The sequence below is a fragment of the Callorhinus ursinus genome, unplaced genomic scaffold (assembly GCF_003265705.2).
Source record: "Callorhinus ursinus isolate GAN/ISIS: 27379988/994484 unplaced genomic scaffold, GSC_fseal_2.0 scaffold10, whole genome shotgun sequence".
Classification (NCBI taxonomy): Eukaryota; Metazoa; Chordata; class Mammalia; order Carnivora; family Otariidae; genus Callorhinus; species Callorhinus ursinus.
In genome coordinates this window covers 26,090,210-26,162,298 of record NW_027397072.1, presented here as the reverse complement: position 1 = coordinate 26,162,298, position 72,089 = coordinate 26,090,210, and the positions used below count along the sequence as shown (strand labels likewise).

Genomic DNA, 72,089 nt, shown 5'->3' with positions numbered 1-72,089 from the left:
GGTATGAGTCTTTCACTTCCTTGGTTAAATTTATTTCTAGGTATTTTATTCTTTTTGATGCATTTGTAAATGGGATTGTTTTCTTAATTTCTCTTTCTGGTAGTTTGTTATTAGTGCATAGAAATACAACAGATTTTTATATATTGGTTTTATGTACTGCAACTCTACTGAATTTGTTACTAATAGTTTTTTGGTGGAGTCTTTAGGGTTTTCTATATATAATGTCATCTGTAAAAAGTGACAGTTTTACTTCTTCCTTTCTGATATGGATGCTTTTTATTTATTTTTCTTGCCTAATCACTCTGGCTAGTATTTCCAATACTATGTTTAGTAAAAGTGGAAAGAATGGCATTCTTGTCTTGTTCCTGATCTTAGAAGAAAAGCTTTCAGCTTTTCACCATTGAGTATGTTGTTATCTGTGGGCTTGTCATATATGGCCTTTATTATGTTGAGGTATTTTCCCTCTATACCCAATTTGTTTAGAGTTTTAATCATGAAAGGATGTTGAATTTTGTCAAGTGCTTTTTCTGCATCTATTGAGATGCTCATATGATTGTTGTCCTTCATTTTGATAATATGGTGTATCATATGGATTGATTTGCAAATGTTGAACCATCCTTGTATCCCTAGAAAAAAAATCCCACTTCATCATGGTTTTAATGTAATATTGAATTTAGTTTCTTAATAGTTTATTGAGGAATTTTGCATCTATGCTCGTCAGAGATATTGGTCTGTAATTTTCTTTTCTTGTAGCATTCTTGTCTTGTTTTGGTATCAGGGTAATACTGGCCTTGTAAAATGAATTTGGAAATATTCCCTCCTTTTCTATTTTTTGTAAGTGTTTGAGAAGAACTAGTATTAATTCTTCTTTCTCTACATATTTGGTAGACTTCACCAGTAAATCCTTCTGGCCTTAGACTTTTGTTTGTTGGGAGGATTACTGATTCATTCTTACTAGTAATCAGTCTATTCAGATTTTCTGTTCATGATTCAGTCTTTGTACGTTTTATGTTTCTTGGAATTTATCCATTTCCTATAGATTGTTCAATTCATCAGTGTATAATTTTTCATAGTAGCTCTTATTATCCTTTGTATTTCTGTGGTATCAGTTGTAATGTGTCCTCTTTCATTTCTGATTTTATTTATTTGAATGCTCTCTTTTTTTCTTGGAAAGTCTAGCTAAAGTTTGGCACATTTTTATCTTTTCAAAAAATCATCTCTTAGTTTCATTGATATTTTCTATCATCTTTTTAGTTCCTGTTTCATCTATTTCTGTTTTGATTTTTGTTATTTCCTTCCTTCTTCCAAATTTGGGTTTGTTCCTCTTTTTCTCTTTCCCTCAGGTGTAAAATTAGGTTGTTTAGCTAAGATTTTCTTTTGTTTCTTGATGTAGGCATTTGTCACTATTAATTTTCCTCTTAAAATTGTTCTTGCTGCATCCCAGAAGTTTTGGTATGTCATATGTTTATTTTCATTTGTCTCAATGTATTTTTGACTTTTCTTTTAATTTCTTCTTTGATCCATTGGTTGTTCAGTAACATGTTGTTTTATCTCCACATATTTGTGAATTTATCTCCACATATTTGTTAGTTTTCTTCTTATAACTGATTTCTAGTTTGATACCATTGTGGTTGGAAAAGATGCTTGATATGATTTCAATCTTAAATTATTAAGATTTGTTTTGTGACCTTACATATGATCTGTCCTCAGGAATGTTCACTTGAGAAGAATGTGTGTTCTGTTGCTTTTGGGTGGAACATTCCAAGTCCATCTGGCCTAATATGTCATTTAAAGCCACTGTTTCCTTATTGATATTCTGTCGAGATGATTTATCTATTGATGACAATGGGGTACTAAAGTCCCCTACTGTTATTGTTATCAATCTATGTCTCTTTCTTCCTTTCAGTCTGTTAATATTTGCTTTATATGTTTAAGTGCTCCTATGTTGGATGCATAACTATTTACAAATTGATATTCTCTTGCTGGATTGACTGCTTTCCTTCTTTGTCTCTTATTACAGATTTTGTCTTAAAGTCTATTTTGTCTGATATAAATATAGCTACCCCAGCTTTGTTTTGGTTTCCATTTGCATTGGATATAATCTTCTATCCCTTCACTTTCACTCTGTGTGTGTCCTTACATGTGAAGTGAGTCTCCTGTAGGCAGCAAATAGATGGGTCTTGCTTTTTTTTTTTTTTTAATTTTTCAGCCATTCTATGACTTTTGATTGGAGAATTTAGTCCATTTACATTTAAAGTAATTATTGATAGGTATGTTCTTATTGTCATTTTGTTAAATGTTTTATTGGCTATTTTATAATACCTGTCTCTGCACTATGCACTGAGATAGCTGGTTAAGAACCTTTTCTCTGTTACAGTCTGATGGAACCCATTATTGTAAGCCCCACTGGCCACCAGAACCAGTCAATCAAGGTGTGTTCCTTAGGTAATAGCCACAAAAACCAGTGCATCAGTGGTACGTGTAAACTTCTTTTTGGGAGATAAGTGACCTGGAGCAACACAGAGGGGAAGTGTGAAGATAGCACCCACTTTCCAAGGTCTTTGGAGAGGATTATGGTTGGCTCTTAGATGTGTGTTTAATTAGGACCTTGCTCTTCAGGCTGCAGCTATGAAAATAGTCCTCTTTCACAGAAAGATTGGGCATTTTAGTCTATTGTCTCTGTGCTGTGCCCTGGAGTATATAGCCAGATAAGAACACTTTATCTATATTTTACAGTCTTGTGGTAACCATTAGCATAAATTCCACTGTGCTCCAGAGCCCGATGATTAGGAAGTTTTCTTTGGGTGGCAGCTGCAAATATTGGGGTGCCAAATGAGTGCACCAACTCCTTTCTGGGAGATCCTGGTGACCTGGAGCAAGGCAGAGGGAGAGACAAAGATGGCATCTGGTGGCCTCCATTTTTGGAGAGTATTTCAGTAGGCTTCTAGATGTGTGTTAAATTGGATGCTTGCCCCTAATGCCAAAGATTTAAGATAAGCAAATAGGACTCTTTCACAGAAAGACTGGGTGCTCTTCAGTAGGCTGTCTCTGTGCTGGGTCTTGATCTGGGTGAGTGAGTACACATGAATCCTCCAAGAACTGTTTCTCAGACTGCTATAGCCTTGTGGATCTTGTGGACACAAACTCTGCTGGCTTTCAAAGCTAGATGTTTTGGGAACCTGTCTTGCAAATGCAGATCTTAAACATTGAGGTACCAGATACGGGGTTCAACCCCTTTACTCCTCAGGTAGAAGCTTGGGATTGTGAGTTTTCTCCTTACTGTGCATTGCTGCACCAGGGGTGGGATTTAAGGTGAGATTATGACTCAGCCTCTCTGACCCATTTCAGTAGGGATTTTTTCTTGGTAGCCTGATGCATAGGATTCACTCAGCTAGTTTTGGGGATTGTTTCAGAGGAAATTGTTCCAAATGTAGCTGTAGATTTGGTGTATCCACAAAAGAAGATAAGTTCAGGATCTCCTATGTCACCATCTTGAACTCTTGCTCTAGTCTTTACTGTTCTTTCTTCACTTTAGTGATACATCCCATAATTCTCCTAAGTTTCTCCTACCCTTTCCCAATTTTGTACCCCCTCAATGCTTTTTTGTTTGTTTGAGCAGCTATATATGCCCTACTATAAAGCAAGGATTTTCTCCCTATAATTACACCTCAGAAAAGAGTTTGTCATATTTAGGGCATCCTCTTATTTGCTTCATTTTGGATAATGATCTACTGTTCAGGGCTCACATGAGCTGAAATAACCTCAATCCAGTACTAGTTTTGAATTCTGATATAGTGTGTTTGATTAGAAATGATTTTAAAAGGACAGATATTTAACACAGTTTTGGTCATTATAACAATATAGTGAAATGTTATTTTGGGCTTTAGAAACATGCACTTCTACGGTGAATGGGGAAAAACTCTCCTGTTCTACATTATGTGATAATGCTTATGGATTGGGATAAAACTTCCAGAGATTGTATCATATACAGATCCAAAAAAATTCTAAATTTGAAAAAACCTAGAAATGATGATATACACTGGGAAAGTGGTGTTGAGTGACCTAGTAAGAAGAAGCATCAGAGGAATTTAGATAAAGTGATTTAAAGAAATACATAGAATGTCTTTAAAAATACTTAACATGGTAATTTCTATTATTTTATATATAATTTAAAATATATAATAAAAATAAGTCAAGTATTATACATAGATATTTGACTATTTTATCTTAATCTCTAAAAGCAAATATATTCATGTGGGCTAAAATTTATTTTTTAATTTTTAAATGTTCTCATTGGGAAAACAGAAGCCTACAGGTGAATATACAAGGGAGTGAGGATTGGGTGTCAATTGCTTACAACAGGAATCATCCTGTCTAATATGTCAGGAGTCAGTGGGTGATATATCTCTGTAATATAGGTAATCAATAAGGTGTTGAGTCAACTGATTGTCATTCTTTCTCTTCCAAGAAGTGTGGGCTGAATAAAAAAGTCTTAAAGTATTAAGATTAAGGCCAAAGGAAATAGAATAGCCAAGAGCTGCTTAAACTATGGGAGAGATAGAAGCATTGACCAATAATCCACTCCAAATTAGAAATGTGTACTAGAAAATATGCTGGAGACATGGTTGGGTTCTAGAAATAAGTACACAGTCCATCTGTGGAATTGAGGCACCTCTAAATTTATTTAGAGGGCTGTGAATTCCAGTCACTGATCAAAGTGGGAAACCCAAGAAATAAAAGCATATCTAAGAGGACCTCCAAGGGTATTTTGCTTTCTGCTAGTCTTTCCTAAGAATGTAGGTGTCATGGCAACTGACACATGTAAAATTATATAAAAAAATAGCAAATAAATGTTCAATAATGCTACCCAGAGGGTGAAGCATATTTTCATATTGTGAATTGGGAGTCTCAAATAGAATTAAAGCTCAGAAAAGTTTATATGCCTGAAGGAAAGGAGTGCAGTATTTGCTAATGATATTTAGGTTCAAGTTCATAGATGTTCAAACCAGAAAAGGCCATGAAGCATCCGTGAAGTTAAACTGCCCTCTTTTGAGGAAAGTGAACTGGAGCAGTCTTTTTCTTTTTAAGAAGAAGTGACTCTGGCCTAACTGTTGGTCCAATGACTAATATATGTTAAAGAGAGCTCACATATAGGTTGGAAGCATAATGGAGTCTGACTGCCTTTTATGTGGCTGGCATGAAATTGGGTCCATAACAAGTAACAGAAATCAACTCTGGCTAGCTCAAGCTTCAAACTGTGGATGTTATTGCTATGTTGAAATGTGGTTTCTGGGTGACTTACTAGGGTCACTTGTTTACTAAGGGAATCACCCACATACACATGGTTGGACTAGACCTTTACTGGTTTAACCGTTGAAACATATTATGTCTCCTCATACATGTAATTCAAATAGAAAACAGTACTAAACCACAAAAGAAGTAAAGTTTTTATTTTTTCCATGATGACTATTTAAATTGTTCTTTTGAAAATTCAAATAACAGATTTCTAAAACATTTTTTCTCATTTTTAAATGCCTTTACTATGCTGGTGCATTTGGCACATGCTGAATTTACATATTGGGCAATTTAATGCTCCTGACATTAGCAGTTTCACAGTGAATAATCCTCATATGTTGCTGAGGATGGGATGTAAATTGTTAAAAACCTGTAAAGAGGGCAATTTGGTACTGTTAGCGAAATAAAACAGGCATGCACCCTTTGGCCCAATTCTACTTCTAGGAATTCATCCTACGAACACACTCATACTTGTGCAAGGTAATATGTACACATGAATACACAAGGTTATTTGTAATAGCGAAATGGTAGAAATGGTCTACACGTACATAAAAAATTAGGCACATCCATAGAATAAACCCTTATGCATTTGTTAGAAAGAATGAAATAATTCTGGAGTGACATTGTCAGGATGGCCAAGTAAGACGTTCCTTACTCATATTCTCTCTCAACAACAAGAATTTAGTATCCATCCATGGGCAAGAGTGCTTTTTGGGAGCTTTGGGTTCCAGGTAGGAGATTGCAAAACCCCAGGGCAGTCTAAGGCTAAGGAGAGCCATTTTGGGAAGCCAGACCCACACCCAGGTGGCTGACTTGGCAACCATGGTCCTGGCTACAGATTCAGAATAGGTCCATACCCTTGAAAACTCAGCTACAAGGCTGAGTTTTGGTTTAGGCTTTGGTTCCATCACCAGCACCATGTACCTAGGGACCTAGGTGGAGTCATGCCCACCTGTGCATCAGGTAATACATACAGGCCTTGGTCCCAGCTGTGAACCCTGAAATGGCCTTTGAACCAGCTTTAGTCTCACTTAGCCATAGTCTGAGAAACCTTGGAGGTAAGCCTGCCAAACTTGGTCAGACTGTAGATTCTAGAAGGGCCCTATACTTGGCTCTAGCCCCTCCCAGCCACAGTCCATGAGAAGTCCTGCTGGCAGGGACTTGGTGGGAGACACTTATGGCTGTACCTCATGAGATCCTGAAACATCTCTATACATGGCTCCAACCACTTCAACCACTTCAGCCATGATCAGGGAGCAGTCCAGTCTTCCCAGGGACCTGGTGGGAGACACACCAATCCATGCCACCTAAGCCAGGTGGACCTCAGTCTTGGCTATGGAATCTGCAGACCTCAGTCTTGGCTATGGAATCTGAAACATCCCTGAAGCTTGATTCCAACCCTTCTCAGCCATGGTTCAGGGCCAGTCTTTCCCACCCAGGGGAATCCTTTGACCAGGCAGTAGCTCTTCTAGGGACCTGGTTGTAACAACATTTGTCTGCTGATAATAGACCCACTTCTGAGGATCCATCTGTGGACCTGTCCCAGTACTACCGTACTGAACAAAGTACTGGAGGCAGTCTCATCCACCCAGGGATAGACAGGATCCATGCCTCCCCAAACTCCTGGTAACGATCCCATCACCCATCGACCTCATTGCAGACCCAGTGACAGCCTCAAAATTGGCTCCACCCTAGCATAACTCTGATTCTGGAGGTAATCCCATTGCCCTAGGGAATAGAAAGGAGACAGCTAATACCCGTCAAAATCAGGCTGTAAAGACTGGTGTTAGCTCCTTCAAATGCAGACATCAGTGCAAATCTACATGAATCATGAAGAATCAGACAAATATGACACCACCAAAAGAAATTAATAAAACTCCAGTAACTGAATCCAAAGAAATGGAGATCTATGATTTGCCTGACAAATAGTTAAAAATCTTAAACTCAGTGAAATGTAAGAGAACAGATAAACAACTAAATGAAATCAGGAAAACAATGCATGAACAAAATTAGAGATTTAATGTGCATCAGGTAATACACATATGAGTATGTGTGTATGGTTCTAAAAAAGAACCATATAAAAAAGAACCAAATGGAAATCCTGGAGCTGAAGAATACAATGATAGAACTGAAGCATTTAATAGATTGCTTCAGTGACAGACTTGATTATGCAGAAGAAAGTCTCAGCAAGCTCAAAGACAGATCATTTGAAAGTAGCCACTTAGAGGAATAAAAAGAAAAAGGAATGAAAAAGAGTGAAGAAAGCCTACATTGATTATGGGACATCATCAAGCAAATGAACATTTGCATCATGAGAATCCCAGTAGGAGAAGAGAAATCATAAATCTTAGAAGAGCTATCCAGGTACAGGAAGCTCAAAGGACCCTGAGCAAGATCAACCCAAAGATGATTACTCAGACACATTATAATAAAAAATGTTAAAAGTCAAAGACAGAAGGGTGCCTGTCCAACTAACTCAGTTGGTTGAATGCCTGACTCTTGATTTCAGCTCAGGTCCTGATCTCATGGTTGTGGAATTGAGCCCTGCATTGGGCTCTGAGCTTAGTGTGGAGTCTGCTTGAGATTCTCTCTCTCCCTCTGCCCCTTCCCCCACTCACACACATTCTCTTTCTCTAAAATAAAATCTTTAAAAAAAAGTCAAAGACAGGGAATTTTGAAAAAGCAGGAGAAAAATGACTCACCACATACAAGGGAACCCCTAGAAGGCTATCTGTGGATTTCTCTGCAGAAACCTTGCAGGCCATGAGGGAATGGGATGATATATCCAAAGTCCTGAAAGTAAAAAACGTGCCAGCCAAAAATACTGTACCTGGTAAAACTGTCCTTCACAAATGATGGAGAATAAAGCCATTCCCAAACAAACAAAAGCTAAGGGAGTTCATTGCCACTAGACCTGCCTCACAAGGAATGCTAAAAGGAGTTCTTCAAGTTGGAGCAAAAGAACACTAAGTGACAACATGAAAACATAAAAGTGTAAAACTCACTGGTAAAGGTAAATATATAGTCAAATTCAGAATGTAATGGTGGTATATAAATCACTTTTATCTCTAGATATTTATTTTTCTAGTATTATTTATCTCGTCTATATATTTTATAGTATAAAAAGTATAACTACAATAACGTGTGAATGGATGCACAATATAAAAAGACAAAGTGTGACATCAGTAGCATAAAGTATGGAAGGAGGAGAAGTAACAGTTTAGAGTTTTTGTATGTGATGGAAGAAAAATTATCAGCTTAAAATAGATTGTTAAAACTATATTTATGTAAGCCTATCTCCAAGCTCAATAATTTTTTTCTTGGAATCCAATCTACTAATAAGCCTATCAAAACAATTCTTCATTTCTATTTTCATATGTTTTATTGGTAGCTTTCCATTTAACTTCTTGTAGTTTCCATCACTCTTGTGAAAATTTTCCTGTTCATTCTTTTTTTTTTTTTTAACTTTTTATTTATTTATTCATGAGAGACAGAGAGAGAGAGGCAGAGGGAGAAGCAGGCTCCCAAGGAGCAGGGAGCCTGTTGCGGGACTTGATCCCAGGACTCTGGGATCACGACCTGAGCCGAAGGCAGACGCTCAACCATCTGAGCCACCCAGGTGCCCCTTTCCTGTTCATTCTTACTGTTCACCTTTTCCATGATAGACTAGCATATTAATTGTAGTTATGTTAACTTGTCTGCCTGATACATTCAACATCTGAGTTATCTCTGTGTCTGTCTCTGTTGATTGCACTATCTCTTCTCCTGGGTTATTTTTTGCTTTTTGTGTGTGTCTGATTTCTTGGTTGAATGATTGACATTGTATGTAGAACGTTAGAATCTGAGGTAAATAATATTTATGCCTGGAAATGAGAACATAGTTTATTCTGCTTGGCTGTTCATGTTTGTGAGTTGAGTCAGTCTGTTCGGAAAATGAGGTTTGGCTATTGTTGCTGTTATGCTTACCTTCAGTGCATCACTGTTTTCAAATCCCCATGTGTTATTCTGTGTGTTGGGTGAAGGCTAGGATTTGAGTAAGTTTATGCTGATGTTTCTGGTCCAGTCTCGGCTTCTAGGCTTTCCTATATGCCTACACCACAGAGCATATCTCTTTATACACTGTTGCCCTTCCCGCATTGGTAGACTGCTATTGCTTATAATTCAGTGCTTGCTATATTGGTGTTGGGGCAGTGTTTTCTGTTGTCCTGCCCCCAAACCAGTCTAGTGTAAATAAGTTTCACCAATAAGGCTTTTATTTTTTATTTTTATTTATTTTTATAAAGGTTTTGTTTATTTGAGAGAGAGATTGTGAGTGAGAGAGAGAGAGAGAGAGAACACAAGTGGGGGGAGGGGCAGAGGGAGAGGGACAAGCAGACTCCCCACTGATCAGGGCACCAACACAGGGATGGATCCCAGGACCCTGGGATCATGACTTGAACTGAAGGCAGATGCTTAGCCAACTGGGCCACCCAGGCAGCCCCAACCAGTAAGGTTTTTAATTTGATTTGCAATTGGGCGAGGAACATCACACAAAGAACTGTATGAGTTTAAAATGTGACTACAGTATAATTTGAGACTAATATTATCTAATACTAATAAATCCCTTGCTATATGTCAAACCCAGTTCCAAGTACTTTACATATATTAATTCATTTAATTCTTAAAGTGATTCTATAAGCCTAAGGTCATTTTTTAACTGCAAGTGAATTTACTGAAATTATGCGCTTTGGATTTTTCAAGGATAGACTTAGCTTACACAACTGTTCAACTAAGGACCTTGGGACATACTGCTGAAAACATAGACTGCTTTTGGATAATTTTTTGTATATGTTTTCACCATGAAGCACACTAAGTAAATGCTAAGAAGTAATATTTCAACATTATGATTTTAGGCAAAGATTCATCAGTGTACTTGACAAAAGTTTCTTTCTTTCTTATTTCTTTTTTTTTTTAAAGATTTTATTTATTTATTTGACAGAGAGAGAGAGAGACAGCGAGAGAGGGAACACAAGCAGGGGGAGTGGGAGAGGGAGAAGCAGGCTTCCTGCTGAGCAGGGAGCCCGATGTGGGGCTTGATCCCAGGACCCTGGGATCATGACCTGAGCCAAAGGCAGATGCTTAATGACTGAGCCACCCAGGTGCCCCTGACAAAAATTCTAATCAGGAAATAGCATTCAGAACAGACTTGAATTGTACATCATGTTTGGATGAGCCCCAGACATTTTGCTTTCTGTGTACATGCTAGGCAAGAAGCGTGAAGAAGTAGCATGGTTTTTCAAGTCTCATGTATGTGTACATGACTCCTTGCATTTCAAAATGTTCTTATGTTTATTTCATTCTATTTTTTCTTTACATTAAGTGCATTTTGAATCTAAGATAACCACAAGCCACTGAAAGACTGAAATATTATGAACAAAATGGTGCAGAGAGAAAAATGTGCCTTCCAAAGAATTACTCTGTTGTAGCCTTCCTCCTACATCAATTACCACCTCTTATCAGTATAATAGACCTTTAAATTTCATTTTATGTCCAAACTTCACTCATTCATTTAAAAATTGCTATGTATTATGTATAAGAAATTACTTCGGTGTTCAGTTGACTTTTTGGTCAGCATTTTTTGTCCAATCTTGGTTTGGAATTCATCTTGATTTTTCTTGTTAAAATTTTTTAAAAAAATTTATTATGTTAGTCACCATACAATACATCATTAGTTTTTGATGTGGTGATCCATGATCCATTGTTTTTGTATAACACCCAGTGCTCCATGCAGTACGTGCCCTCCTTAATACCCACCACCGGGCTAACCCATCCCCCCACCCCCTCCCCTCTAAAACCCTGTTTGTCTCTCAGAGTCCATAGTCTCTCATGGTTCATCTCTCCCTCCGATTTCCCCCCCTTCATTTTTCCCTTCCTTCTCCTAATGTCCTCCATACTATTCCTTATGTTCCACAAATAAGTGAAACCATATGAAAATTGACTTTCTCTGCTGGACTTATTTTTCTTGTTAAAATTAATGGAATTTTTGCCTATTTAACATCTGTTTACTTAGCACATTTTTCAGGAATGAATGAAACTTGTTAGGTGACAAATAGAAGTTCTGATATTTTCATTTATAATAATTTTTAGCTACTATATAACAGTAATCATGGGAACAAACTTCCCCCAAACTGAAAATACAGTAAGAATTTACAATTACACATGGAAAAAAATTAGCAGTTATAGTTCTTATGTTTCAGTTGCTCAAGTGTTAAACTGTGAAATGTGCATTAAAATAGATATTGAAAACCTGTTATCTGTTGCTTTTGGTTGCCAGTGTTAAGTGTTATTTATTGGTAGTCAGTTTCCATGTCCCTCCCTCCTGTGATCTCCTCGTATTACAAGAAGTAGTCTAACACTACCTTGCAATTAGGGTTCTAGATGTGATTTAGTTCCTGCTAGGAGATGTACTCCCTCGAGGCTTAGAATGTGAAAGGGAGGGGAAGGTCAGCTTATTTGTCCTGGTGGTGGCTTTTGGAGTGTTCTGCAGAAGTGAGTCTCTCCAGCTGCCAGAACCCACTTTCCAGTGTATGTTCACCCACTTCATGGGCCACACTAAGAGGCTGACCTCTGCATGTCAATTGTAATGGCATGACTTTGAAATCAATGGTGAGGTGAATTTGAAGCCCAGCAGCAGTGTCTTGACTTTAGCTGTTGGAGCCCCTTCCAACAACTTTGTAATTCCCTGAAAGACAGGCCTTTCTGTTCAAAGTGGTTTGAATACTTTAGTTTTTGCACGGAATTGTGACTAACTCCCACCCCTGTGTGTGCGTGCACACATGTGTGTGCACACGTGTACACACACGTATACACACAACCATGTGAATTCTAGGTTTCATGGAATTATCAATAAAGGCCTCCTGGCCATAAGATGGGCACAAAATGTACCCCATTAAGAATAGCCCATACCCAGGGGAATTCTACTGAACATTTAAGGAAGAATTAATACCTATTCTTCTGAAGCTGGTTCAAAAAATAGAAATGGAAGGAAAACTTCCAGACTCTTTCTATGAGGCCAGCATTACCTTGATCCTAAAACCAGACAAAGACCCCACCAAAAAGGAGAATTACAGACCAATATCCCTGATGAACATGGATGCAAAAATTCTCACCAAAATACTAGCCAATAGGATCCAACAGTACATTAAAAGGATTATGCACCATGACCATGTGGAATTTATTCTTGGGTTGCAAGGGTAGTTCAACATCTGCAAATCAATCAATATGATACACTACGTAAATAAAATAAAGGGCAAGAACCATATAATCCTCTCAATAGATGCAGAAAGAGCATTTGACAAAATATAGTATCCTTTCTTGATTAAAACTCTTCACAGTGTAGGGATAGAGGGAACATACCTCAATATCATAAAAGCCATCTATGAAAAGCCCACAGCAAGTATTATTCTCAATGGGGAAAAACTGAAAGCTTTTCCCCTAAGGTCAAAAGCACAGCAGGGTTGTCCAATATGACCACTGCTGTTCAACATAGTACTAGAAGTCCTAGCCTCAGCAATCAGACAACAAAAAGAAATAAAAGGCATCCAAATCAGCAAAGAAGAAGTCAAACTCTCACTCTTCACAGATGACATGATACTCTATGTGGAAATTCCAAAAGACTCCACCCCCAAATTTCTAGAACTCATATAGGAATTCAGCAATGTGGCAGGATACAAAATCAATGCACAGAAATCAGTTGCATTTCTATACACTAACAATGAGACAGAAAAAAGAGAAATTAAGGAGTTGATCCCATTTACAATTGAACCCCAAATGATAAGAATAAAGCTAACCAAAGAGGCAAAGGATCTGTACTCAGAAAACTATAGAGCACTCATGAAAGAAATTGAGGAAGACACAAAGAAATGGAAAAACATTCCATGCTCATGGATTGGAAAAACAAATATTGTTAAAATGTCTATGCTACCTAGAGCAATCTACACATTCAATGCAATCCCTATCAAAATACCATCAACTGTTTTCACAGAGGTGGAACAAATAATCCTAAAATTTGTATGGAGCCAGAAAAGACCCCCAATAGCCAGGGGAATGTTGGAAAAAGAAAACCAAAGCTGGGGGCATCACAATGCCTGACTTCAAGCTCTATTACAAAGCTGTCATCATCAAGACAGTACAGTACTGGTAGAAAAACAGACACATAGATCAATGGAACAGAATAGAGAGCCCAGAAATGGATCCTCACCTCTATGGTCAACTAATCTTTGATAAAGCAGGAAAGAATGTCTGATGGAAAAAAGTCTCTTTAACAAATGGTATTGGGAAAACTGGACAGCCACATGCAAAAGAATGAAATTGGACCATTCCCTTACACCATACACAAAAATAGACTCAAAATGGTTGAAAGATCTAAACGTGAGACAGGAATCCATCAAAATCCTTGAAGAGAACACAGGCAGCAATCTCTTTGGCCTCAGCTGCAGCAACTTCTTCCTAGAAACATCGCCAAAGGCAAGGGAAGCAAGGGCAAAAATGAACTATTGGGACTTCATTAAGATAAAAAGCTTTTGCACAGCAAAGGAAACAGTTCACAAAACCAAAAGACAGCCGACAGAATGGGAGAAGATATTTGCAAATTATGTATCAGTTAAAGGGCTAGTATCCAAAATCTATAAAGAACTTATCAAACTCAACACCCAAAGAACAAATAATCCAATCAAGGGATGGGCAGAAGACATGAACAGACATTTTTCCAAAGAAGACATCCAAATGGCCAACAGGCACATGAAAAAGTGCTCAACATCGCTCAGCATCAGGGAAATACAAATCAAAACCTCAATGAGATACCACCTCACACTGGTCAGAATGGCTAAAATTAACAAGTCAGGAAAGAACAGATGTTGGAGAGGATGCGGAGAAAGGGGAACCCTCTTATACTGCTGGTGGGAATGCACGCTCGTGCAGCCACTCTGGAAAACAGTATGGAGGTTCCTTAAAAAGTAAAAATAGAGCTACCCTACACCTAGCAATTGCACTACTGGGTATTTACCCCAAAGATACGAATGTAGTGATCCGAAAGGGCACCTGCACCCCAATGTTCATAGCAGCAATGTTCACAATAGTCAAACTATGGAAAGAACCCAGATGTCCATTGACAGGTGAATGGATAAAGAGGATGTGAGATACATATAATGGAATATTACTCAGCCACCAAAAAAATTGAAATCTTGCCATTTGCAATGACATGGATGGAACTAGAGGGTATTATGCTAAATGAAATAAGTCAATCAGAGAAAGACAATTATCATGTGATCTCACTGATATGTGGAATTTAAAAAACAAAACAGAGGATCATAGGGGAAGAGAGGAAAAAATAAAACAAGACGAAACCAGAGAGGGAGACAAACTATAAGAGACTTTAAAAAATTTTTTTTAAATTTATTTATTTGAGAGAGAGAGAGAGGAGAGAGCATGAGCAAGGGGGTGGGGCAGAGGGAGAAGCAGGCTTCCCGCTGAGCAGGCAGCCCAATGTGGGGCTCAATCCCAGGACTCTGGGATCATGACCTGAGCTGAAGGCAGATGCTTAACTGCTTAACCAACTGAGCCACCCAGGTGCCCCATGAGGCTCTTAATCACAGGAAACAAACTGAGGGTTGCTGAAGGGGAGGGGGGGTGGAGGGATGGGGTAACTGGGTGATGGACATTAAGGAGGGCGTGTGATATAATGAGCACTGGGTATTATATAAGAGTGATGAATCATAGACCTGTACCTCTGAAACCAATAATACATTGTAAATTAAAAAAAAAAAGTTTGTTAAAGTTAAAGAAAAAAAAAAGAGTAGCCTTTATCTTTTCCAGGAATATGAACTAAGCAGGGGTAGAATTCTCTGAGGGGAATGATTTCTTCATGGAGGAATCTACTTAGATTGTGAGAGCTGAGGCCTGGATGAATCTGGAGCTTCTAGAATACCCTTCCTGAAAATGAAGCAGAAGAAATTAGAGTTTATAGATGATGGATAGGAGAGTCTAGTGACAATGTTTTGAGTTAGGTTTCTGTCAATTTTTATCATAAAAACTACTGCTCATTGTAGTATTATTATACCCATTTTACTGATGTAAAAATCTCTGTCTGAGAGTTTAAGTCTGATGCTCAGGGTTATACAGCTCTTTATAGTAGAAAAAAGAATCAACATTTGACTTCAAGCCGATGATCTTAGCAGTTATGCAATACTGCCCTCAAGGGGCTCATATCCTTCAGGGGAACAGCCATGTAAACAGAAACTTGTGAAATCTCTTTTCCATATTGCTGTACAGTTTTCCCAACACCATTTGTTGAAGAGACTTTTAAAAAAAATTTTATTTATTTATTAGAGAGAGAGAAAGTGGGGGTGGGCAGAGGGAGAGAATCTCCAAGCAGTCTCTCTGAGCCGGGAGCCTGACACGGGGCTCCATCCCATGACCATAAGATCACGACCTGAGCCACAACCAAGAGTTGGACGCTCAACTGACTGAGCCACCCAGGCTCCCTGAGACTGTCTTTTCCATTCAATATTCTTTCCTGCTTTGTCAAAGACTAATTGACCCTATGGTTGTGGGTTCATTTCTGGGTTTTCTATTCTGTTCCATTCATCTTTGTGTCAATACCATACTGTCTTGGTCATGACAGCTTTGTAATATAACTTAAGTCCAGAATTGTGATGCCTCCAGCTTTGCTTTTCTTTTTCAGGATTGCTTTTGCTATTCAGGGTCTTTTGTAGTTCCATACAAATTTTAGGATTGTTTGTTTTAGCTCTTTTTAAAAAAATGGTGGTATTTTCACAGGGATTGCTTTAAATGTGTAGATTGCTTTGCAAAATAATGAAACTGGACCACTTTCTTACACTATACACAAAAATAAATTCAAAATGGATGAAAGACCTAAATGTGAGATAGGAAACCATCAAAATCCTAGAGAAGAACACAGGCAGCAACCTCCTTGACGTCAACTGTAGCAACTTCTTACTAGATATGTCTCCTGAGGCAAGGGAAACAAAAGGAAAAATAAATTATTGGGACTTCATCAAAATAAAAAGCTTCTGCACAGTGAAGGAAACAATCACCAAAACTAAAAGGCAACCTTTGGAATGAGAGAAGATATATGCAAATCACATATCTGATAAAGGGTTAGTATCCAAAATCTATAAAGAACTTATCAAATTCATCACACAAAAAAACAATCCAGTTAAAAGATGGGCAGAAGACATTACTAGACATTTTTCTAAAGAAACATCCAGTTAGCTAACAGACACATGAAAAGATGCTCAATATCATTCATTGTCGGGGAAATACAAATCAAAACTATCATGAGATATCACCTCACACCTGTTAGAATGGCTAAAATTAACAACACAGGAAACAACAGGTGTTGGTGAGGATGCAGAGAAAGGGGAACCCTCCTACACTGTTGGTGGGAATGCAAACTGGTGCAGCCACTCTGGAAAACAGTATGGACGTTCCTCAAAAAGTTAAAAATAGCTATCCTGCGACCCATCACCTGCATTACTAGGTATTTATCCAAAGGATACAAAAATACTGATTTAAAGGGTACATGCACCCTGATGTTTGTAGCAGCATTATCAACAATAGCCAAGTTATGGAAAGAGCCCAAATGTCCATCAACTGATGAATGTATAAAAAAGATGTGTATGTGTGTGTGTATATATATATATATATATATACACACACACATATTGTGTATATATACACAATAGAATGTGACTCAGCCATCAAAAAGAATGAAATCTTGCCATTTGCAATGACATGGATGGAGCTAGAGACTATTATGCTAAGAGATAAGTCAGAGAAAGACAAATCCCATATGATTTCACTCATAATATGGAATTTAAGAAACAAAACAGATGAACAAAGTCTGGTGGGGGAAAGAGAGGCAAACCAGGAAATAGACTCTTAACTATAGAGACACACACAGGGTTGCTGGAGGGGAGGTGGGAGGGGTATGGGCTAAATGGTTGATGGGTATTAAGGAGGGCACTTGTGAAGAACACTGAGTGTTACATGTAAGTGATGAATCACTAAAGTCTACGTCTGAAACTAATATTACACTGTGTTAACTAACTAGAATTTAAATAAAAATTTGGAGAAAGAAAAAAAACTTTTTTTCAAGTAAAAGAAACGTGAAAACTGTGGCAAGTGATACAGTAATACATGCTGAAAGTACCATGAAATCATAGAACAGGAGTAATTAATTCTTCCTGGAAAAACTTCACAGGAGAGGCAAGTTTGAGCTGGGTTTTGAAGAATGATTAGGAGTTTTCCAAGCAGATAAGATGAGTTTTGGTGTTATAGAAATAAGCATCTTTAAATCTAAGAATTTAGATATTTATAACATTCATCTATTAGTGGAATGTTTGTCTGTTTGTAGTCAACCTTTAAAAATTGCTCTCGCATACAAAACAAAAAACAACAATAACATCATCAAAATATCAGTTTTATTGGTAAAGTTGCTTTGGAGAACACAGCTTTGACCTGTAGCTCCAATTATACTTCCTAGTATTTTTCTCTTGAATTGAATTGAATTGGTTTACCCAAACTAAGGTGGAGGACCTAAGACAACTCAGGGCTTCTCTCCCAACCCCCGGGGCCAGAGCCCATTTCTATAAGCAACACTTGGAAGAAAGAAGACTGCTCGTGTCCCAAGGAGGGCTACTCAGAAAACAAGAGAGAGAGGAGCCTGGGCTGCATATGCAGTTATGTTTCTCCACATCTCCCCATCAGATATATCAGCCGTGCCCACCCCCTTTATGTACCTTCTCTTTAGGGAGAATAAGTGAAGGGAGAGGACTGGAGCTCTCTTCTCTATATTTCCTAAAAGTTTCTATTTTATGGGGTGAAATAGAAATTTAGGAAGAGAAAAAAACTGTCCCTCCTAGTCTAGAGTGTTCAAAAAATGGAGCTGAGTTAGTGAGCAGCATCGGTGATGTGTCTAAAGATGCATAAGAAAGGAAGTAGCAGGGAGGACCCAGAGAGAACAAATCCATGCTAGATACACTTCTTTGACTAGGAAACATCTATAGAGCATGTCTAATGGGCCAGAAATTATTATAAATTTTGGGGTTTGAAAGGTGAACAAGACATGGTTCTGAGGCAAACTCACGAACAATTATTTTCAAGATGATACACTGTTATTTAGGGGTTGTTGGATGCAAGCAACAGAAATTGACCTAAAACTCTATGTTTTTTATTTTTTTAAATTTGCCTTTATTATTAATATTGGCATGCGATTACCATGCATTTTTTTAAAATTTTATTTTATTATGTTAGTCACCATACATTACATCATTAGTTCTAAAACTTATCGATGAATCTACTAACAAATGAATAAATCCAGACGAATGCCTCTTTAGAAAATTCTGATTAAGGCTAAAGAAAGAAGGTGGTCATTATTGTAAGGATTTGGACACCAAAAAAACCCAAACCCCCAAATCCAAAAACAAAACCAAAAAAACCCAATACTGATTTCCTGATAAAATTCAGAAGAAAATTTTGAAAAACTCAGGTTTTATAATGATTCTCCTTTGAGAGACCTAATGTTGCTTAATAATCTCTTTTGTTTCTTTAATCAGTATACTTAATAGATACTGCTTCTCTATTTCTCTTTTATATGCTGCTATTTTATTCCAACTTGCTCTTGTGGTCTGCACAAGAGTTGATCAAATATTTTTTCCTTCCTTCCTCCCTCTTTTCTTTTCTTTTCTTTCTTTCTCTTTCTTTCTTTCTTCTTTTTTCTTTTTCTTTCTTTCTCTCTCTCTTTCTTTCTTCTATCTGAAAACAAATTGGTATAAATTGTCTCTCACCAAAGGATATTAAAAGATGTCTTGTAAATGAAATCTTCTTAATTAAATGGAGCAAGCTTATAGAACAGTATTAGGTATTTATATATATATGTTAAGTACAAGAAACTCAAATAGTCTAAACCAGTGATCTTCAGCTGGGAAACTTTTGCCTCTCCAGGGGACATTTGGCACTCTCTGGTCATATTTTTGGTTGTTACAACTGGGAGTGTGTATGCTATTGATATGTATTACCTAATATTTTGTATTGACTTTATAGCATGATGTTTTTGAGATTCATCCATGTTATTGCATGTGTATTTTGTTTCTTTATATTGCTGAGTAGTGGTCCATGATATTTATATTATATATATATATATTTTTACCCATTCACCTGGTGAGTGAACATTTGGGTTGCATCCAGGTTTTGGCTATTATGAATAATGTTGCTTTGAACACTCAGATACAGGTTTTATGTGGACATATGTTTCCTTTCTTTTTGAGTAAATACTTAAATGAGTGGAATTACTCAGTCACATGGTAAATATATGTTTATAAGTTACTGCCAGCTGTTTTTCAAAGTGATTGTACCATTTTGCATCCCTATCAGCAATATATGAGATTTTGTTGTTAATTGATTTTAATCACTCTTGTGAGTATGTAGTAATATCTCATTGTGCTTTTTTAAAAAAGATTTTACTTATTTATTTGACAGAGAGAGAGACAGTGAGAGAGGGAACATGAGCAGGGGGAGTGGGAGAGGGAGAAGCAGGCTTCCCACAGAGCAGGGAGCCCAATGCCAGGCTTGATCACAGGACCCTGGGACCATGACCTGAGCCGAAGGCAGACGTTTAATGACTGAGCCACCCAGGTGCCCCATCATTGTGCCTTAATTTGCATTTTTCTGATGACTAATTATGTTGAACATATTTTCATGTGCCTTTTGGCTATTGTAGATCTTCTTTGTGAAATGGCTTTAAAATATTTTCCCATTTTAATTGGGTTGCTTGTCATCTAATTATTGAATTATAAGAGTCATGTGTATATTCTGGATATAATTCCTTTGTTGAATATATGTGTGGCAAAAACTTTCTGCAAATGTATGGCTTGCCATTTAGTTTTCTTAACTGTGTCTTTAGAAAAAGCAAAAGTTTTTAATCTTAATGAAGTTGATATTTATCAATATTTTTATACTTTGTTCTTTGGAGTGTCTTGTTTAAGAAATCTTGACCTACCCCAATATCACAAAGATGTTATTCTGTGTTTCCTTTTAGAATTTTAATAGTTTTAATTCATACAATTAGATCTATAATGTATTTTCAGAGAGATCCAATTGTTCTAGCACCATTTTTTCTCCATTGATAACTTCTGTTGAAAATCAAACTGTACTGCAAATCTATAGCAATTAAAGCAGTATGGTACTGGCATTAAAATAGACAAGTTGATCAATGTAATAGAATAGAGAGAACAGAAATAACCCCTGCATACAGAGTCATCTAATATTTGACAAGGGAGCCAGAACACTCAATGGGGAAAGGACAGTCTCTTCAATCAATGGTGCTGGGAAAACTGAATAATCACATGTAGAGAAATAAAATTGGAACCATATCATATCACTCACAAAAATTAACTTGCAATTGATTAAAGACTTAAACATAAGACCTGATACCATCAAATCCCTAGAAGAAAACATACTGCATAGGGAAGAAGCTTCTTGACATCAGTCTTGGCAATGATTTTTTTTTTTTTATATGACAACAGAGCACAAGCAACAAAAGAAAAATAAACGAGTGGGACTACACCAAACTTAAAATTAGCTACTACACAGCAAAAGAAGCAATCAACAAAATGAAGGCAGCCTGTGGAATGGAAGGAAATATTTGCAAACCCTATGTCAGATAAGGGTTAATGTCCAAAATATATAAAGAACCCATACAACTTAATAACAAAAGTCTGGTTAAAAAATGGGCAAAGGAACTGAATAGACATTTTCCCAAAGAAGACATACAAATGGCTAATAGTACACGAAAAGATGCTCAATATTGCTAATCAGGGGAATTCATATCAAAACCACAATACGATATCATCTCATTAGAATGGCTATCATCAAGAAGACAAGCGATAACAAGTGTCGGTGAGTTTGTGGAGAAAAAAGGAAATCCCATGTACTATTGGTGGGAATATAAATTAATTCAACCACTAGTGGGAAACAGGATGGAGCTTCCTCAAAAAATTAAAAATAGAACTACCATATGATCCAGCAATCCTACTTCTGGGTATCTAGTCAAAGGAAATGGAAACAGGATATCAAGAAGATTATCTGCACTCCCATGTTTATTACAGCATCATTTACAATAGCCAAGATATGAAAACAACCTAAGTGTTCATCAATGGATGAATGGATAGCAAGGATGTGATAATGATGGAATATTATTCTGCTATGAGAAAGAAGGAAATCCTGACGTGTGTGACGACATGGTTGGACCTTAAAGATATTATGCTAAGTGAGATAAGCCAGACAGAGAAAGACAAATGTCATATGACATTAGTTATATGTGCAGTGTAAAAAGGCCAAACTCAGGAACAAAGAGTAGAATTGTGGTTACCAGGGGCTGGAAGTTGGTAGAATTGGGGAGATGGTGTTAAAATGTACGAAGTTGCAACTAGTAGTTTAGTAAGTTCTGGAGATCTAATGCACAGCATAAGTGACTTTTCACTTTCTTGATAGTATTACTTGCAGAAAAGTTTTTAGTCTTAAGCCAAATTGATCTTTTTTCCCTTTTGTTACTAGTGCTTTGTGTTATATCTAAGAAACCATGCCTAATTTAAGATCGTGTTCATACCTCTATTTTCTTCTAAGAGTTTTATAGTTTTAACCCACATTTATGTGCTTGATCTATTTTGAATTAGTTTTTGTATATGGTGTGAATTAGGGGTCCAATTTCATTCTTTTGCATGGGGCTTTTTATTTATATCAGCAATGTTTTTTGAAAAGGCTATTCTTTCCCCATTGAATGATCTTGTCACTCTTATAGAAAATCAGTTTACCATAGATGTGTGAATTTATATCTGGACTCTAAATTCTATTCCATCGATCTATATATCTATTTTTATGCTGGTACCACACTGTCTTGGTTATTGTTTCTTTGTAGTAAGTTTGGAAATCAGGATGTAGAAGTCCTTCAATTTTTTCTTCTTTTAAAAGATTGCTTTGTCTATTCTTGGCCCCTTGCATTTGCATATGAATGTGAGGATCAGCTTTTCCATTTCTGAAAAGTCAGCTGGGATTTTGATAGGAATTGAATTGAATACATAGACCAGTTTGGAGTGTCTTAGTCTGCTCAGCCTGCCATAATAAAATACCATAGACTGGGTGACAATAAACTTAAATTTATTGTGACAATTCTGGAGAATAGAAGTCCAAGATCAGAGTACTAGCAAGGTTGGTGTGTGGTGAGAGTTCTCTCCTTGGGCCACAGATAGCTGCCTTCTCACTGTTTCTTCACATAGGAGAGAGAGAGACTGAGAGAGAGAGAGAGAAAGAGAAAGAGAGAGAGATCTTTTTCGTATCATAAAGCCATAGTCTTTCATCTGATTAGAGCCCCATCCTTATGACCACATTTGACCTTAATTACCTCCTAAAAACCATATATTCAGGTACAGATACAGTCACATTCGGAGTTAGGGCTTCAATATACAAATTTTAGGGGAACACAATTCAGTCTATAGCAGGGAATATGACATCTTTTTTTTTTTAAGATTTCATTTATTTATTTGAGAGAGAGAAAGAGAGTGAGAGAGAGTGTGAGCAGAGGGAGAGGGAGAAGCAGGCTCTCCACTGAGCAGGGAGCCCGATGCGGGGCTCCATCCCAGGACCCTGGGATCATGACCTGAGCCGAAGGCAGATACTTAACTGACTGAGCCACCCAGGCGCCCCAGGGACATCTTAACAATATTAAGGCTTCCAATCCATGAACATAGGATATCTTTCCATTTATTTGTGTTCTTTAATTTCTTTCAACAATGTTTTATAGTTTTCAGTGTTTTGTTTTAACTTTTTAAAAAAGATTTTATTTATTTATTTGAGAGAGAGAGATACAGCGAGAGAGGGAGCACAAGCAGGGGGAGTGGGAGAGGGAGAAGCAGACTCCCCGCTGAGCAGGGAGCCCAACACGAGGCTCGATCCCGGGACTCTGGGATCATGACCTGAGCCGAAGACAGATGCTTAATGACTGAACCACCCAGGCACCCCAGTTTTTAGTGTTTAAGTCTCATTCCTTTGTTTTCCCTAAGTATTTTGGGTTTTTTGGTGCTATCGTAAATGGATTGTTTTTGTAATTTCATTTCAGATTCTTATTGCTAGTTTCAGTTGATATTTGTATATTGATCCTGTATCTTGTAACCTTGGTGCACTCGCTTATTTGTGCTAAAAGCTTTTTAGTAGATTCCTTAGAGTTTTACATATAAGATCATGTCATTTGTGAAGATATAGTTTCACTTCTTCCTTTCCAAGCTGTTACAACCATTTAGCTCTTCTGTGTTTTGTTTTTGTTATTCTCTTCCTGTTGCCTCCTTTTGATTATTTGATTATCCTTTTATATTCTTATTTTAATTTTACTGTTGAATTTGTAATTATTCTTTTTTTAAATTGAGGTATAATTTACATATAAAATTATATTAGTTTTGGGAGTACAACATAATGATCCAATGTTTGTATGTATTGTGAAATGATCACCACAATAAATCTAGTTAACATTCAACCTTATCCATAGTAGTTATTCTTTTTTAAAAAAATAGCTTAAAAAAAAAGCTTTTATTTATTTATTTGACAGAAAGAGACACAGCGAGAGAAGGAACACAAGCAGGGGGAGTGGGAGAGGGTGAAGCAGGCTTCCCGCTGAGCAGGGAGCCCAATGTGGGGCTCGATCCCAGAACCCTGGGATCATGATCTGAGCCAAAGGCAGCCTCTTAACCGACTGAGCCACCCAGGGGCCCTAGATGTGAAATTCTTGGTTGAAATTTTTTTTCTTTCAGCACTTCACATGTACCATCCCATTTTCTTCTGGCTTGCATAGTGTCTGAGAAATCTGTTGTACTTATTACCTTTGTCCCTCTCGGTCTTTTTTTTTTTTTTCCCTTTTTTCTTTTTTCTGGCTGCTTTAAAGATTTTCCTCCTTATCACTGGTTCTCAGCAAGTCGATTGCTGAGTGTGCTGGGCGTGTGTGTTCATCTTGCTTGGGTTTACCAAAGTTCTTAGATCTATAAGATGGGGTTCTCATCAAATTTGGAAAGCGTCCCAAGTATAAGGAAACAGCCTCAAACTAGGCAGATGGGACAGTGTGCCTTTCACTGGAACAGCCCATAGGACAGAGCAGGACTGGATGGAGGGATACTGAGTGGGGCTCCTGAGGCAGTGAGTTGGCACTAAGAGAGAGGATGAAGAAAGAGCCAAGGAAAGGTGCGGAGGAAGGCTGGGGTGGAGCCTGAAGTAGGGACCAGAGAAGAAAATTAATAGGGATAAAGTACTCCCTATTAGAGGCGGGACATGAAGATGGAAGACTGATGTAGGCAGCACTTGGGAAGAGAAGGTCAGCCTGGAGGAGGAAGCCAGGTCAAAGAAAGACGAAGAGATTAAAACGTGCACACAACTTCGGAGGAGGGCAGCTAAGGAGGTCTGGACACTCAACCAGAGAAGGGAAGAAGAAATAGATAATGAACGAGCGGGTGAAGGATGAGAGGAGGGTGGAAAATAGAAGGAAGAACCACGTCCGACTGTTCAGAGCTCAGTAGCATCCCCAGTACCACCACCATGTGGAAGCCGACTCATCCGCTCCAAGAGTAGGGAGAGGGCTCCCGCGGCAGAAACCGTAGACTTTAGCCCGGGTCCAGGCCGGCTCCGGGGGTCCGGTGGTGGAGGAGAGGCGAGGCCTCAGACTGGATCACCGCTCCTGGCCGCAACCCTTGCTTGTGCGTCCGCGCGTTGGGGATGCGCCTGTTTGACAGAGGCCGGAGGCCCAGGGGCGCAGCCAGCAAAGCAGAGAGAAACGGCGGAGGAATGAGGGTCCTGGGGACGTGGTGGGGTAGGGGGGGCACTGGCTGAGAGGGAGAAGGCGCACCGAGCCCCCAGGCAGAAGGGCTGGCGGGCGCGGGAAGTGCCTTGGATGCCCGGCCCAAGGTCGTAAGAAGGATGCAGGGCTGGATGGGAGCGGACGCGGAGTGAAGGAGCGTCGGGAAGCGGAGGGACTGGAGAGATCCAGGCCTGGGGTGGTCTGAGGGTGGAGGCTGCGTGGCGGCGGCCCAGGGGTGTGTTGGGGGCGAGAAAACTACCCCGGCTAAATCGTCCCTGTGGTTTTTCTCTCCTGATTTCCTAGTCCTAGAAGCTGCAGCATCAGAGGGCGATGCACGGTGAGGAACAGGTCTTTGAAGGGCAAAGGGAAGACCACCAGCAGGCGGTGGAGAGGGTGGGCGCGTCGGCGGAGGCGCAGATGTGGCCTAGTGCCAGGCGGAGCGGGGGGGTGGGGGCAGGACAATTTTGGCCCCTGGGTCCTCCCCTCCGCCCCGGCTGCCACCCCAAGCGCCAGCCGGGCGAAAGGGGCATTGATGCTGAGCCGAACCAGGGCTGGCCGCGCCGAGCCGAAAGCAGGATGGAAGGGCGGGAGCCAAGGCCGAAGGGGCGGACGCAGGGTGGGGTCTCGCGCCCCATAAAGGGGCCGTGGAGACCGCGCTCTCCTATGCGCGAGCGGCGGCCACCGGCGGGGAGCACGGCGCGATGCCCGTTCCCTGCCAGCAGAGCCCGGTGCTGGCAGGCAGCGCCACTTTGGCCGCTCTGGGGGCACTGGTCCTGTACCTCGCGAAGCCCTCCGGCTACGGGAAGTACTCGGAGAGCCTGATGCCCGCCGCCACCCGCCTGTCCGCGCGCGCCGCCTGGTTCCTGCAGGAGCTGCCCTCCTTCGCGGTGCCCGCGGGGATCCTCGTCCGGCAGCCGCGCTCGCTCTTCGGCCAGCCGGCGACGGTGCTCCTGGGCCTCTTCTGCGCACATTACTTCCACAGGTAGCGTTTGCCCGCTGCGGGCGCGGCGCCCGGCCAGGCTCCGGGCGTCCAGGAGCGCGGCGCACCCGGGAACGCCGAGCGGAGCGCGGAGCCGTGCTCGAGGGGAGCCCCCGGCGGGCCCGGGCTGCGGGCGGGACGCCGGCCAAGGCGAGAAGCCGTCGCGGGGCAGACGCCTCCGGCACTTTCCCGGCCCCGCACGCCTCTCCGGCTGGCTCCAAATCCTCTGGCTGCTGCGGGGAAGGAGGCGAACGGGAGGGAGGCGAGCCTGCAAGGTTCCCTCCGCAACTGCGCGCTGGCCGCCTCACCTGTGGCGGCTCGCCCCCCTTCTCCCTTTCCATCTCCCTTCTCCTTTCCCTTGCAGGATGGGGGCAGGCTGGTTCTGGGATCCGGAGTGAGTCTACGTGTGGGCATCTCCCGAAGGACCCCCGGCTCAGAGGGGCCGATAACTTAATCTTTGCGGGTCGGAGGGAGGTGGGCAGAGCCCGAGCGGGACTTCCCCCGTGGGAGAGAGAACAGGATGGGGACCCACTGGCCTGAGCGAGAACCCCACTTCTCAGCACTCTTCCCCTCAAAGGGGGCCGCACTCGCCACCAGCTCCTCTACCTGTCCCGTTGACGGAGTCGAAGTTAATGTAGAGCTCAAATGCTCTTCTAAATGAAGAGTCCCAAATTCAGGACAGCTTACCCTTCTGGTCTAAGGAAAGCCTGGAAAGAAATCAAAGGCTTTCGGACAATGACTACAGACCCTAAAAAAAGACTCCCAGGGGAGGGGAAGAGCACCTGAGTGAGTTGCTTGTCGTGCCCAGTCAGTCGTCTCTCGGAGCCCCACTGTGACCTTGTGAGATCTGTGTTTATGATGCCCGCTTTATAGACAAAGAAACCGAGGCTGAGTGAGGGTCAGTGACTAACGGAAGATGCTGCAGCTAGTGCCCAGCCAGATTCAAACCTAAACCCATGGAACACCACCGTTCAGGGCGTTTTCACCGCGTTCAGCGGGCAGAAACCCCATGCAAGGAGAGTCTGTGACAGAGAAAAGTTGCCAAACCAAGTCAAGAACGGACAGAAGCTCAGCCTTATTTTGAGTAGAGAATTCCTAGGGTCAAAAGACGACGGAAATCTAGATTGGAAATTAGGGAAAAGAATGCTGGAAGCTGAAAGGCACAATTCTTTTTCATAAGGATGCCTCATTTCATTTGTAGAGAAACAAATTTTAATCTGTCTAATCCTCTGGATCTTCTTTATTGGTCAATATTTCATATTTATGCAATCTGAACTGAATTCTCATTCTTTTAAAAAGATGAGTATTGGTAAGCAATAAGAACTAAAATTTCAGAAATGGGTGTCCCTTCTGCAAATATTTACTAAAAGTCTGTTGCGGACAAGGTGCAGGCTTAATTAATGACCACATTATCTTACCCAGATTTAAGTGGTTTAATTTGTACAGAAAAAAAATATTGGGTGCAGGAGTTAAGAGGCTAGCTTTTCATTTCACTGTTTTTGGAACCAACATTTGACAAAAAAATATGATTCTATCAGACAGTTACTTTTATCTTCAAATTAACAACTGTCAGCACCATAAACAGTATTTTTATGAGGTCATTTCATCTTAAAGTAATGTGTAGTATTTTCCGATGGTCCTATTAACATAATTTTCAGACTTGTTTTTAAAATTAAAGTCACTGTGCACAATAAATGATGACCAGTACATTAAAAAAAAACAAACCCAAGGAAATAATTACCCATAAAATGAGTATCAACATACTGTCCATCTTCAGGGGAAAATTTAAAAGTCAAGGATTTGGGGATTGATGCTGACTGAGGGCATAATTGCCCACTGAAAACACAGTTCTGAGTTAGTTGTTCCTGAGACGTGAAGATGTCCCACCTTCCCCTCTGTGTGAACTCTTTTTTTTTGAGGCCAGTGGAGTATTGGATCTGTTATTTTGAGGGCTTATGAGGTGCTCAACACTCTTCATGAATTATCTACCAATTCTCATAGGCACTATTTTTACCCCCATTTTGCAGGTGAGAAAGTAGGGGGGAGGGAACGTTAAATAATCTGCCCAAGGTCACACAGTAACTTGGGGAGCCATGGTTCAGACCCAGGGTTCTGAATTCAGATCTCAGGCTTTTAGCTACCATGATAAACTGTTCTGTACTTGTTCTTGCCACCTTGTCCTTGCCTTTTAAAAACTATATTTAGGCTTAAAATTATTATTTTTTAATTCTGAAAATAATAAATGTTGACTAAAGAAAAAAAAGGAAAATACAAAAGTAGAAAATTTTAACACCTAAGTATATCAGTGGTTAATGTTTTGGAACATTTCCATCAAGGCTTTTATTTTTCTTAGCAGATTTTTACACAGGCTTGTTATATTGAATATATATAGTTTTGTTCTGCTTGATTACCTAACATTTTATAATAAGTGTTTTCCTACATTATCATGGAATCTTTGTAAATATAATCTTAATGGCTGCATGGGATTTCATCTCATGTAAAAAGAATAATTTATCTATCCATTAATTTAGAGTTGGACATTTAATTTGCCCCCTTATTTTGCAGGGGGAAGCTAGGTTGAAGTGGTGATGCACATTTTTGCAACCTAAAATCTTTTCAGAAGTTAGGTGTGTTTTCTCAGTCAAGATTCCCAGAAGTGGTTCAAAGCCTATGAACATTTTTGTTTTGAGGCTTTAGGAGTCTTGTGGCTTGATAATGAGGGTACATTAAGAAAGAAGCATCAGGCTGCCTTGACCTCACCTTCTTCAGTAAATTGCTTGTGACACAGAGACTAAGATGAAAGGACAAGGGATCAGGAGGAAGGCTGGCTCAGGTGTGGCTTAGACTCTTGGAAAATGTCCCTTCAGGACTGTTCAGAACAGCAATGTGTCCTATTGGATAGTAGTTAAAACTCTGCGTGCGCTTTTCTCCGTACAAAGAATTTAAGTTCCACAAGGGCAAGGATTTTTGTCTCCTCTCTTCATGGCTGTGTCCATAGTGTATAGAAAAGTGCTGGTGCATAGTTGGTAACTCACTAAATTTGTTGAATGCATGAATGAATTCTGCCTCTGACATTGGTACAAGCGGTTGGATTGTGGGAGAGCCAGTGATTACTTAGAAATCACTGCTGAGATTGCATGGCTACGTCAACTGAGATAATTCTCCTCCCTTCAGAATCTATTGTTGTGAATGTTTGGATGGTCTAGCCAAATGGGAATGATTGCTGTGTAAGCACGTTGTCTAACCACACTGCCAAAGTTGTTTGAAGTCAGAGTTATCTTATCTCTTGTTGACCTTGCCTACAGCCCTGGAATGATCCTTTGCTCACACTCTCTGATTGATCCTCATTTTCCCAAGAAGGCTTTGTGTCCTATGCAATGATCGTCACACCACCCATGCCTGTGGCAGTTGATGTCTTTTTCAAGACTTGGATGTGACCTTGGTATTAGGCTGGAGAAGGAAAAGAAAGCTCTTTTCACAGAAAAGGAGATTATATTGTGAAAAGTTGCTTGCAGAGTGACTTTTCATGATGTGTATCCAGAAGCACAGTGCAATGCACACATTAGGGTCGGCTTGAATTTAGATCTTTCCTGGGGTTTAGATGTTTAAACAGATGACATTTCCTAACTAGTCAAATAAAATGATGGCTTCCATAAGATGCATTTTTGCTTTATTGGTCAGTTCATTCTTCAGCCGCATAAATTCTTCCCTATTCTTCAAAAGTCAGATCAGAATCACTTCCTCCAGGAAGCCTTCTCTGAGTCCCTTCTCCTCTGTGAATCCTGGTGTGATACCATTCCTTGGGCTTTCATAGCGGCCAGTGTGGCCTTCTAGGATGCACTTCACACTCTGGACCATAATTATCTGCTTTAAGGAAACTTCATCCTCATCTGTCCACCCTCCTCATTTTACAGAAGTAAAGCACCGAGTGGTTTAGCCAATTAGGGGCAAAGAGGAGGCTGGAATTTGAGTCCCCTGATGGGCCTTGCCAATGCTTCTCCAATCTCATAAGAGATAAGAGATTCAGAAGTAATCAAACCTCATGATGGAAACGAACTGATGGTTGCCCCAGGAGGGGGCGGGTAGAGAATGGGCAAAATGAGTGATGAGTGAAGGGGAATGGGAAATAAAGGCTTTCAGTAATGGACTGAATAAGTCGCTGGGCTGAGAGGTACAGCACAGGGAATATAGTCAATGGTATATTGTAATGTGTTGTATGGTAGCTCTACTTGTGGTGAACATAGCATAATATATAATTTGTCAAAGCACTATGTTGTACACCTGAAACTAATGTAACATTGTGTGTCAACTACACTTCAATTAAAAAAAGAGAAATGTGTCTTTAAATATAAAACAAAATCATAAAAACTCAAAAAAAAAACAAACCCAAAAACCTCATGAAGGAAATTACTCATTGGCTGAGAGTCAGAGTATTGACTGATGCTGGAAACCACCTAGACAAATTTCTTCTCTGGCAGATTGAGAAGAAAGGCCATGCAGGAGAAGCCACATTCTTGTGGTCACCTAATCATGTGTTAAGGACGTTCATGAGGCATAATTTGATCAAGTATGATTAACTGAAAGATTCCTCAGAATGAGGGTTAGCAAACTTTTTCTGTAGAAAAACCAGATAGTAACTCTTCTAGGGTTCGCAGGCATACAGTCTCTGTTACAACTATTATACTCTGCTATTGTAGCATGAAAGCAGCCACAGATAATATGGACACAAATGAGTGTGGTTGTGTTCCAGTAAAACTTCACTTGCACAAATAGGGAGTGGGCAGTATTTGGCCTGTGGGTCCCAGTTCTGGCCAGCCCCTCCTTAAGAAAACCATGAATGACATCGCTCTACAATCAGTAAATTGATTACATTCCTGGTAATACTATAATAAAATTTTGTTAAATCCTGTAGCAAAGCAGTGGGCCAATTCTAGAATATATCTGGTCCATTTAAACAGGAATTTGGTAGTAACATTTTCTGAGAATCCCTAGGTTCCAAGTCCTTTATCTGAACACTTGTGGGAAATAGTAGGAGTCTTGGAGTTTACATTCTAAATGGGTCGACATCAAAAGCACATCTGAAAAATGTAGAGCTCCCTTTGCCAAAAATATAAACAAGTGTTCGAGATCGTGACCATTTCATTTTTGCCACATTGAAGAAAAGCTGAAGTTCTTGCTCATTCTACCGTCACGTCACTTAAAAAGAACAAACAAGATGAGGAAACAATGATCCAAATTGGTGAAGTGGTGTGTATGAGGTCACATGGCTAGGAAGGGACAGAGTGGGGCTTGAACCCAGTGTCCTGATTCTTTATCAGAGTTCCACACGCTCAGAACCATGCAAAGTCCTGTGGGAGACACCGAAGTACAACACCTTGACCTCCAGGAGGAAGACAAGAAAGAATCATCATTATGTGTCTCTCATTCTTTCTCTTGTGAAAGTTGGTGGTGGCAATGTCAGTCTGAGAGGCTTAGAGCAGGTGGGAAAATGCAAATTGAGGGGGACCTCCAGGGGGCCACAGTCATGCCCCTGAATGTGCTGTCTCTGTTGCTCGTCTGTGCTTGGGTGTTCATGGACTAGAGGGCACTCCTCTCCCCCAGCCAAGTTCAGAACCAACTGAGAGATAAACCTAGGAGTTAAGCAATAGTGACCACCCTTATTAGAGTTCATTAAAGCTGAGTTGGGGCAATGTGGCTTACATGTGGGCCTCCTAACACTGTACCTCAAGAATGCCCAGCAAAGCTCAGAAAACCTGTTCTGAGAAGGCAGCAGAGTGGGAGGTGGCCTGAGCTACACACACCACTTGAGAGGTGCTGCTTTTAAGTTTACCAGTCAGGCAATTTGCTTCTCCTTCCCTGAGGAGGAATGAGTTGGGGACAGTGGAAAGGCCAGGAGGGATACTGAAAATGATGGGCCCTCAGCCAGCAGGAGGGGGGGAGCATAAATGCTTTCTGTTTTTTTTTTATTATGTTAATCACCGTACATCATATCATTAGATTTTGATGTAGTGTTCCATGATTCATTGTTTGTGCATAACACCCAGTGCTCCATGCAATACGTGCCCTCTTTAATACCCATCACCAGGCTAACCCATCCCCCCACCCCCCTTCCCTCTAGAACCCTCAGGTTATTTCTCAAAAGTCCATAGTCATGGTTCGTCTTCCCCTCCGAATGCTTTCTGTTTCTAGAACAGAAAAGTTGTCTATCTATTGATTTTTGCCAGAGCCTGGCAACTTGGTTCTGGAGCCTGGGGCCCCTCCCATTCTACTTTTTGACTCCCTGACACATATGGCAATGGGGCCATCAAAATCTGGAATCGAGTTGTTTAAAAAGTCGCCGTGCTCAACACAGGATCCTTTAGTAAGAGCTCAGCATAGGAGGTCTAAATTAAAAAATCCTCTGAACTGAGGCCAGCAGTGCAATTTGCCTTCCATTTGGTTAGGGAAGGGGGAAAAGGAAAGGGAAACCAATATTTATTGAGCTCGGGGTGTTCCAGGAGTTATGTTACATGATTTACATTGGTTATCTCATTTTGTCTTTGAGACAATCCACTATTATTAATGCTTTTTCACAAATGACTGCACTCCATCTGATTGCAGTGATTGGTGGGGGTGAGTGGGAGTGATGGGCAGGCACTGGAACTGGTCCTCAAAGACTGGTCCATTCCCAGACTTGTGGGGTGGGAATGTGATGGTCAGTCAGGAAAAGGGGCTTGATAACCTATGACCTAAAATTGCCCGGTTCTTCAGATACTCTGACTTGGAATGCCTCTCCTCCTTTTAATATCCAATATCTTTTGAATATATGCCATAATATCCAATCCTACTATCCAGACCTTAATCAGGCTCCACGCCCTTTTCAAAACTCTTCTTTTATACTTGGGCCATGCTGTCAAAAGCTGATCCTAGAACTTACCGTGAAGAAAATAGGCAATATGCTTTTGACAGATTTCCTACCTGACCGTGAAACACCCCGTGATCCTTTTCTGTGTATGGTGTCTGTTTCTCTCTCCTGGCCCTATCTGCTCTCTTTAACAACAGTACAAGGCCTCACTTCAGTCTTTCATTGAGTGTTCTTTACTTGCCCAAAGTTGTATATCTGTTGAACAAATCTAAATATTGGAGTATTGGATCCTTTGTTTTCATATTATTGAGTTGTGAAAGTTCTTTATGTATTCTGGATACAAATCCTTTACCAGATATATGCTTTGCAAGTATTTTCCCCCAGTCTGTGTGGCTTTTATTTTTCATTCTCTTGACCATGTCTTTTGAAAAGCAGAAGTTTAAAATTTTAATGCTATCCAACTTTTCTATTTGTTTTTGTGCTTTTGGGGTCATATCGAAGAAATCTTTAGGTTATGAGGGTTTTCTCTTAGTTTCCTTATAAAAGATTTATAATTTTGGGTTTTACATTTATGTATATGATCCATCTTGAGTTACTTTTTTTTTTTTTACATGGGGGAGGGGCAGAGGGAGATGGAGCGAAAGAATCTTCGGTAGGCTTCAAGCCCAGCCCGGAGCCTGACATGGGGCTTAGTCTCACAATCCTGAGATCATGACCTGAGCTGAAATCAAGAGTTGGACACTTAACCGACTGAGCCACCCAGGCATCCTCAGTTAATTTTTATATAGTGTTAGCAGTATGAATCAAAGTATGAATCTTCTTTTATTGTGTATGGATATCCAGTTGTTTCAGTATCATTCATTGAAAATACTGTTCTTTCTTTAATGAATTGCTCTTGCATCTAGTGATATGAACAGATACTTCGCTAAAGAAAACATAAAGGCAAATAAAAGCATGAAAAGATACTCAACATCATTAGTCATTAGGGAAATGTAAATGAAAGCAAAATGGGATACCAGTATGCAACCACTAGAATGGCTGGAATTAAAAAGACTGACCATACTAATTCACCTACATTGTTGATGGGAATGTACAATGGCAATCACTTTGGAGAATATTTTGACAGTCTCTTAAAAAGTTAAACATAAATCTACCATATGACCTAGCTATTCCATTGCTAGCTATTTTCCCAATAAAAATAAAAGCACATATTTATAGAAAGATTTGTATGCAAATGTTGGTAGTAGCTTTAGTTGTGGTAGCCAAAACCTGGAAACAACCCAAACGTCCATTAACAGGTGAATTAGCAAACAAACTGTGTTGTATCCATATAATAGAATACTATGTATCAATAAAAATGAAGGAACTATTGATGTGTGCTACAACATGGGATGAAATTCAAAATGATTATTCTGGGTAAAAGAAACCAAGCCAAAAGAGTGCATGCTTTATGATTCCATTTATATAGAATTCTATGAGCTTGAAACTAATCTAGAGTACATAAAGTATCAGTGGTTTCCTAGGGGAAAACAGGGATAGAAGGTGGGATTATGAAGGGTATGAGCAAACTTTTGGTGCTGATGGATGTGTTCATGATTTGATATCATGATAGTTTCAAAATTTATCAGAGTACATACTTTAAATTTGTGCAGTTGGTTGTTAATTATACCTCAATAAATATTAAAAACATTGTAGGTGGGCCAGTGGGAAAATTGTATGTATATGTGGCCCTGTGTCCCACTGAGAATTGCTCTAAGTTTTTGTGAGGCTAATCTGGCAATGTTTAACAGTAGCTGAAAAACTGTTCACTTTTTTGTTTGTTTGTTTCATTTTGGTTTTTTTTTTTGGCTCAGGAATTTCATTTAGGGGAAATTCTCAAGGGAAAGAATCTAAAAGAAAGAAAGCAATTTATATAAAATTATAGTGTTACTATTCACAACTGTGAAACACTGGAAGTTACTTAAATGCTCTATAATTAAGTGCTGATTATAATCAATATGACTGAATATCATGTATACTTACAAATATTAGCTTTTTAGACTATATGATGAAAATAGGTATGTAAAATCATTTAGTAAAAAATAGCACATAAAGAGTACACTGTGAAAAATCCACATTAACATGTATGAATTAATATTGGTAATGGTTGGAATACAAAATGATGGAATTAGCTGATACTTCAGGTTTGCATTTTTCTTTTCTAAGATTTATTTTAGAGTGGGGGAGGGGCAGAGGGAGAGGGAGAAAGAGTATCTCAAGCAGACTCCTTGCTTGATCTCATGACCCAGAGATCATGACCTGAGCTGAAATCAAGAGTCTGATGCTCAGCTGACTGAGTCACCCAGGCGCCCCGGGTTTGCATTTTTTCTTGTAATATTTTCAGTGTTCAGTGGTTTAACTCCTGCTAAACCTAATAGGAGAAATAACACTGATACTACAAGATTTTAAGAAGTACCTTGCAAACTGACCATGCAATTAAGTGTCCATAGAGATCAAGATACTCCTACAAGTAGGCGCTGCTTTGAAGGATTTGCTTTGAGGGAAAAGTCACCATTTATGTATAAGTTCTCTTTTACTAAGCCACTATGACATCACTAGCTCCTCTAATTGTCACCTTTCATATTGATACTTTGAGTTTGGATGTTGAAGGTCCCTTAAAATGTAATCATGTTACTTGGTAAGTTGTCAACACGCAGATATCCTTTTTATATCTGTAGAATCTGTGGGGCTATCCCCTCTCTCATTCTTAACAATGGTAATTTATGTCTTCTCACTACCTCCCCATCTGTCTAGTCAGAGCTTTATCAATTTTATTAATCTTCTCAAGGAACCACATTTTGGTTTCATTAAGTTTCTCTATTGATTTTTCTGTTTCCTATTTATTTGTTTTCTGTTTTGATATTTATATTTGTCTTCCTTCTACTTTGGGTTTGATTTGTTCTCCTTTTTCTAGTATCTTAAGGCAGAAATTCAAGTTATAGATTGAGACCTTCTCCTTTTTCTAATGTAGGCACTTATTGCTATGAGTTTCACACAAAAAACTGCTTATTGCACCTCACAAATTCTTATGTATTGTTTTCATCTTAATTCATTTCAAAATATCTTTTTTATTCCTTCTCTGATCCATGGGTTATTTGGAAGGGTGCTATTTAGTTTCCAAATGTTTAGGGATTTTCCAGATATTTTATGTTACTAATTTATAATTTAATTCCACTGTGGAATATTGCTATTTGTCCCTCTGTTGTTTGTTCCCATTTTCTCTTTATCCTCTATCATTTGGATTGTTATTTTTTCATTTTATATCTCTTTGGCTTATTACCTATAACTCTTTTGTTAGTTTGCTTATAGGTTTATTGCATGCATCTTAAATTTATCACAGTCTACCTTCAAGTATTATTATGCCATTTCATGTACAGTATAAGAATATGAAATAAATACTTCCATTTCTTCTCTTGAAATTTATGTGACCATCATTATTTGTTTTACTTATATACATGCTATAAAAAGCTTCACCATACTATTATTTTTTTAAACAATTATCTTTTTTAAAATAAAAAAATTATTTATTTATTTGAGAGAGAGACAGAGTGAGAGAGGGAGAGAGAGAGAGCCTGAGTAGTGGGGAGAGGCAGAGGGAGAAGCTTACTCCCTGCTGAGTGGGGAGCCTGATGCAGAGCTCAATCCCAGGACCCTGAGATCATGGCCTGAGCTGAAAGCAGATGCTTAACTGACTGAGCCACCCAGGCATCCCGGTCAATTATCTTTTAAAGAGATTTAAATAATGAAAAACTTATATATTTACCTGTGTAGTTGCCACTTCTGATGTTCTTCACTTTTGGGGATTGATCCATATTTATATCTGGTATTATTTTTTATTTTGCCTGAAGAACTTTATTTCTTTTAGAACAGTTCTTTTAGATTTTGAATATCTGAAAATGTCTTTATGTTTCCTTTGTTTTTGAGGATATGTATTTCTAGGATGTAGAATTCTAGAATGACAGCTATCCTCGTGCAGTACTTTAAAGATGTAACTCCACTGTCATCTTGCTTGCATTGTTTATAAAAAGAAATCTGCTGTCTTTCATATCTTTGTTCCTCTGTACATGTGTCTTTTTATCTCTACTTTTAGTATTTTCTCCTTATCATTGGTTTTGAGCAATTTATTATGTTCTTTGGCATAGTTTTCTTCATGACTTTAATGCTGGGGTTCTTTAAACTCGTTAGATCCATGGATTTAAGGTTTTCATCCAAATTTGGACTGTTTTTATACATTATTCTTCATCTCCCTGCTTCTCTCTCCTATTGTTCAGAAACTGCAATTACAAATCTATGAGGCCCACACATGTATAAAACCATCCCAGAGCTTGCTGATGCTCCTTTCATTTTTTGTGATTCTTTTTTTTTTCAGTGTATTTCATTTTGAGTAGTTTCTATTGCTGTGTTTTCAATTCATAGTCTTTTCTACTGCATTGTCTTAGCCTCTTAATTCCATCTGGGATATTTTCAACTCGGACATTGTAGTTTTAATCACTAGAAGTGTGATTTTGGTCTTTCTGCTGTCTTCCATGTCTCTACTTAATTTTGTGAACATTTGGAATGCAGTTATAATAGCTGTTTTTTAAAAATTGAAGTACTTTCAGGTGTATGACAGAGTGATTCAACCAGTTTATACATTTTGCTGTGCTCACCACAGTGTAGCTACCATTGGTCACATACAACACTTTTACAATACCAATGACTATCTTCCCCATGCCATACCTTTTATCCCCATGATTTATTCATTCCATAACTGGAATAGTTATAATAGCTGTTTTAATGTCATTGTCTGCTAATTCTAACATCTGTATCATTTCTATGTCAGTTTTGATTGATTTTTCTTCCAATTATGGGGAAGAAATGCCTGGTAATCTTTGATTGGTTGGTCAATCTTTGGTTGGTTGGGTGTTAAATATTTTTGTATTCCTATAAATATTCTTGAGCTTTACTCTGGGATGCAGTTAAATTACTTGGAAATAATTTGATCCTTTCAGGTCTTGATCTGATTTTTCTAAGTGGTTTTAGAAGAGTGCTAGTGACAGGGCTAATTAATCCTTTCCTCTGAGGTAAGACCTTTATGAATATTCTATCCAATGTCCCATGTATTATGACTTTCTATGTCTGGCTGTTAGGAAGGGGGGCTCTATTCCCGACCATGTGTGAATACTGGGCACTGTTCCCTTTAATCCTTTTGAGTCATCCTTTCCTTACATAAATGCGTTAATTAAGGCTCTGCTGAATACTTGAGAAGGATTCTTTGCAGGTCTCTTTGTATCTCTCTCATCTTCAGTACTCTGTCCTGAGGCTTCTAGATTTCTTGATCTAGAATCTCAGTTGTGTTTCCTCAGTGCAGCAAGTCTTTAAACTTCTGTCTGAGATCCCTTTCCCTGAAAGGAAAAATTCTCTCAAAGAAGTCACCTGGATCAGTTGTTATAGGGCTCATGTCATTTTTATGTGTCTCTCAGGGATCCTTGTCTTTCATTGCCTGATGTTCAATGTTTTGTAAATCATTATTTCATATAATTTGTCTTGTTGTTTTGTATTTTTGTTGTTCAGCCTGGAGGGTAAATCTAGTCCCTGTTACTCCATCTTGACTGGAAACAAAAGTCCCTCCAATGGGTTTCAGCATTCATCTTTGCTAATTTGATCATTTGTAGTACTTGTTGACTTGTAGGTTTTAGTAGCCTCTGCTTGTACTCAGTGGTATTATACTGAAGCTCATTGGTTTGTGTTTCTAAACTTCCCACCAATTTGTTATGAGTGTTTCTGTCTTAGCTCAGGTTGCTATAACAAAACATCATAATTGAGACACCTAGGTGGCTCAGTCAGTTAAGCATCTGCCTTCAGCTCATGTCACAATCCCAGGGTCCTGGGATTGAGTCCTGCATTGGGCTCCTTGCTCAGCAGGGAGCCTGCTTCTCCCTCTGACTGATGTTCCTTCTGCTTGTGCTCTCTCTCTCTCTGACAAATAAATAAATAAATAAATAATCAATCTTAAAAAAAAAAAAAAACCCACCAGAATCTGGGTGGTTTATCAACAACAGAACTTTATTTCTCACAGTTCTGGAGGCTGGAAGTCTAAGATCATGGTGCCAGCAAGGTCCAGTTTGGGTGATGGCCCTTTTCTGGGTTTCAGATGGCTGACTTCCTGTTGTATCCTCACATGGTGGAAATAGGGTGAGTTAGCTCTCTGGCCTCATTTTATAAGGGCACTAATCCTGTTCATGAAGGTTCAACCTCCATGACCTAATTTCCTCCAAAGGCCCCATCTCCAAATACCATCACATTGTGGATTCAATTTTAACATATGAATTTTGGGGGGACACAAACATTTCATCCATAACAGTTTCCTTTTTTTTCTCCATTTAACCCTATTGCTTTTTCCATCCTCAGGCTTAATGTGCAATTACCTTTAGGTCCCATGTTACAAGTTTCTAAACTTGTGGAGAGCTAAGCATGATAGGAGAATGGTGGCTTCCTTTACAGGAGTTATGTGGCTCCATGTAGCTGTTGCTGGCAAGGTGGCCCTAAGACTATAAGGTGGGGGATAGAGTGTGGGAGATATCAGCAGGTGCTTATGAATGACAGGTTGAAACTTACACATGGTAAGTTCTGCCACAGAGACCCCAGAAAAGGCTTTTTCTTTTTTCATCAGTGTGAACAACGGAAGATGTAGGAGGGAGATGCACTGAGGCAGATCCATCTTTGAAAGTTGTGCCCTTTGATCAGGGCTACTTAGTCCCAGGACAATATTTGTGGAATGTAGATATGAAGGTCGAAACTTCTCAGAGGTTCTCAGAATGATGGCACTATATAGGCCTCATTGCTACATGGCTGTACAGAACAGTTTCCAGACAATATTAGAAGCCCTATAAAGCTGGGCTGCAGTATGAAGCCAAACAGCTGGAATTAGAAAACCAGAAATTTCTTTTTGCAAACAATGAGAAATAAAGGAGACAAAATTGCAGCTTAGAGAAATGGTGATTTGTGTCCAACAGTGAACATGCCTTGCCGTGAGCCTACAATAATAGGCTTACTGAACTTTGTGCTTCAAGCTGAAAACTACCCCATGCCACCATTTACAATTTATTTATTTGGTCATGAGCAGTTAGCATGAATGGTTGAGCAGGTATGCCTACACAATGCCAAAATCTACCTCAAATTGATCAACTTAAACAAAAAAAATTAAACTAGTTATTCAAATTAATCTATTAATTACTCAGTCCAAGAGGTTGTCTGATTCTCTTTGTATACTCAGATTTTTCACCTTTGAGGGTCTAAGTAGTGGTCAGTAGTAATATGTCTCTTGTAAGAGATTGTACCTCAATGATGATTATCTTTCTATCACTCAGAGGAACCCTCAAAGTTCCTTAAAACTTTGGTAATTCATCATATGTTTAGATTGAACTTCTATGTAGGGGCAGAAAGGAAGAGAAGTGAGTTCCAGGGTCTCCCAATACTACCAGGACATAAATATAAAGATATAAAAACACATAAATAGAAAATTAAAAATAGTTTGCTGTATTTTAGGTATTCATGAGCTAATCATCTCAGTGTTTTACATAATTTAAATAGATCTGCTGGATCATGACCACTAGATAATTCAAACCAGATCACATCTGCTGGACATTGACAATGGGACCTGACTATCCTCACTTGTAGGGTGTTGGAGCAAGATGAGAAGAAGTCACAGGATCCTTGGGGGAAACCTCAGATTTTTTTCCCATGGTACAGCCCTTGGTACGAAATGGTCAGCTACTCTGCTGCAGGAAAAAAACAATGTGGTATTATTGACTTGGGCCTTTCACTAGGTTTTGCATTCTAATTTCTCTGTGTAGACATAGCTTTTGGAGAAGCCAAACATCTAACCAATGCTAACTTGAAAGAATTAGTTAAATCTGCAATTGGAGGTTATTATGTCAGTGTTTTTTAACCCTGGCTGCACATAAGAATCATCTGGGGGAACTCTTAAGAACTGCTGATGTTCAGGATTCTGTGCTGAAGATTATGAATAATTTGTCTTCAGTGTGCTTCTTCCTCTTTAGTGTTCCTAAAGCCCTTCGAGTGATTTGAAAGTACTACCAGAAGTGAGAACCTCTGATGTACACAAATTTCCACATAGTAACTGCTATAGAGCAGTGGTCAAGAGCATAAACTCTGGAATTAGCGCCACCTGGACTTAAATCCTACCTCTGATATTTCATAGCTGTGTGACTCTGAGCTAGCTTAAGCTCACTGTGCCTCAGTTTCCTGATCTGTAAAATGGGATACTTATAATAATATCTATTTCCTAGGGTAACTATAAAGATTAAATGAGTTAATGTGTGCAAAGAACATAGTAAGCACTATATAAACATTAGTTGTCTGTTGTCCTTTGTTGGTATTTCCCTACCAAATGTCTGAACTGAAATTAATTTCAATGGCCTAATATTATTCTAACAAGGTGTATTAGTTCCCTGTAACAAATTACCACAAAGTGGGTAGCTTAAAATAACAAATTTTTTTTTCTCTCACCATTCTGGAGGCCAGAAGTCTGAAATCATGGTGTCAACAGGGCTTTGCTCCCTCAGGAAGCTCGCATTCCTTGTCTCTTCCGTCTTCTGGTGGCTGTCAGCATTCCTTGGCTTATGGTCACATCTCTGTTCTCTGTCTTCACATTGTCTTTTGTCTGTGTGTCTTTCTTCTCTTTTTCTGTCCCTTTCTTGTATGAGGATACATGTGATTGCATTTAGAGTACACCAGGACTATCCAGGATAATCACCTCAAGATCCTTAATTTAATCACATCTTTTGCCATATAACACAATCTTCACTCTTTTGTTATAAAGTAATATTCAAAGTTCTGGAGATTAGGGCATGGACACATCTTTTCTAGGGGGCCACCATTCAACCCATGACACAAGGTCCATAAAAAAATGTAAGCTTGGATGGGATGCATCACTGACTCATTCCATGTTTAGTCACCTTTGCATTTGGCCTGCACATCCCACTCTCTCATATATCCAAAACCATTATTTACAATAATAGGTATCATCTTTGTATATACAGACAAGTGACTATTCATTGTCAGTGTTTGTTATTTCTTGGAAAGGACTCAGGGAAGTGAGCCAGGGCTCAGAGGACTAGTTGGCTCAATGCCTTTGGCAGGTAGAGAGGCTCCAACAAGGAAAGAACCTCTTGGTAGGTTCTGCTCCAAAGGGAATAATTGGGGGAAACTCTATTTTATGATTAAATGCAACCCAAAACCCTCACCAATTCTGGCTTTATATTTGGAAAAGTTTGATGCTTATTTCAGAGAGAACAGTGTGATTGTGCTTTAATCAGGACTCTTTCAGTTCCAAGTGACAGAAGGTCTATTCAAATAGGCTGAAGTAAAACCTGAATTTATTAATGCTCATGATTGAAAAATTCCAGCTTCAGGTCCAGATTGATGCAGTGGTTCCAAAGATACAATCAGGACTCAGTTTCTCTCTCTAGTTCTTGGCTCTGCCTTTACTGGTTCTGTTCTCAGAAAGGCTGTCCTTTAGTGGTGGCAAGATAACTGTAGCATCTAAGCGATTATATCCTCTCTGATCTAGGACACATGAAGAAGAACAGTTCTCAAAAAAATGTAAGCAAAACTTTATTAGGATTTGTTGGGTCATGTGCCCATCTCTGAAACAACCAGTGTGATAAGGCTATCCCTATTTTGATTGGCTGAGGGACCTGGAGAGGATGAACCCTATCACGGGCTAAAATGGGAAGGTGATCCAAGGTAGTTACTCTAAGAAGGAAGAACGAATGTTAGGTGGCAAATGCAACAGATGCAATAGATCTTTGGGCTAAAATGTCTGAAAACCAAACCTGGGTTCTTTTAAGAGGAATGTGGGACTTTTTTTTCCCCCCAGTTGTATATGATGATCACAATTTCTCTTTCCAATTGGAAATGCATGAGTTATTTTGAAGCAGAGGACCTTCATTTGAATCCCATTCTCATGTGGCCCTAGGAAAATTACCCTATCTGTGAGCTTCAGATTTTTCCCTGGCTCATCAATAGCAATCTCTCTCTCTCTGGATATCAGGATAGATGCCTACTTATCAGGACCTTCCATCACCTGGGTGCATAAACAGAATAGGCCTACTTGAACACAATCTGATTGGTACCAAAGAACCATCTGCCCCTACAACTCTTTTCTTTGGGCTCTAAAACATGTCTGAAATTCTTACCATTCAAGTGTTTTGTTTTGTTTTAAAGCAATATGTTTCCAGAGAGCCAGGTAAAAAATGCAAATAGATCCAAAGGAGAGATAACACGAAATCCTGCATCATTGACTGCTCCTTGTCTGCCATCGTGGAGGGTATGGGCCAAAGTCACCTTGGGAGATGTTTTTCATTGCCACATGCAAGGCAACCAACAAGACTTTGAGAAAAATGTCCTTTCACATTCATTTGAGCATTCTTTTCTCACTACTTCTCCTGTCACTCAGGCAGGGCCTTCATGTTCCCTGGAGATACCCAATGACAGGGAATCTCCACATTGAAAAACTCTATCTAGGGTTCTCCTTTCCCCGAGTATGTCCAGTTGCAAAATGGCATCTCTCCTTCATAATCACAATTCTCATTTTCACAGTGAAGTTGATCTTAGGTAGGGTGAGTGCCACCTGATTATTATTTGATTAAAGCATTCCTGTGAAGCGTGAATGAGTGACAGGCTCAACTTTCTTTCAGGGGGGTAGGGTTTAATCTTCAATCTTCTATTTTGTTGTAAGAGATTTTTTTTGAGAAGGGTAACTTGTGTCACTTTCCTAGTCTTTAAGATCAGTTGCAAACGTAGTCACAACAGGTGCTAACTCTGCTTCTGAAAGATTGTTGGCCATAGGGGTTAGCCATCACTTAGAAGATAACAGGAAGTAGAGCATCCTGAGGGATTGGGACAAAAGAATGGTAGGTTTCATTAAGAGAATTGGAAAACTGTTAAGATTGGGAAATTTCCAGGAAAAAGAAACCTTTTGGGGTATGACCAAGCATGTCTATGTCATGAATGTTTGGGATCTTGAGAACCTGAGAGAAAGAGGGAATCAGGAGGAGAGGGCCCCATAAGGGGGATATGATGTGAGCACACACAAAAACTAAGTAAGGCACAAAGACCAGTATCACTGTTGGTCTTTTGCTGGCCCTCATATTTATAGAGAGAAGCTGATATATTCCTTTGGTTGGGGAAAGAAAGAGTCATTAAGTTCTAATATGTACCAGTTATATTCAATTATACCATTTAATTCTCTCAACTACCTTCTGAGGTTGGCATCATTATTATCCTCCATTTGTCAATGGAAAACTGAGGTGCGGAGGAGTTAAGTTGCCAAGGTCATTGTGGTAGTTTTAAAAATATGTCCGCGAATTATTTTGACACGATTTCCTTGGAAATATGGTCCACAATTACCCTCTCCTTGGATGGGGGCCAGAATTTGTGACTTGCTTCTGACAAATACAATGTGGCAAAGTGATAGTATGTGACTTTTGAGACTAGGTCACAAAAAAAAGGAGCTTCTGTTGACACTATATCTTGGATTGCTTGTTCTGGGGGAAGCCTATCACAATGGCACGAGGATACCCAAGCTGCCCTTTGTTGAAGTGAATATGGAGAAGGCCCATGTGTGGAGAAGATGAGGCCACCTGCCCACACCTAGCACCCACTCTCCAGCCATATAAATGAGCCATCTTGGAAGCAGATCCTCCAGCCCCGGTCAAGCCTTTTATGATTGCAGTCCTGGTGAATACCTTAACTGCAATCTCTGGAGGTACCTTGAATCAGAACTGCCTAGCCAAGTCACTCTTGAATTCCTTGACACATAGAAACTGTAAGTGAAAACCCATATTTGTTGATGTTTTTAACTATTAAGTTTTAGGGTGATTTATTGTGCAGCAATAACAAATAACTAAGATAGTCAGGTATTTTGGAAGTAGTACATTCACCATCCGTTTTCACTTTGCCACAGTTACCCATGTAGAAACAACCAAACAGAAAGATGATGGATAAAACTTAGAATAATCTATTACTTATTTACTGAGTATTCTTTATATTTCTTGAGTATTTATTTATTACTTTTTTCCTGAAGAATTATGCCACGTTCTGGGTTACCTTTCACATAGCTGAGCATCTCTTGGGCTTAGCTCTTAGAACTGCTCTGTGGGTGAGTTGGTGGTTGGTGGCATCAAAATCTTCCAGAGAGCTTTCATAAATCTCTGAAAGAGTTTATAGTAGGTGAGGTAGTTTTAATACTCAGCCATATCTGCCACTGGCCTATAGAATTTAAGGGCTATCTCTAAAGCTAGATAAAGAGAATCTCTCTATAGTTGTACACAGTTAAAAACTGATTCTCCAAGTCAGCCACCAATGCTCATGACATATATACATTTGGACATCACGTATTTGTTAAATAAACTTTTTATTTTAAGATGTTTGTAGACGCACATGTAATTGTGAGAAATAATACATAGATATCAAAAAAAAAGAAGTAATACATAGATATCATGTGTAACCTTTACCCAGTTACCTCCAAAGGTAACATTTTGCAATATTATACTGCAGTATCACAACCAGGATATTAGAGTGTTGGTTATAGTAAAGAGACAGAATATTTCCATTACCAGGGGGATTCCTAATGTTGCCACACTCACTTCCTCCTGTTCCCACCCCCACCTAAATCACTGGCAACCATTAATGTGTTCTTCATTTCTATACTTTTGTGATTTCAACAATGTTATATAAATGGCAGAATATAGCGTGTAACCTTTTGAAATTTGCTTTTTCTTTTTCAATCAGCATAACTATCTGGACACTTATTGAGGTTGTTTTATGTATTGTTAATTCTTTCCTTTTTATTGCTGAGTAGTATTCAATGGTATGGATGTACTTGTTTGTTTAATAATCCACAAATTGAAGGACATCTGAGTTTCCAGTCTTTGTTATGAATAAAGTTGCTATAAACATTTGAATACAAAATGTTGGAAAACATAAGTTTTTATTTTTCTGTGATAAATGCCCAGAAATGCAATTTCTGGAATATGGCAGTTTCATGTTTAGGTTTTGAAGAAACTGCTGAGCTGTTTTCCAGAGTGGCTATACATTCCCACCAGCAGTGTATGAATGATCCAATTTTTTCTTATCCTTGCCAGTATTTCATGTTGTCAGTTTTTATTTTAGCCACTCTAATAGGTTTGCAATAATATCTCATGGTGGTTTTAATTTGCATTTCCTAAAGGCTAACGATGTTGAACATCTTTTCATGTCCATATTTGCTATCTTTATATACCTGTAGGTAAAATGTCTCTTCATGTTTTTTGCCCACTTTCTAATGGAATTTGTTTTGTTTTTAATGTTGAATTTTGAGAGTTCTTCATATGTTCTAAATTCTAGTCTTCTGTAAGATATGTGGTTTACAAATATTTTTTCCCCTAACATGTAGCTTTTCTTTTCATCCTTTTAACAGGGTCTTATGAAGAGCAAAAGTTTTAAAAATTTTGATAAAGTCCAATTTATGATTTTTCTCCTTTTATGGATGGTGCTTTGGTGTCAAGCCTAAGACCTCTTTGCTTAGCAATAGATTCTGAGAATTTTCGGGTTGAAAGGCTATCTTTTGTCCATTTAATTGCTTTTGCACCTTTATAAAAAAATAAGTTGGGCCTATTTGTGTAGGTGTATTTCTGTGTTCTCTGTTCCCTTGATTTATGTATCTCTCCACCAATACCACACAGGTTTGATCACTGCAGTTATACAATTGGTCTTAAAATCTGGTAAGCAAATTCCTACCACTTTATTCTTTTTCAGAATAGTTTTAGTTATCAAAACTCCTTTGCTTTTCAATATAAATTTTAGAATTATGTTGTCTATATTTATAAAATAATCTTGCCAGAATTTATAGGAATTTCACAATCAATTTGGAGAAAATTGACATCTTTACTATGTTGAGTCCTCCAATCCATGAACATAGTATGTCTCCATTTTTTAGATCTTTGATTTCTGTCATTAATGCTTTGTAGTGTTCACCATACAAGTCCCGTGCATATTTGTTTAGATTTGCACCTCAGTATTTTATTTTTGAACTATTGTAAATGTTACTTTGTATTTTTAATTTCAGTGTCCATATGTTCATTAATAACATATAGAAATGTAATTGAATATAGTGTATCCTGCAAACTTGCTGAATTCACTTATTAGGAGGTTGGGGTTTTTTTGTATATTCTTTGGTATTTTCTATAGAGACAGTCATGTCATTTGCAAACAGGGACAGTTTTGTTTCTTCCCTTCTGATGTGTTTGCTTTTTTTTTTATTGCCTTATTGTGCTGACTAGAATTTTTAGCACTTTGTTAAGTAAGAGTGGTGAGAATAGATAGACATCCTTGTCTTGTTAATGATCTTAGACCGTTCATTATAATGTTTCCTGTGGATGTGCTTTATTAAGTTCAGGAAGATTTACTCTATTCCTATTTTCTGAGTTTTTATCCTTATTGGGTGTTGAATTTCATTAAACATTTTTTTTACAATGACTGATATGATCACAATATTTCTCTTTTTGTTCTGCTAATATAGTTGATTTCATTGATTGATTTTTGAATTTTGAACCAGTCTTGCATCGCTGGAATAAACCCCACTTACTCATTCTGCATAATTATTTGTATATATTCCTGAATTCTGTTTGTTAACAATTTGTTAAATATTTTTGTGTTCATATTTGTGGGGGTTAGTGGTCTGCAGTTTTTTTTTTCTCTTTGTACTATCTTTGTTTGGCTTTTGTATCAGGGTGATTGTAGCTTTATAAAATGAAGCAGTTATGTTGACTTGGTGTTACTTCTTTAAATGTTTGTAGAATTCTCCAGTGAGATCATTTGGACCTGGGATTTTTTTGAGGAGGAAGTTTAAAATTATGAATTAAATTTCCTTAATAGTTACAGGGCTATTCAAGTGATCTATTTCATTAGGGTGAGCTATGATGCTGTGTTTTTCAAGGATTTCATCTAAATTGTCAAATTTATGCATGTAGAGTTGTTCATAGTATTTCTTTATTATTCTTTTAATGTTTTCAGGTTCTGTAATGATAACCCCTGTTTCATTCCTGATTGTATCTTCTCTCTTTTTCCTTATTAGTCTTTTTTAAGGTATATAAATTTCACTGATCTTTTCAAAGAATAGCTCTTTGTCTTATTTGTTTTAGTTATTGTTTTAATGTTTTGAATTTCATTGATTTCTGCTTTTATCTTTATCTTTATTATTGCCTTTCTTCTGCTTCCTTTGGCAGTATTTGGTGTTATGCTTTTCTTTTTTCCTAGATTCTTAAGGTGGGAGCTTTGAGACCTTTCCTATTTTCTATTGTATGCATTTAGTGCTACAAACTTCCCTCCCAGCATTGATTTAGCTGTGTCCCGTATATTCTGATATGTTGTAATTTTCATTTTCAATGAGTTTGGTATAGTTTTTGATTTCCTTTGAGGCTTCCTCTTTGAACTATAAATTATTTGGAAGTCTGCAGTTAAGTTCCCAAGTTTTGGAGATTTTCTTATTATCTTTCTGTTTGATAGAGTTGGTGAGAAGTGGTCAGATTCTGGAAATATTTTGAGGTAGAGCTGACAGGATTTGTTAATAGATTTAATGCAGGGTATGAGAGATAGACAGAGAGAGATGGAGAAAAAGAGACAGGGGCGCCTGGGTGGCTCAGTCAGTTAAGCATCTGCTTTTGGCTCAGGTCATAATCCCAGGGTCCTGGTATCCAGCCCCACATCAGGCTCCCTGCTCAGCGGGGGGCCTGCTTCTCCCTCTCCCTCTCTCCCCTGCTCCTGCTCTCTTGCTCTCTATCTCAAATAAATAAATAAATAAAATCTTTACAAAAAGAGAGAGAGAAAAAGAGACAGAGAGGGAGAGAGAGAGAGAGAGGAGTCAACAGTGGTTCAATCTGGGCAATTGGAAGAATGAACTTGCCATTTACTGAGAAGGGACAGACTTAGGGAGGTGTAGATTTTGGGAAAAGTGGGGAATCAGGGGTTTGGGTTTGGATATATTAAGTTTGAGATATTCTTTAAACTAGATGTCTAGTGGGACATTGACTATATGAGTCTGAGTTCAAGGACATAAATTTGGGAGTTGTCATTCTGTATATGATATTTTAAAGATATGTGACTAAAATGTGGTCCCATCTACAGTGGTTTTAAATAAAGAAAAGGGTCCTGAGCCCTGAAGCACTCTAATATTTAGAGGTCAAGGACATAAAGAGAAACCAGCAAAGGAAAATGAGGAGACATTAGTAAAGTAGAAGAAGAACCAACAGAAAGCGGTGTGCTAGAAGCTGAGTGAAGAAAGTGTTTCCAGAAGGATGGAGTGCTTAACTTGTCAAACAAGAAGGGAACTGAAAATTGACTCTTAGATATGGAAATGTGGGTATTTCTGGTGGTCTTGCCAGGATCAGTTTCAATGGCAGGGGAGGGAGGAAAGAAGAGGAGGAGAAGACAAAGAGATGGCAAGTATAGACAACTCTTTGGAGGAGTTTTGCTGTAAAGGAAAGCAAAACAATGGGGTGGTGGGTGAAGGGGTACATGGGTTGAGGGAGTCATTACTACACATAACAAGTAAATGTATACATGGGAACCTTATATATATAGAGAGAGAGTTTGAATTTATTTTGATTGACAATGAAGTCTAAAATTTCATATAGTGAAAAGTCTTCAATAGGCTTGATAATCTTAGCAAGAGGATTTATATTTGAAGAAGACTTAGTTAAATATGAGTTGGTCTATGGAAGATGTGTAATTTTAAAGGTTGTTTCTTTGGTTTAATTTGGATTTGCAATTTCAGTTAACCCTTTCCAATAAGAGTCCCCCAAATGAATATTTACTTAGCAGTGATAGAAAACTTTATATTTACAGAGTACTTATCAGTCTCTGTATCAGAACAAACACAAAAGAATGAAAAGGTCATTAGCAGTGTAGGAAGGAATTAAAGCAAAGTGGTCCCAAACCAGGGAAACTGAGTTTCAGGGCATATGTGGGATCTGAAGGTGAGACTCACCAGCAACCCTCCACAGCACTAATTGTCAACCTCTTGGGCTACTTGACTCTCTTTTCCTTTTCCTGCAGAGAAATCCAGCGAGGCTACATTTCCCAGCCTCCCTTGCAGTTAGCATGGGGAGTGTTGCGGAGGGTGCACGGGCAGAAAAGTGAGGTTGGAAGTCATCTATTCCACTTGCAGCCTGTTGCCTGGCCCTTGGGAAAACCTGTCCACACTCCTCCATGCTCTCACTCTCTCTGTTTGCCCGCCAGAAGAGGAGGATGCCCTGGAAGAGTCTGGGTCTTGAATGATTGTGGAGCAGAGCACCAGCCCTGAACAGCATTGCACGGGGGCACCAGCAAGAAATGAACTTTTATTATGTGGAAACTCTGATACTTTAGAGTTGTTTATTATAGCTGTGAGCCTGTTCTGGTTATTACATACTCCTTTGGATGAGATGCAGTGAGTTTTGGCTTTGCATTTAGACTTAAAAAGTCCAGAAGTTAAGGGTGAGGCAGTTACATGATTTGATCTGGAAGCATGGCTACATGCAAGGACCAGGTTGGGGGGCATTTTTGGCACTGACAGGGCCATACTGGGATGTAAACAACTATTTTAAAAGTAGCCTTTCTGTAGCCTTCAAGGACTCTTTCCCCTTAAGAACATAAGCCACCTTCAGGCCCTCAAGGCTTTATGGGGTGTGAATGGGAAGAGAAACAAATTTTTCAGCAACTATCCTGTGTTGGGCACTTTTCCTTGCAGAATCCTGTTTAATTTTTACAAGAATCCAATGAGGTAGTAAAGATTAACCTCAGTTTACAGGTGTTTACAATCAACTACAATCATTCTTTTCTATACCCCATTTGTTACAGATTTGGGTAGAGGAACTCCTTTCCACTTGGCCCCATGTAATTTCGACAACCCCACACCCCTTTTTATGTATTTATTTATTTTAAAAAATTTTATTTATGAGAGAGAGGAAGAGCAGGGGTGGGGGGAAGGAGCAGAGGGAGAGGGACAAGTAGACTCCATGCTGCGTGTGGAGCCAGGCCCGAGGCTCAAGCCCAGGACCCTAAGATCATGACCTGAACCTAAACCAAGAGTGAGCCACCCAGGCACCCCTCCCTATCTCCCCTCTAATCTTCAATTGTTTCCTTACTTTCCAACACCATGAACTGTCTCACCTTGTACTTTTCCTGCCTCTGATCTGGAATGAGCTATTTCTCCATGGTGGCCTGCTTCCTTTAGAAAATAGTATTTACAAATGGAGACCCAGTGCTTATTGCTACTGGTGTGTCATTACTCCTAGGTCTTTGGGTGGGTCAGTATTAAAAGTCATGAATTCATGTTGATATTTCCAATTCAAATTTAACATTACGTTTTGTTGATTTTATATTTGTATCTTTTAGCAGAAAATCTTAGTTCTTTTTTTTTAAAGATTTATTTATTTATTTTAGAGAAAGCATGAGTCGGGGGAGGGGCAGAGGGAGAGACTGTCCAGCAGACTCTGCACTGAGCTTGGAGCCCCACTTGGGGCTGATCTCACAACACTGAGATCATGACTTAGGCCAAATCAATAGTTAGAGTCTTGTGCTTAACTGACTGAGCCATCCAGGTGCCCCCCCTTCCTTTTTTTGAGGGTGAGAGAGAGAGAAAGCTTCCAGGGTCTTTTAAAGAGAGGAGTATAACATTATTTGCAAATATTGATATACCTGGGAAATCCTGGAAAATATACTGAAAAACTATGATAAATGGGAATTAAGGATGTGATTGGGAACAAAATTAATATATAATATTAGAAAAATCAAAGGCCTTTTTCTATATGTAAAACAACCAGTAAATAGAGGTAAATGGAAAACCAGCGAAGGTTGCACAATTTTTTGGATCTACTAAAAACCATTTAATTGTATACTTTAGTATAGTGAATTTTATGGTATGTGAATTATATCTCAAAATTCAAGCTAATTAAGAGAAAATGCAGACAGTGGTGCACTCTGTGGTTAAATTGTAGGGCATCTTCCACTTACTAGCTGTATGACCCTGTCACCTAACCTCACGCGCTGTGTCTGACTCTTCATCTGCCCATCTCATAGAGCTGTGAGGATTAAGTGAGCCAATATATGCAAAGTGCTTAGAACGGGACAAATAATAAGAGCTCAGTAAATGTATTGTTTTTGGTAACAATATGTTTATAAGGCTGTTGTCGACATTACCCTTCTGTTCAGGTACAGGTGGTTCCTTTGCACTCATTCAAGTCTTTTTTTGTTTAGATTTTTATTTATTTATTTGAGAGAGAGTGAGCACAAGTGGAGGGAGGAGCAGAGGCTGAGGCATGGGGAGAAGCAGTCTCCCTGCTGAATAAGGAGCCCAATGCAGGGGTTCCATCCCAGGACCCTGAGATCGTGACCTGAGCCGAAGGCAGGTACTTAACCGATTGAGCCACCCAGGTGCCCTTTCTCTGAAGTCTTGATTGTTGTGGCCACTGACGTCACTGCTTGGTTAGCTCAAGGATCAGTTAACCATGGGACAGAGCCTTACGTAAACACCTCGAACCAATGTCTCCTGGTCTTTGCCAAGGGCCTCTGTGTGCCTGTTAGAGACTCCTTCATTAATCACCCACATAGTTTACAGCTCTGCTTTTAGCCTTGTTAGCTACTTGGGCAAACCTCAAGGTCAATCAGAGGTGAGAGTTTAAGACATTTTCAGGTCTGTTTTTGAACATATGCATGGTCCTATGCATGTCATGGCGGTCTAGATTCCCAGAAATATACCTGAGATTTTCAAAACCCCTTATGGGCATCTCATTCGTCCATCTTTCCTTTAAAGCTTTTTGGTGGGTTTGTTACTTGCCCCACCTATTATCCTTTGCCTCAGGCCACTGTCCTGGTAAAACATTCAACAACCTCCCCCTTCCCCAGAAACATTTAGCACGGGGTACTTTTTTTTTTTTCCTCTTATGATTTTTTTTAAATTTTATTTTATTATGTTACATTAATCACCATACAGTACATCATTAGTTTTGGATGTGATGATCCACGATCCATTGTTTTTGTATAACACCCAGTGCTCCATGCAGAACGTGCCCTCTTTAATACCCATCACCAGGCTAACCCATCCCCCCTCCCCCCTCCCCCCCAAAACCCTGTTTGCTTCTCAGAGTCCATAGTCTCTCATGGTTCATCTCTCCCTCCGATTTCTCCCCCCTTCATTTTTCCCTTCCTTCTCCTAGTATCCTCCATGCTCTTCTTTATGTTCCACAAATAAGTGAAACCATATGATAATTGACTTTCTCTGCTGGACTTCTTTCACTTAGCATAATCTCCTCCAGTCCCATCCATGTTGATGTAAAAGTTGGGTATTCATCCTTTCTGATGGCTGAGTGATAGTCCGTTGTATATATGGACCCCATCTTCTTTATCCATTCATCTGTTGAGGGGCATCTCAGCTCTTCCCACAGTTTGGCTATTGCGGACATTGTTGCTATGAACATTGGGGTGCATATGGCCCTTCTTTTCACTACATCTGTGTCTTTGGGGTAAAAACCCAGGAGTGCAATTGCTGGGTCATAGGGTAGCTCTATTTTTAATTTTTTGAGGCACCTCCACACTGTTTTCCAAAGTGGCTGTACCAACTTGCATTCCCACCAACAGCGTAAGAGGGTTCCCCTTTCTCCACAACCTCTCCAACATTTGTTGTGTCTTGCCCTGTCCATTTTTGCCATTCTAACTGGTGTAAGGTGGTACCTCAGTGTGGTTTTGATCTGAATTTCCCTGATGGCTAATGATGATGAACATTTTTTCATGTGTCTGTTAGCCATTTGTGTGTCGTCTTCAGAGAAGTCTCTTGATTTCAAGTCAAGAAATGGGCAGAAGACATGAACACTGGGTGTGTTTGAGTGAGGTGGAAAAGACTAGCCTTTTGAGCAGTCTTCTAGGGAACCACCAGGCAGGTTAAACAATTATTTCTTTTTGGGATTGAGGCTTTGAAAGAGTTCCAGCCCCATTTTCCTCCCTCCAATCCTGGGAATGTGGGCTGTTACTTTTCAGGTTCTGCCAACCTGGAAAGTGGGAAATGGAACTAGGGTGAAAGAAAATGCCACAATGTTTGCTGCCCTTCCTGAGATCCAGACATTCTCTTGCTTAAATGCTTCCCAGGTCGCTGTAAGCCTTTGGCTGACACTGAGTTTTGAAAAAGTTGATTCTGAATTTTTTTTTTTGCCAGTTTTATTTTTTTCGCTTTTATGGAAGGGTGAACTCTTGGAGGTCCTCCTGCTATTTCACTCCCTTACTTAATTTTTATACTTAAGAGTATTTCTAAAATTTGGGAGGGGGTGTTCTGTAAATTGGTTTTAAAGTTCACATGAAGAAATAAGTAATTAAGAATAAATTGAAAGGGGCGCCTGGGTGGCTCAGATGGTTAAGCGTCTGCCTTCGGCTCAGGCCATGATCCCAGGGTCCTGGGATCGAGTCCCGCATCGGGCTCCCTGCTCCTTGGGAGCCTGCTTCTCCCTCTGCCTCTCTCTCTCTCTCTCTCTCTCTCTCTCTGGCTCTCATGAATAAATAAATAAAATCTTAAAAAAAAGAATAAATTGAAAGTCCTCAAAAACGGTAATGATATAAGAATAGCCTCCCCACCCCCATGCCTGGCTGGCTCAGTCAGTAGAGCATGCAACTCTTGATCTTGGGGTTGTGAGTTTGAGCCCCAGGTTGGGAGTAGAGTTTACTTTTAAAAAAAAAATAGCCCCCACCCAATTTTTTTTAAAGATTCTATTTATTTATATGTTTGACAGAGAGAGAGAGAGAGAGTGCAGGAGCAGAGGGAGAGGGAGAAGCAGACTCCCTGCTGAGCAGGGAGTCTGATGCGGGGCTCCATCTCAGGACTCTGGGATCATGACCTGAGTCGAAGGTGACCCTGCCCCACCTAATATTAAGACATATATTAAAAGTACAATTATTAAGACAGTGTAGTACTGACAATAAATAGATCAATGGGACAGAATCAAGAGTCCAGAAAAAGAACCAATTTTTATGATAAATTAGTATGTAATACCCATGAGAGTGCATTTCAGTGAAAGATAAGAATTTAGTAAGTTTACTAGCATTAGGAAAAACATTAAGTTGGAGTTTTATCTAACTTCTTACAACAAAGAAATTCCAGATGTATCAAAGGTTTAAACATAAAATGTAAAATATTAAAGAATGGGGAAATAGCTCTGAGAGGTTACAAGACTTTGGAAGCAACCCAAATATCCATCAGAGTAAAATAGATAAACATATGTGGTATATTCATACCTAATGGTAATATACAACAATGAAAATATATGAACTATAGCTTATATGCAACAACGTGCTTGAATCCGAGAAATATGATGAGTTAAAGAAATAAGACATCAATGGATACTCTAAGAATCATAGAATATGACTCCATTCATATGGAATTAAAAATGATCAAAATAAACTATATTTTTAGGCATAAATCCAAATGTGGTAAAATTGTAAAGAAGCAAAAGGAAGTGACTTTTACAAAAATCAGGATGGTGGTTAGCTCTGGGATGATAGTGGCATGGTGAATAGAGAGGGAGGCTTCTGGGGGTGAAGGGAATGTTCTAGTTCTTGACTTGTTTAGTGACTATATGGGTATTTATTTAATAGTTATGCATTCAACTATTCACGTAGGTTTATGAACTCACCTGTGTGATTGTTATAGTGCACCATAAAAGAAGAAAAATTATAAAGAAAATGTAGTTGATTTCTCGTATTTAGCATTATATCTTGGGCAAATCTTATTTTGAGGCTGTTTATATATTTTTAATCCTATTTTCCTAGCTTCCTCTAGATTCATGCTTCCTAACAGTTAGAGAAATCTCTTTCTTTTCTCGAGCGATTCTGCGGTCCACTTCCTAGGAAATGCCACAGTATCGGTAATTAAATCATATCAGAGCGACAATTAGAAAGCTGAACGGTGGAGTGGCTGCTATCAAAATGTCATCCCACCACTGCAGGGGCAAGCGAGGCTCTCCCTTTCTCCAGTGTCATCTGGGTTTCATTTGTAGATTGATAAAAAGCCAAGCTCCAATCGTGGGCTCATAGGATTGAATTTATTAACTACTGGATGGAGATGAAATTTACCTTTCAAGGCTGGTTTGAGAATAAAATAAGGTAATAAATGGTGACTACTATGGCCTTTAATGAAGCAAGACAAATAATAGCATAAAGGATTGCTCTAGAATGGAGGAGTGATATTCTTTTTTGCATAAGTTCAAGGGAAATGATTTTTTAAATGTTTTTTTTTAAAGATTTCATTTATTTATTTGACGGAGAGAGACACAGTGAGAGAGGGAACACAAGCAGGGGGAGTGGGAGAGGGAGAAGCAGGCTTCCTGCGGAGCAGGGAGCCCGATGCGGGGCTCGATCCCAGGACCCTGGGATCATGACCTGAGCCAAAGGCAGACGCTTAAGGACTGAGTCACCCAGGTGCCCCTTAAAAATGGGTTTGATGTAATTGTTGTTTCATCTCATTGTTTGATTTTTTTTTTTTTAAATGCTGCATCCTGACATTTCTTTCCCATCTATCTCAGGACCTTTGTTTACTCATTGCTCACTAGAGGGAGGCCTTTCCCAGTTGCGTTTCTTGTCAGAGGATTTGTCTTCTGCACGGGAAATGGACTGCTCCAAGCCTACTATCTGATTTACTGTGCTGAATACCCTGCTGAGTGGTACACAGACGTACGGTTTAGCCTGGGTAAGTAAACCTGGCCACTTCTTACCCACACCCTGCCTAAATCCCCAGAACCTTCCCCCCACCCACTGCAACTACCCCCCAGTGAATTCCATTCTCCTCTTCTCTCCCTGCTACCCCGCTCTTTTCTTTATAAAACAGCGAGAAAGCTCTTTGAAAATCATGTCGCTCTGTACCTCAGAATCCTCCAGTACATTTCTGCTACTCTTGGGATAAAAGACGAATTCTTTATCACTGCCTATGCCTGTGACGCCTAAATGTTGTTGGTCCTGCCCGATTTCCCCACTGCATTTCTTGCCTCTGTCCAGTTACTGTGCTGTAGTCTCGGTGGCCTTCCTGCTGGGCCTGAAATGGTCAAGCTGGTCCTGCCCCAGAGCTTTTGTACAGACCATTCCCTCTGTCTAGAATGTTCTGTCCACATATACTCATGGAGGTTGGTCCCTCACTTTATTTAGGTGTCTAACCATTTGTACCTCCTCAAAGAAACTTTTCCTGACCATTTTATCTAAAATAGTAGAAAACACTGTTGAATTTCTTTTTCATTATCTGCAAGAGGAACTCAAGTCAGGAAGGTTCGATTGTTTGTATATTATTTTGGCTTAAACCAAAATGCTGGGATTACCCCTAATTCCTCTCTTTACGTCACACATCAAATTCTCTGTCAGTTTAGTACGGCTGCATCTAGCTCCATAACATGTACCCACAGGGCTCACTTCTCCCTTGTGCCTCCGACTTGGTCCTGGTCTGAGCCCGTGATGGCCTCTTGCTGGGACCGCTACAGTGACCTTCACACTAAGCTTCCTGATGCCGGTACTGGCCTTCAGTAGCCCCTTCTGCACACAGCAGTCAGAGGGAACGTTTGAAAACACAAATGACCGGAGGATTGGTCGTATGAATGCTGATACATGCACACAATGGAGTGCTCTGGAGCCACAAGAACAAACAAACAAACAAAACAAAAACAAGGAAGATCTCTGTGTTCCTGTGAAGTATCTCCAGAATATGTGGTTAAATAAAAATAAAGTGTGAACAGTGTATCTAGAATGCTACTTTTCATGTAAAAACGATGGAAGGAAAATGTGTGTTTGTGTGTGTGTGTGTGTGTGTGTGTGTATAAAACTGGAAAAGGGAATATCGGATTGATAAAAAAAAGAAACTAATTTTAAAAAGGTGACCTGTAGGGTCTGTGGGAAAGAGAATGGGTGGCAGGCAGAACTTTTCTTTCAATATGATTTTGCCCTTTGAATCATGAAACTTAATAATTCTGTTTAAAAAAATCCAAATGGGGGACCCTGGCTGGCTCAGTTGGTGGAGCAAGCGACTCTTGATCTTGCGGTCATGAGTTTGAGCCCCCGGGGTGGTATAGAGATTACTTAAATAAATAAAACGTAAAAAAAATCTACATGGAAGACCCTAAAACTGAGAACAAACCAATAAATGTACCTAACTATATGTTGAACTGGTAATATAACCATACAGGAAAATGATTTATGTTAGTTTACAAGAAATAAGGAGAATGAAGAGATAAGTTGAATGCCACCATCAGGAAGTGAGCCAGTCTTCTTATCTAGAAAGGGGGGCATTCTGAGGTACAACTGTCTGGTGTCTTTTTAAGAAGCCAGTGCCCTGAAAATTTTTTAAAAAGGTAGGGGTCAGGTTACCTGGGTGACTCAGTCGGTTGAGCATCTGACTTTGGTTTTGGCTCAGGTCATGACCTCATGGATTGTGAGATGAAGCCCAGCGTTGGGCTCTGCACTCAGCAGAGTCTGCTTGAAGAGTCTCTCGCTCTGCCCCTCTACCTGCATGCACATGTACACCCCTCTCTCTAAAATAAATTAAAAAAAAATTTTTTTTTTTAAAGGGAAAGGGTCTGGGCAAGATTAAAATGGCCTTTAAAGAGATAATGACCAGATGCCAGGTATGGTCTTATACTGGACTTTGGTTTTCATAAACCAGCCCTAAGAAGCATTTTGGGCTATCTGGGGAAATGGAAATATGGCCTAGATATTACATAAGATGAAAATCTAGAAAGATATGCATTAAAGTGTTTAATGGTTATAATTGCTGGGTGGTGGGAAAAAGGTGTCTGGGTTTTCTTATTTTTGCTAATTCACATGTAGTATTCCATGTAACATATTTACTTCCTTTGTAACAATAATAAATGGAAATCATTTCCTATTTCTCCCCTGCTCCAAACCTGCCAATGGCTTTCTCTTGCACTTAACAATCCAAACTCCTCACCAAAGCCTACAGTGCTTAGTGTGTTTTTTTAAGTTATCATCTGTCCACATTTTCCCACTTTTCTCTCTATCTTAAAGTTTCAACTACACCAGCCTTCCTTCTGTTTTTTTTAGACAGAGTAAACCTATTCTAGCCTCAGGGCCTTTGCACCTGCTAATCCCTATACCAGATTGCTCTCCCTCAGATCTGTGCATTCTTATTATTCAAATCACAGGACAAAATGCCAAATCTTCAGAAAAGTTTTCCCTATCCACCTCATCTAAGGTAGAGACACCTCCTCCCCTCCCCAGTTCACTCTCTATCTCATGATCCTATGATTTTCTGCTTTGCAGTGACATTACATGATTTAAAATATTTTAATTATTTGAATTCTTTTCTGTCTTCTTCCACTAAGATGTAAGCTCTATGAGAACAGATACCTTGACTGTTTTCTCATTACTGTATCCTTGGTGTTTAAGATAACCCTTGGTGTATTATAAGCTCTCAATATTAGTTGAATGAATAAATGAATGAACGAGTGAACACATGAGTGAGTCTTGTACCATCCTTGTGAAATAGGTACTATTCAAATCTACATTTTACAGATGAGAAAACAGAGGCTGAGAGAGGGTCAGTGACTTGCCCAAGGACACACAGACACTGAGTCCAAGGTTTCTGCTTTGTCTCCGGCTGTGCCCGCTGTCTCCCCTCCTTCTTTCAACCTCCTGCCATTGGTATCTCTCTCTAGTTTCCCTTTCTTCCAGGCCAATATTTAAAAAAATTTATTACTGAGGCATAGTTGACATACTATGTTATATTAGTTTCAGATACATAGTGTAGTAATTCAGCAATTCTGTGCATTGTTCAGTGCTCCCCAAGATGAGTGTAGTCACCACTTGTCACCATACAACGGCCAGTGATCTTTTGACTAGACAAGACTCATTGTTTCCTGTCATAGCAAATGAGGTGAGAGTAGATCTGTTTTTAATTCAAGTGTTCTTGCTTTTTGCCTCATGTGTTTTGATCAGCACAAATACACTTTGTTGAGAGGTGGAGGTTGGGCATCTATGTGGAACAGTGAGTGTTTCTGGGGTGTCATGGTGCCCATGGGGTGCAAGACCTCGCATCCCTGATCCTGGCTCTCCTCACCTCAGACCCCGGCTTCTTTCTGAGCCAGGGAATGGGGAACAAGACTGTGTGTGAACTGGCCGTGGTTGAAACCAGTTTGCTAGGTCCCAGGCTCCCCAGTCTGACTCATGTTCCTTTCATGAGAATGGGTATATCACTCAGGAATGCTCTCAGCAGTGAGTCACAGAAAACCAGTTCATAGTGACTTAAATAATTAAGAATGTCTATTTCTTACATAACAAGAATGTCCAAAGGTAGGTGGCTTCTGCATTCCTTTAGTTGCTTACAGATATCATTAAGATCCCAGGAACTTTCTACACTTTCTATTCCACTGTTCTTAACATGTTTACCTATGGTCCTCATCATATTCACTTCATGATTGCAAGACAGTTGCTAGAGTGCAAGGCATCACATCTGGCAATGAAAGAGGAGGAAGGCAGTAGAGGTACTGGTCTCATCTTCCCTTTTATCAGGAAAGTAAAAATTTCCAAGGAAGTTTCCCTTTATATCCCTGTGACAAAAATAGGTCACATGACCACTTTTCAGCCTTCCAGCCTCTATAGTGGGGGAAGGCAAAGGAGGAGGGTTTGGAATTAGTGGTTGAGTTTGCCAACCACAATTTAATTATTTGGGAATGAGCCAAAAGTTTGCTATTCATTCATTCATTGGACAATGGTGTTGTTCCCTTTCTCTCCTCTCCCACCTGCCTCCATCATGTGACACTGTATACTGTCAGTCTTTTGGTCTATGAAAATATGGCCTCTCCACCCAAATTTGGGACAACGGCTAATTAGCTACCCTTTGCCATATCTTTGTAACGTTCTCAGAATTTGAAATTAAATGCGCTTCTCTTCTTTTAAAAAAAAGAAAAAAAGAAAACTTAGCTTGTGAGTTTTCATGTGTCCAAAACCAGGACACATTTTTTTAAAAAGATTTTATTTATTTATTTATTTTTAATGGGTTTCTTTTTTTTTTTAAGATTTTATTTATTTGAGAGAGAGAGAGAGAATGAGAGACAGAGAGCATGAGAGGGAAGAGGGTCAGAGGGAGAAGCAAATCTCCCCTGAGCAGGGAGCCCGATGCGGGACATGATCCCGGAACTCCAGGATCATGACCTGAGCCGAAGGCAGTCGCTTAACCAACTGAGCCACCCAGGCACCCTTATTTATTTATTTGAGAGAGAGAGAAAGTGTGTGTGAGAGAGCACAAGCAGGGGGAGCAGCAGAGGGAGAGGGAGAAGCAGGCTTCCTGCTGAGCAGGGAGCCCGATGTGGGGCTGGATCCCAGGACCCTGGGATCATGACCTGAGCTGAAGGCAGATGCTTAACCCACTGAGCCACCCAGGCGCCCCACCAGGATACATTTTTAACTTCTTCCCTCTGTCTTCTTTGCTAAGGTGTCTTCTTATTTATTTTGGGAATGGGAATCAACATTCATAGTGACTATATATTGCGCCAGCTCAGGAAGCCCGGAGAAGTCATCTATAGGATTCCGCAAGGTAATATCTCCCCCGCCCTCCAAATTTCCACTCTTCCCTTGGGAGCCTGTCCCAGAGATGATGCTATGAGTAGCAAATGGAGAGGGTGCAGTGAGGGCACAAATGACACAGTATATCCCAGTTTGCCTCTGACTTCTCCTTCACATTCCCTCCCAGCCCACACCACGTTTGTGTTTTCTGATCTAAACCTGGAAGTTCAGGGAGAGGCACCCTTAAGGTGCAACATCATAATACCTTGAGGGTGGGGGAGTGCAAGGCTTGGGGTAAGGTGGAAATAGGCTGCCACCTCATTACAGTAGGTAAGATTACCATGTACTGTATTAGGCTTCTCCAGAGAAACAGAACCAATAGGATATAGACAGAGATACAGCTCTAGAAACATAAGGAGATTTGTTGTGAGGAATTGGCTCACATGATCATGGAAGCTGAGAAATCCCATGATCTGTTATCTGTAAGTTGGAGCCCCGGAGAGTAGGTGGTGTAAGTTCTAGTCTGTGTACAAGAGAAGACTGATGTTCTAGCTTAAAGACAGTCAGGCAGAGAGAGTAAATTCTCCCTTACTTGGCCCTTTTGTTCTATTCAGGCCTTCAATGGATTGGATGAGGCCCACCCGCGTTAGAGAGGGCGATCTGCTTTAGTCAGTGTATAGATTTAAATGTTAATCTCATCCAGGAACAGCCCCACAGACATACCCAGAAATAAAGTTTAATCAAATATCTAGGCACACTATAGCCCAGTCAGGTTAACACAGAAAATTAGGCATCTAAGCATCATGTGTACCCACTGTGTTGGTCCTTCATGAATTAGCCAATAAAGCTGAATTGTGTATTACTTGTCTTCTCCGGTTGACCTAGACTTATCTAGTGAGTAGTCAGGGGTAGTACTGTATATATTTCCTGCCACTTGTATTTTCTTAAATGTATGGAGAGCCATAATTACTTAATCAAAAAGTAGGATGGGAGGTCTTACAAGTACAAATGCTTTCTCAGATATAAAGTCACAGAATATTTGAAATCCTAACTGTTCCCAAGAAACTGGGTGTGAAGTTGACAAACATAAGCAGGTGAGAGTGAATTAGTCCAAGGAATCCTTTGCTATTTTAGGTGGTATTTGGGTAGTTTGATGGCTCCTTTTGATGTAAATGAACCTGTTATTTACTTCAAAATTTTTCCTACATTACAATATGATATTGATATTCATTTATTAATAAAATAATGACAGAGCTACAGTGGATTCAGTAACACATTTAAATGAATTTAAATGTTGCTGACATCCTCATGGTGTCTGCATCAAACAAAAGTAATGCCAAATATTGAGATATGCCATTTGCAATTTATAGGCCCATATACCATCAACAATTTATAGACCCTCTGTAGGAGGTCAGTGGTTTCTCCCAGGGTCTGGGAAATCATGGGTCTGGAGCTGCTGATGCAGTGTCATCTTTTTTTTTTTGAATTTTTTATTGTTATGTTAATCACCATACATTACATCATTAGTTTTTGATGTAGTGTTCCATGATTCATTGTTTGTGCATAACACCCAGTGCTCCATGCAGAACGTGCTCTCTTTAATACCCATCACCAGGCTAACCCATCCCCCCACCCCCTCCCCTCTAGAACCCTCAGTTTGTTTTTCAGAGTCCATCGTCTCTCATGGTTCGTCTCCCCCTCCGACTTACTCCCCTTCATTCTTCCCCTCCTGCTATCTTCTTCTTCTTCTTTTTTATTTTCTTAACATATATTGCATTATTTGTTTCAGAAGTACAGATCTGTGATTCAACAGTCTTACACAATTCACAGCACTCACCATAGCACATACCCTCCCCAATGTCCATCACCCAGCCACCCCATCCCTCCCACCCCCGACCACTCCAGCAACCCTCAGTTTGTTCCTGAGATTAAGAATTCCTCATATCAGTGAGGTCATATGATACATGTCTTTCTCTGATTGACTTATTTCACTCAGCATAACACCCTCCAGTTCCATCCACGTCGTTGCAAATGGCAAGATCTCATTCCTTTTGATGGCTGCATAATATTCCTTTGTGTATATATACCACATCTTCTTTATCCATTCATCTGTCGATGGACATCTTGGCTCTTTCCACAGTTTGGCTATTGTGGACATTGCTGATGCAGTGTCATCTTTAAAGAAGATAACTTGAAGGAGCTTTGGGATTTTAAATATTCGCTCAATAATTAGCCAAACAAAGAAGAGCAGAGAATTCTCTTAAAAGCTAGATTGTCAAAGTTAGTTTCCAACTATTAAGGTATGTTACAGAATGATTTAAAAACAAAATATTCTTTATATAACTATGGAAAGAAAAAAATTAGTTTACTGTGGGGCAGAAAGTGGATACATTTACTATCATTGGAAATGTGTTGATTTCTGTTTACAGGTTTGATGTCAGACATGTATGGTTGCATAGAAAAGCAAACCTTGAAAATCAGCAGAAGCAGACCTCACCAGGCCCCACGAGGGCAAAGCCCCTGCAGCTCCCACTCACTTCTTTCAACTTGAACAGAGTATATACACTCCTTTGCAGGGGTGGGGAGGGGCAAATGCCACAGGAGAATGTCCTTACTTCTAGCATCAACTCAGGTTTTTATTATTGTCACATAGCGTGTTGTTCATTTTGTCCGAGTACCCACCTGAAATATGCTGTGTGGGCGTCCAGGGCAGAAGTGAGAAGGTGAGAGGTGGCTTGGGAACAAAACGAAAACCCGACCTCCTGCTCCTCATCATTGTCTTGCCCAGAGCCCATCAAGTGGTTGGGGCCACGATTCCGGGGAGTTCTGAGGGCAACAGGCTGCTGTCACTGTGTTTGTCCTTCTCCCCAAGAGGACTGCGCCAGGCTGCGATGACCATAAGGAAGTCTCCAGCCCCACATTGGTTATAACTGCCTTTATGTGCTTTGGAACGAAGCAGAGGGGTTTGAATGTGGCAGTGACCCGGTTCTGATGACGGATCTTTCCGTTCTTCTGCCCGCAGGTGGCTTGTTTACGTATGTTTCCGGAGCCAATTTCCTAGGTGAGGTCATTGAATGGACGGGCTATGCCCTGGCCACTTGGTCCCTCCCAGCACTTGCGTTTGCGTTTTTCTCACTTTGTTTCCTGGGGCTGCGAGCTTTCCACCACCACAGGTAAATTTCTCAATTCATCATGTAGCTTTCTGCTCCAAGCTGTCTTCCAGCACTCTGAGTCAGGTATAGAAACCTGAGACATGTATTTTTATAAGGTAAGGTTGATACAGTAATCCGGACTGGTAAATTCTGACTTCGAACTTGGGATTCAGCTGGGCAACAGTATTGTAAACACTTTTTTTTTCCTATGAGTAAAACTAAACCCATGTAGGGAGAGGCACACCCGAGGTGACTTGGGAAGCCACCTGCCACCTTATAGAAGAAGGCTTCTGGGCAAGGACGTTAGGAGTTAGTTGGCCTGGACTCTGTGCCCCCGAGCAGGCTCACCTGCATGGGCTCTAGGTAAGGGTCCAGAGTTCCAAGAAGTATCTTCCATTTCCATGCTTCAATCCGAATTCACTTCTGCCGCATTTCTCAAAGTGTGTTCCATGGGCAGCACTGTCCACAGCTTCACAGATAATTCTAAGGTCCAGCCATGATACGGTACCGCCAGGGAAAAGCCTAGACCCTGGTCTAGTGTGGCTACTATCTTTAATTCTGGCTTTGGTGCTAATAGTCCGGGTAATCACAGAGCCCTGGAAACTCCAGGATTATTCTCCTGGAATCCGTGTGACACCAGGGCTTATTCTGGCACTCCCCTTTATCCGCGACCCCCACCCTCCATAAAGCCTAGCCAAGGTCATGGCTGGCTTCTTGGGAAGGTAGGGTAAGTGAATGCTTATGTGGTGTGATCTCAGGACTCTCCCCTCACCTGGGGAATGCCAGGAATTGTAGGGGTTTAGAACCTTTCCTCATAGGTCTAGCCTAAAGCCTTACTAACTTCCACCTGCCCCCCCAGACCCTGTACCTGCGATAGGGTGGGGACAAAAGCATTAACTAAAAGCATCACTGCAAGGGGAAGAGTAACGCACTAAGTTACTACTGGGCTTTGCACTTGAACTTCAGATCCTTTCTCTAAAATGGCATTTGTGGCTGGAGAGACACCGAGCGAAGGAGGGATAGCCAAAGGGGGAGCAGCCTTGGAACCAGGACCTGGGGGACCCCTTAAGCTTCTGCGTGGGTGTTTTAGTTGGGCTAATGATTAATTTTGTAGTTTTGAAGGTTAAACCAAGAATGGGTTCTTTTCCTCAGAGTGGACTTTATGCAGACGTGTCAGAAATGGATGAAACAGTAGCAGTCCTCATGACGGGCGCCGGCCACCTGCTAGCCTTGGTGGAGACGGGCTTCAGGGCGTCCCCAGCCTGTAAGACAGTCTGCGTTCTCCTCTCCTGAGGCAGAGTCTGTTGCCCACCAGAGGCGGAGAGGGAGAGGGCAGAGAAGGCGTCAGCCAGCAGTCGGAGGGACCCTGGGAAGTGGTCTCAGGTGGGGCCAGTCAGGGGAGGGACAGGAGTTCCACCAGAGGTCTCCAGCAGGTGCAACAGCAAAATCCAAACTGTGGCCCTGTCCTGTGAGGTCAGACTGCTCTATAAGGAAGACCAGGCATCTTTTCTGTAGGGATAACTGGGCTTTGTGAGAAGCAACTCATCAGAGCTCGCTAAACATAGCACGAGAAACCAGCCACCTCCTGTCACATATTATTACCGTTTGCTCTCCGTGATTTTTACTTGAGAGCTACCAGCTTCAACTAGCTAGTTCAACCTGGTCACTGAAGGAGAAAGCCATTTCACAATTAATTCACGTATTAATCTTCCAGGCCTGCCAAAGCAGATGACCACAAACCAAGTGGCTTAAAACAATAGAAATTTATTCGCTCACAGTTCTGGGGGCAGAAGTCTGAAATCAAAGTGTATGTAGGGCCATGTTCTCTCTGAAGGTTCTAGGCGAGGATCCTTCCTTGCCTCCGCCTGGCTTCTGGTTGCACCCCCAACCCGGTGTGTTCCATGGTCTACAGCTCCATCCCCAGTCTCTGCCTCCATGTCCACATGGCCACCTCCCTTGCCCGTCTCTGTCTTGGTGTCTCTGGTCCCCTCAGTCACAGTGGATTAAGGGCCTTTCCTATTCCAGGATGCCCCTGTCTTACCTTCCTAGATCATATCGGCCATGACCCTATTTCCAGGTAAGTCTTCCAGGTTAAGACTTCAAGCATGTATTCTGGGGGGACACAATTCAACCCAGAATATGAGCTAACATTTTCTTGGCATTCCCAAGGCCTCATGAGGGGATATTTTCCTGGGAACATTGCCAGTTCTCTAGGATTTATCTTGCCCGTGGTCTTTGGGGTCTCTGATTCAACCCAAGTGAATCCATTGAGCAGTTCCTTCCAGCTTTCCCCTTTTTTTTATTGTGATAACATAAAATTTACATTTTGGCTATTTTCAGTGTACCATTTAGTGGCATTAGGTACATCCATAAGGTTGTGCAACCATCACCACAGTCCCCTGGCTATTACTTTTTATTTCCCAACACAAGAAGCTTCAACGTTTGTTTATGGGAGAGGATGCAGGAGGGAGAAGGAAGATGGACAAACGGCCATCTGCAAGAGTCAGGCCCTGGGTAACTGTAGGTTGCTTTGTAACAAGGATCTCAGACCCAGCAAACCTCAGGGGTTGACCACTGCTTATTATAATTATTCCTTTCTTGTCTTTTAGGTTCTACCTCAAGATGTTTGAGGACTATCCCAAATCTCGGAAGGCCCTCATTCCATTTATTTTTTGAAGAAACCAGATAAAGAAGGAACTAAAAGCTCCCATATGACTGTTGAACACCATCAAGCTGATGAGCCTGTAACTTTTCAAGTTCCAGTGTGTATCTGTACCGGGAGGCCTCTTGTGTTCTGACAGCCGGCCTGGAGATTCTGTGAGGTGGCTATTTCACGTGTCCTCCACCCTCCCAGGGTCTCTCTCCTGGTCTCCTGTTGATGCTTCCACAAGGCTCTTCTCCACACAGAGGCATCTGTCCGCTCTTTATCTAGTCCTCCTAGAAAGTGCAAAGCTTCCCTATGTCTTGTCTTCTCGGGGTGATCTAAGTACGTGTGGCCTAACACCTGCTCTGTGTCAATGTAAGACAGCCCTGTAGCCAGGAAAGTTTTCAGTTGAGGGCAGTGTTTGTAGAATTTATTAAAGGTACATATTTTACGCCCATACAAATGAGCAGATACTGAAATTCTGGAGCTGCATGGACCCCGAGCAAATTCACTCCCAAATGAAAACCCAGTCACACTTTGCTCTCTCTCAGTTAATTATGAAAGATGTGAGATGATGAAGTGGACTTTTAATAGAGGAGACCTCGCTTCATAATTGCTGAAGGTGCAAGGAGGCATTGACCCCATTTCAATCTCAGCGCCTCTGGCTTCCTGAAGTTTCCAGGATCCCTGTCAGAGATATCCCAGAAAACTGGTGTGGGGTTTATTGAAGGTCAGGTTTTCTTGACCACAAAGAGAGAGGCCTGACTCTGGTTGGCAAATGAGATAGTAAAAAAGCGTTTTACAGTAGACACCGCCCACTCCGATATTCTCGGAGACCCGTGGAAATATCCAAATAATGAGAGAGTGACAAAGAAGGGAAATGACTGAGCAAGATCATACATTGCTTGCCTGGATGGGACGTTTACAGTGACAGGGAAGCATTTCAGAAGCGCTCTGGCAACTTTTCTGCGATTTTTTCGTGGCAAGTCCTCAACATTTCCTAGGGGCGGTCTGAACATCAGTCGTCCAAGTCCCTAAGGGCGCCAGGCTGAAAGCTACTGCCAGAGGCCTGTGGCTGGGCAGAAACCCTCTTTTGTTTGGCTCAGACAGGGATTCAGCATATAGTTTGACTTTCTTTCTTTTCTTTTCTTTTTTTTTTAACATTAGAAGTTTCCAAAATTTCAAAGTTAGGTCTCTACATTTCAGTTTCCCTTAAAACGCTGGAGGCTGTGGGCTCACGGAACCCACTAAGAATGGAGACTGATCAGCTAGTGCATATTAGAATTTGCAACCTCGGTGGAGGAGTCACCCTGGCGTGGGTGCTCAGACACTGGGTTCTTTAAGGGAGGGGCTGAACACTCAGAATCAGAATATAGGAAAATATTTGTCCCCTCAGGTTCAGGTTTGTGGCAAGCATCAATCATGTTTAGCAAGCCCTTTTGGGAAATGAACACCAATTTTATCAGGTGAGGTGCTAAGTACAGAAATTCACTGTATAAGAAACAAGATGTTTGAAAGGTCTGAGGGTGATATATATAACTGAAAAATACAAACTGTAGTTATATAAATGTTTTTCTGGTTTTTTTTGTTCATTAAATGCCTCTCAAATCATGGATGTTAAGTAATTTTGTTTGAACTGAAAGATACCTGGGCTCATGAGGATTTTTATAAGGTGTTGAGCTGTGGAGCTGTGGGGTTTTGTTGTTGTTGTTTGCCTGCTTTCTTTCTTTCTTTCTTTCTTTCTTTCTTTCTTTCTTTCTTTCTTTCTTTCTTTCTTTCTTTTTTCTTTAAAAAAGTATTGCTTCCTTTTTGCTCTTCTCTCTTCATTTTGTCAACTTGAAATTAGGGGCTCTGAGTTGAAAACAAAAGACTTATATGGTTTCTCAACCACAGCTCAGAACTGCAAACAGGTGTAGGAAAGGTGCTGGAGAATGTGCTAAGGCTCGATGCCATCCCTAATATCTTAGTGACATAAATCTTAAGGTGTAGCTTGGGCTCTGTGAAATAAAAGACTTCCAATTCTCTCCATGACATTGAAAATTGCCTTTATTAAAACCTTTATCTTATTACCATATACAATATCTGGGCCAGTCCTTGAAATGTAGTCAGTGCTCAATGAACGGCCGCTCCTTTTTGCCCAGTAGGTCCAATCTTGGGACAAAACTGCCATTCGGTGATTGCATTTTTTTTTTTTGCCACAAGAGGGTGCTCTCTAGAATTTTTAGGCCAACCCTGATTTAATAAGGTAATTTACATATTTGGAAATTGAAAAAACCCTATTGTCCTTTCAAGTTCACATGATCGTGAACCTTGCTTTTTAAAAATTTATTTATGTTTTAGTCTAACGTCGGGCTCGAACTCATGACCACAAGATCAAGAGTGCCACACTCTATCAAATGAGCCAGCCACGTGCCCCTCATGTGGACCTTCTTAATTTAAACATAGTGTAGAGTAAACTTCACATAATCTTAACTCTTCCCTTGATAGCTGAGGTATTCTCAGTGCTCTAAGACCACTGTTTTCAACACGTTTTCTCTGGGCTAGAATATGTATGCAGACTGAGTACAATAAAAGTCTGAAGGGAAGGTGTGCTCATCCCTAAACGTATTTCCCTTTTCTCCTAAAACTAGAATGCTATGAAAATGTGGCTAATTTAGGTTTCTGTGGAGTGGTTTTTGAAACCAGGGTCTAAAATATGACAGTGGCTTAGCTAACAAGATAAGTCTGTCTCAATCTTGCTAAAATTTTCATGGAGGGAATGTTTTCCTACTGACCTTGTAGAAGATGTTGTAGTGTTCTGTTTGTCTTCAGATTTAAAGAGCCGAAGCACATTTAAGACATCCACTGGTCCCATCCCTTCACGTAATGGATGGAGACGCCAAGACCCACAGTGTTGAAGTGCCTCCCAGGGTCACATAGCTGGTCAAACAGCCATCCTCCCTTGTCCCTTTAAGGATCAGAAGTCTATCTTCTCAGGGCATAGCAGGCTTTTAGAAAGAGAGACCCAGCGCAGCCTAGACATGGGTGTGAATTTAAGGCCTGAACACACTTATTCACTCTGCAGTCATTTATTATTTAAAATATGGGAAATGGTAAGGGGTGGGAGGATATTGTTAAGACATGATTCTTGCCCTTTAAGGGTCACCATTTAGATTTCTGAAGAACTCAGGCAGGAGAAAAATAGCCAGAGATTCAGAAATCTACCAACTGTCATGTCCGTTTTGTGGAATCTGTTGCCCTCATTCTGTGGAGAGGATCAGGCTAGGCCCTATCATGAACCTATTTCATAAAACAAAGGTGTAGTAGAGATCGTGCTGTAGAAAAGATGACAGCTGTGTTCAATCTGAAGAAGCTTCCAAGTCACGAGTTCCCTTTACCCCTAAGGCCTATCTCCGTAAGGCACATCATTGGCTGTTCTGCATTCGAAAAGGAAAAAAAGACCTCTAATGAGGACTTTGCAATTAAATAGTGATTTAGGTGGTCTAACCCTTTCAGGAACAAATAAATAAACCTATGGTTTACTGCCTTGAAGTTTTTCAATAGCTGCCTTGACTTTTTGTGGTAACCTTATGGTAATCTCACCAAGAATCAAAGAATAAAGCTCTTGGCACGTGAAGGAATGGATTGAAGAGTCATTTCCTTTCTTGCCTGGCCTTTGATTCTCCAATAGACTGTGGGCTGAGGTCCAGGCAAGGCAAATAAGCGAGGGTAACAATAAATGTTAAGCAAAACCTTCTAGAAAAGGCTGTTGATTGTTTTATAGCATCTATACTATCCCATGATAAAAGAAAGAGGCATGGTGCCAGATGGTAATGTGGGTGCTTGGATGACTTAATAGCCACTGAGTGGATTTAATTTCTGAGTAAGAGATTTGCTCATTCTCTCTGTAAGTCCATTAAACTGTGATCTTAAAAGGTTGCATGTTCTTTGTATCGGGTCTCATTTCTTCCCACCAACCAGAGCTTGGGATTTGGATGAGTGAAATACATTGTTGAAGAAGGTTAAATAGGTACTGACCTGTGTTAGTTCCTTTTGTCCTCACCTTCGTGGCCTCAGGGTTTGGCTCTGCTCAGTGGAGGCAGAGGCTACAGGTGAGGGATATCCAAGACCCTCTCCCACAGGGCAGGCTGGCTGGGAGCTGGAGGAGAGCCGAGAGGGCAGGGTGGGGAGTTTTGCCGGAGGAGCGGGGGCGGAGGCAGGGGAAGGTTGACAATGAGCTCAGGGAAAGGGCCTTGGGAGAGAGGGGCCTCTCCTGACAAGAGTGCGCTTCCTTCCCTTCCCTGGTCTCCGTCGGCGTAAGTCCGATCCCTTCCTTCTCCTCCCAGGGAAAGAATCCCTCTGGGAGAGAGAATAAGCTCTTCTCGGAGCTCCTTTTTCACAAGGAAAGATGCTGAGTTTCTTTAAACACAAGCCGCAGGGTTGTGCCTCACGATAAAGAGTTTCATTGTACTTCTGTCCACTCACCTCGTAAAGATGGTTTTAAGTCTGTGCATCAGTGACACTTGTGAGAAAGAGGTGAAGGAATTGTTATGAGAAGTGTGTGGCTGCCCCCAGGTTCTGTGAGGCCAGTGGGGAGATGAGAGCCTCCAGAGGAGGAAGCACCGCAGGCTTTGCCCTTTCCATGGTCTCTGTTTTCCTTTACTCCCGAGGCCCCAAAGGAAAGGATCCTTCCTTATAAGGGT

At 40.2% G+C, this 72,089-nt stretch overlaps 1 protein-coding gene across 1 annotated transcript; it reads left to right on the top strand.

The window, feature by feature from the left end:
• The first annotated feature begins 25,887 nt into the window (after window positions 1-25,887).
• On the top strand, window positions 25,888-68,876 carry SRD5A2 (steroid 5 alpha-reductase 2). Its single transcript, XM_025867602.2, has 5 exons — window positions 25,888-26,168; window positions 56,637-56,800; window positions 61,541-61,642; window positions 64,634-64,784; window positions 67,373-68,876. The coding sequence occupies exons 1-5, from the start codon at window positions 25,888-25,890 to the stop codon at window positions 67,437-67,439; spliced, it is 765 nt and encodes a 254-aa protein (XP_025723387.1). The 3' UTR covers window positions 67,440-68,876.
• Window positions 68,877-72,089: the final 3,213 nt, after the last annotated feature.

Excerpts from the sequence above, each read along its gene's own strand:
- SRD5A2 (XM_025867602.2), top strand. The coding sequence starts at position 25,888 with ATGCCCGTTCCCTGCCAGCAGAGCCCGGTGCTGGCAGGCAGCGCCACT. Across the intron at positions 26,169-56,636 it reads TGCGCACATTACTTCCACAG|GACCTTTGTTTACTCATTGC; the intron begins GTAGCGTTTGCC and ends CATCTATCTCAG. Across the intron at positions 64,785-67,372 it reads CGAGCTTTCCACCACCACAG|GTTCTACCTCAAGATGTTTG; the intron begins GTAAATTTCTCA and ends CTTGTCTTTTAG.